Source organism: Pituophis catenifer, unplaced genomic scaffold, assembly GCF_029215685.1.
Source record: "Pituophis catenifer annectens isolate HBS135680 unplaced genomic scaffold, rPitCat1.0.hap2 SCAF_1, whole genome shotgun sequence".
Classification (NCBI taxonomy): Eukaryota; Metazoa; Chordata; class Lepidosauria; order Squamata; family Colubridae; genus Pituophis; species Pituophis catenifer.
Window position 1 is genome coordinate 261,092,972 of NW_027256881.1, and position 69,340 is coordinate 261,162,311.

Consider the following 69,340-nt stretch of genomic DNA (forward strand, 5'->3'; position numbering starts at 1 on the left):
TTCGCTATCGCATGCACAGAGCGTTTTTGAAGACATCTGGGCGGGTGGGTGGAGCCTCCCACTGCCACTAGAGGTTCGCCCGAACCGGGTTGAACCAGGAGCAACCCACCACTGGTCCCATCCCTTTTATAACAGAGCCTCATCTATCTACACAATCCCGTCTGAGGAAGGCAGGGCTGAGGGAGTGGCTAGTTGTTAGATCAGGCGCAGGAACAGAAGACGTGACCAGCTCGATACATTTAATAACTTTATTCGTTACAAAGTAGCAAGACAAGACTGCTGGCGCGCTGCCGGAGCTCTCCTTATATTCGCTCCCGGCAGACGCACCACCCCTTGACAGGGATTCAAATCTCCCGCCCGATGGCTAGCAGCCAATCCGGGCGGCGGTCCTTATAAGGACATAACACTCCTCCCCCCTTAGTCCGAACTGTCAATCTCGTTCACAAAAGTCACGTAATCGCGCAGGTACGTAGGACGCCCCGGCACCCTAGCTGACCTGCGCAGTCTCACTTCTTCTCCATCCCCGGCCTGGATGGACGGGGCTCTTTCATCTCCCGGTTCCCTCTCCGGAACCGGGCTCGGTTCGGCTGTCGAGTGAGCGGGGTCACCCCCAGCGCCTCCGGCCGGACCGCAGAACTTGGATGGCTGGTTCTGGTGGTCTTCCTCCTGGCCTGTGGATCTATCGCCTCGTCTCGGTTGCTCGGTTCCGACCCGGGAAGAGCGTCTGAGTCTGGGTAAGTCTGTCGCTTGCTCCTCCCTGGTCTCCCGGGCGCTGCAGTTCGGTTGCGGTCCGGCCTGCTGCCGGTTGGGTGGTGGTTCCGCTCGGTGCCCTCGGGTCCGGTCCGCCGGCTGCGGGAGGTGCTGGCTTGCGTTGTGCTGTCCGACCTCGCAGGGGTGGCGTTGGTCTCCTCGGTTGGGCTGGCGTTGGTCTACCCCGTCTGGTTGGTGGTGGTCGGCCTGGTCGGGGTGTTGTTGCGGGACTACCTCTGCGGGGCGGCGGAGGTCTCCCCTGCCGGGGTGGTGTAGGTCTCCCTGGCCGGGTTGTTGTCGGCTTTCCCTTCCCCCTAGTCCCTGGTCTACCGTCAGGTGGTGCCTGGGGTCATCCGGGTCGGGTTGTTGTTCCCTGGCTGTCTTCTGCGATGGGTGGGGGTCCCTCTCGCCGGGGAGTCATGTGCTACCCTCGCCCATGGGTGGTGGGTTGCCCTTCTTGGCTGGGACCCGGTCTACTCGCCTGGAACTGCGGTCTCCCTGGCCGGGCTGGCGTAGGCTGCCGTCACTGGTGGGGTGCGCTGCTCCTCCTCTGGGCAGGTACCGGGCTACTTGCGGGCTGGGTTGGTGGTCCCTGGCCCTGCTGTGCCCAGTGCCAACCTGGCTGGGTTGGTGTTGCCATCCCCCGTGCGGTTGGCCCCGGTCTACCTCGCTGGACTGCCGACGTGACAGTACCTGGTAGTGTGCTGGGCCGACCTCGTCGGGATGGCGCTGCTCTGCCTCGCAGGGGTGTGGTAGGCCTACCTCGTCGGGGTGTTGTAGGCCTACCTCGCCGGGGTGTTGTAGGCCTACCTCGTCTGGGAGTGGTAGGCCTACCTCGCCGGGGTGTTGGAGGCCTACCTCGTCTGGGTGTTGTAGGCCTCCCTCGTCAGGCTGGTTTTCATGTGCTCCCCCCCCACCTTTTCCGGAGTTGGTCGATGTGACATCTACAGACCTGTCCATCTTCCAACTCGACGGTGTAGGATTTGGGGCCGGTTGTGTTGGCAATCTTCCCCTTCAGCCACTTAGGAGAGCCGTTGCAATTCAGCACGAAAACTGAATCTCCCTTGCTGAAGGCACAAAGCGGGCGGCTGGCGGTTGCGGTCACTTCCGGGCTGTATTGGGGGTGCAGCCGGTCCAAGGGTGACCTCAACCTTCTGCCCATCAGCAGTTCGGCCGGGCTCTTGTGGGTGGTGGCATGTGGCGTGATGTGCTGGGTGAGGAGGAAGTTATCAATGCGTTCTTGCCAGTCTCCGGGGCCCATCTTGGTGAGGGCTTCTTTGGTCAGTCTGACCATGCGTTCCGCTTGTCCGTTTCCGGCCGGCCTGTAGGGGGCGGATAGGGCGTGGCAGATGCCCAGTCCTGCCAGGAAGGACTCCATGGCCAGGGATGTGAGCTGGGGGGCCATTGTCCGAGACCAGCACGTCCGGTAGTCCATGTGTGGCGAACAGACGGCGCAGGGCTCGGATCGTCGTTTCTGTTGTGGTAGATGCCATGGGTATCACCTCGAGCCACTTGGAGAAAGCATCTACCACGATGAGGAGGTGTCGCCCCTGCATCGGACCCGCGAAGTCGATGTGGATTCTCGACCAGGGGTTGCTGGGGGTCTCCCACTTTGCGACTTCGGATTGCGGCGGCGCTGGACGAACTTCTTGGCACGGGTCACATCTGGAGACCCATTGTTCAATGTCTCTGTCCATGGAGGGCCACCAGACGTAACTCCGTGCCAGGGCCTTCATGCGGACGATGCCCGGATGCCCTTTGTGCAGAGTCTCTAGCGTCCGCCGTTGCAGGGTGCTTGGGATCAGCACCCTGTCTCCCCATAGCAGACAGCCCTTTATGGTGGACAGCTCCTTCTGTTTCCTGGCGAACGGGCTGAACTTCTCCTCTGGCTTTTCCGATGGCCACCCTCTGAGGATCCAGGACTTCACTTGACGGAGTGTGGGGTCCTTTTGGGTGTGAACGGCCACATCTGCGGATGACACCGGACAGCTGGCGTCGTCATCAATATGGAATAGGTGGAGCGTGGGGGCTGGGTCTTCGACTGGATTTTTCGACGGGCATCTGCTGAGCGCGTCGGCGTTTCCTATGGCTGTGCCTGGCTGGTGCATGAGCCGGTAGGAGTAGCCGGCTAGGAAGATGGCCCATCTCGTCATCCGTGGAGACATGAAGGTCGGGGTGGGTTGGTCGCCTGCGAGGAGTCCCAGGAGTGGCTTGTGGTCGGTGACTATTGTGAAGCGTCTTCCGTAGAGGTATTCGTGGAAGCGCTTCACTCCAGCCACGATGGCCAGGGCTTCTTTGTCCAGCTGACTGTAGTTCCGTTCTGCGCCGGACATGGTCTTTGAGAAGTAGGCGATGGGGGCTTCTGTGCCATTGGGCAGTTCGTGGCTGAGGACTGCCCCCACCCCATATGGCGACGCATCACAGGTCAGCTTGATGGGCAGTGTCTCACTGTATTGAATGAGGACGCTTTTGGACGTCAATAGTCCCTTGATGGCCCGGAACGCTGCTTCCTCTTCCTGGCCCCACTTCCAGGCAGCCGATTTCCCCAGCAGGCGGTGGAGTGGCTCAGCAACTGTGGCTTTCTGTTTTAAGAAAATGGCGTAGAAGTTGAGCAACCCAAGGAAAGCCTGAAGCTCTGTTTTATTTTTTGGGCTTGGAGCGTCATGGATTGCTTCCACTTTTGATTTGGTGGGGTGGATGCCTGTGCTATCAATGAGGTAGCCCAGGAACTCGACTTCCTGTACTCCTATGATGCACTTGTCCCGCCTGACCCTCAAGCCCTTGGCCTTGAATCGCTGCAGGACAAGCCTGAGCCTTTCAAGGAGTTGAGCTCTTGAGTCACCGGAGATGAGCACATCGTCGAAGTAAGGCACCACCCCTGGAACGCCTTGGAGAAGGCGTTCCATCATAGATTGGAAGATGCCGGGGGCTGCGCTGACTCCAAATTGGAGGCGGTTACATTTGAATGCCCCCCTGTGCGTGACAATTGTTTGAGCCTCCGCCGTTTTTTCATCCACTGGCAGTTGCTGGTAAGCCTGGGCCAGGTCCAGTTTCACGAAAATTGAGCCAGATCCCAGGGAATGCAGCAGGTGTTGCACCACTGGGACTGGATATGCGCTCTGTGCCAACGCCTTGTTGATGGTACAACGGTAGTTGGCGCAGATGCGCACAGACCCATCATGCTTCAGTGGGGTCACAATGGGGGTCTCCCATGAGGCATGATCGATCGGTTCCAGGACGCCCTGGGCGATCAGCTTATCCAGCTGCTCGTCTACTTTAGGCCGCAGGGCAAACGGAACTCGGCGGGGCTTAAGCCTAATTGGGGTGATTCCCTTGTCCAGATTGAAGGAAATTGGCCTCCCCACAAATTTCCCCAGCTTACCATCGAAGACTTCCTTGAACTCTTCGATGATGGTGTCGAGTTCGTCCCTGTGGATTTCGTGGATGCCCTCGATGGAAAGCCCCAGCGGCTTAAACCACTCCACACCTAACAGGTTCGGTCGGCTATGCTCCACGATGGTGATGGGCAGCTCTCCGTTGAAGTCGTTGTATTTTACGTGGATGGTGGCTCTGCCCAGGATTCCAATGGGGTTTCCGTTGAAGTCCACAAGCCTTGACTTTGGGGTTTTCAGCTGGGCCTTTTTGTAGGATGGCTTCAGCTGCTGTAGGTAGTGCCAGTCCATGATGGAGTAGGCGGATCCGGAGTCTACCTCCATCTTGCACGGTGACCCCTCTGCTAGCAGCGTCACGTGGAACTTGGTGGTCCCCTCGTCGCTTGTGTGAGCGATGGTGGTCTGGTGCACCGTTCTGTTGCGGGGATATTCCTCCTCCCCGCGCTGGGACTGGTTCGAGGACCGTTTGGATGTCCTCTGGTTGTCTTTGCGATTCTCGCGGAATCGAGGTCTGGGCGGTTCCGGGGCTGGATCCGTTGCTCTGCAGGCCTCGGCGATGTGCCCCCTCTTCAGGCATCAATGGCAGGTCGCGTCCCTCCATCTGCAGGTTGCCCTGGGGTGGTCGCCTTTGCAGCTGCCGCATCGTTCTCCCCGGTCACCATGCTGTGGGTTTTCCCGCCTGGGGGGGCGGGAAACCTTGTGAACGGCCCTTTCCTCATCTGACTCGGATTGTGTGGTTGCCTCGTCTGATGAGGTCAGGCCCGACTTGTGGATCTTATGGATCCCTCTTGCCTTTATCATCGCGGCGGCTGCTTTCTCTGATGTTTCGGCTGCTGTCGCCTCGTCGAGGACGTCTTTGAGCAGGATCCTCTTTTGGCTGAGGAATTTCTTCTGCAGCCCCACATCTCGCATTCCAAAAACAACGTGGTCTCGGATGGCATTATCCACGTTGTCGAACTCGCAGTTGGCAGCGATTTGGCGAAGCGCTGCCACGAATTCCTTGATGGATTCACCTTCTCGCTGGTTTCTTTGCTGGAAGGTGAACCTGTTTGCGATGGGGGTGCCTGTAGGTGCGTAGTGCTCCTGTAGGACTTCCTGCAGGTCGTTCCAGGACATCTCCTCAATGTCCCTGGGTGCCACAAGGTCAATCGCCATCTCTAGGACGTCCAATCCGCAATGAGCCAGGAAGAGGGCTCTTTTCCGCTCATCGTCGAGGTTCTGGTAGCCATTACCTCGCAGGAACTGTCGGAATCAGACCATGTATGACCTCCACTTCTCCCGGGATGGGTCGAATGGGTTCAGCGCGGTCATCGGGGCTTGCGAGGTAGCCATTCTGGAAGTCGCTGTGGTGTAGTGACTTCAGCTCGGTGGGCGATCGTGCCGTGAGTCTTTCTCAGGTTCTCTTCTCTTAGTCCTTCGTCGCCAGTGTTAGATCAGGCGCAGGAACAGAAGACGTGACCAGCTCAATACATTTAATAACTTTATTCGTTACAAAGTAGCAAGACAAGACTGCTGGCGCGCTGCCGGAGCTCTCCTTATATTCGCTCCCGGCAGACGCACCGCCCCTTGACAGGGATTCAAATCTCCCGCCCGATGGCTAGCAGCCAATCCGGGCGGATGTCCTTATAAGGACATAACACTAGTTTAAGATCATTTAACAGCTTTATGGATAAATTAGGAATTGAATCTGGATCTCCCCAGTATGCTCCAACACACTAGTCATACATTGCGTCGAAGTTTCCAAGCCTGCTACTAAAAACAGAAACTGTAGTGAAATGTGTAATGAAGCTTTTAAAATTTTGTTTTAAAAGCCTGCATTCATTCATTTGGAAGTGAAGTAATCGGTTCAGTAACAATGCCAATACAATATAGTCATCGTGATCTTAAATACTCTGGCAGCAAAGAAGGAAGCAAAAAGAAAAAGGGAAAGGGAAAAAAAAGCCACACACAAAGACTAACATAGCAGCACCAACAGCCACTGATACAAATCCTTGGCAACTCTATTATAACCCAACAATAACAATCGTTCTTGCCAAGTACAGGACCCATTCAATGTGAGGCAACAGCCTAACTGCTAGGATGAAGCCAGAGAACTCGTCCCACGCAAACTGCACAATGCCTCCTCCCCATCAAGGCCACCCAAACCTCCACGGGCAGGAGGCAAGACCTCTCAATCCCCAAACCATCTCAGCAGTGGTAGTAAGTTCTATGGGGCTTCTATCAAAATGCTCATCGTTCTGTAGGATCACATTTGTCTGCACAGAAGGGAGTGGGGGGGGCTTTTGATTGTGTAAGAGAGAGAGAATAAAATGTAAATTGCACTCAACTACAAAAGAATAGAGAACAGAAAGCTCAGAAGGAACCCAAGACATATATAATTATTTCTTCCACCATTCTGAAGATAAAATCCAAAAGTATTGTATCAAAAGTACCTTGTGCAAAACAGTAGGCCTGTAAAATGTCAGAAAATGTAATCCTAGAAAGTGAGTACTCGGTATAAGGGACTGGAAAGAACTGCAGCATGTAGGCCAGTAAACTTAGTCATGTCCCAAATGTTTCTCATTTTGTTTAGTTCAAGAGTCTGCAACCTTAAATACTCTTAAGAGCCATTTTGACCCATTTACCACAGAAAACAAATCACCGGGAACCACAAAACCTGGGTGGGCATGGCCAACTCGATGTCACTCACTTCCACCAGTCACATGACACCCCCCCAGCCACGCCTACCCAGCCGGTCATTAGGGCAGAGAACCAGTTGTTAAAAAACACTAGGAACCACAAAATCCTTTTGACATATCTCTCTCCCCCCTCCCTCCCTCTCTCCTTCCCTCTCTCCCCCATCTCCCCCTCTCTCTTTATCTATGTCTCTCTCTCCCCCCCCCCACCCCGTATCTCTCTGTCTCTGCTCTGGCCGCTTCTCCATCTCCTGCCATCGCCCTTACCTTCTCAGACCAGGTCAGGAGTGACTGGGAGGGGAGGGTGAGGGGCAGGGCAGGGCCAGCCAATGGTGGGATCCCCTGACAGGGAGCAAAGGGTCCAAAAAGCCGCATGTGGCTCCGGAGCCACAGGTTCCTGACCCCTGGTTTAGTTCTAATTGGTAGATATTTGAGATTAGATGACAACACTTGGTTGATCTTGACAAAGCTAAACTGGGTTGGAATTGGTCAGTACTTGGATAAGTGATTACAATAAACTTTCTGGGCTATATCCTGATTTGGGAGGTCTAAAAACATCTCTGAAGAAGGCAGTGATAAAATATTTCTGTATTGTTAACACAAAAATTACATTGATGTGTCTATGAAGTGATCAGGTGTCAAACTTAAATGGAAGGAGATTTTGCTTTTGACTAATCACAAAGTGAGCCAGCACTCTCATATTCATTTATAAGAAGCTTTTTGAAAACTGTCCCTAAACTACATTAGAAAATAAAAATTGTACCTAGCTTCAGTGCAAAACTTAATTTGGAAGTAAGCCAATTTATCCAGAAAGCGGACAAAGCTAAGCAGAAATAATAAAGATATTTCTTCTGGATGCATAGGAGGAAGTTAAAAAAATATAGCAATCAAATAAAGGAACTTTTGCAAATGATTATGTTCTCACAACAGCCACTGTATGAATAGATAAGCCTCAGTAGCAGCTATTTTGAAATAATACCTGTAATATGTTTTCAAAATCCCCAATGTGTCCATCAGCATCAGATGGCCAAAAACCTGTATTTTAAACAATAAAATAATAGGTACTAATCAGTGGTGGGTTGCCCCGGTTTGGACTGGTTCTATAGAACTGGTAGTAAAACCAGAGGGAGGCTCCGCCCACTGACCCCGACGTCATCAGAACAGTTCTGTGCATGTACAGAAGATTGCGCACATGCTCGAGCGAAGAGAGCACGCGCGTGCGGCCCCATTGCGAACTGGTAGTAAAGGTAAGTAGAACCCACCCCTGGGACTAATGTAGTATGATGGCTTTTATGTGCAAGAGTTATGTAGTAGAAATGTCCCTCTTGGTTTACACACAATGGTCTCATCTCTTTCTTTGGGTAGTTGCTTGGCAGTTACTGCTGCTACCACTTAGTGTATCTTCCAAGAAGACATCATCTTGACCCGTGGTATGAAAGGGCTTAAGGGACATGGTGGCTCAGTAGCTAAGACCAGTGTCTTAGCCACTAAGCCACCATGTCCCTTAAGCCCTTTCATACCCCGGGTTTGTTGATCGAAAGGTCGGCGGAGCCTGGTTTAGCTCAACAGACAGAAGCACTGTAATTTAACACCAGCTGTCTGCAATTAAAGTAAGATCGAATCTCGCCAGGCTCAAGGTTGACTCAGCCTTCCATCCTTTCTAAGGTAGGTAAATTGAGGACCCAGTTTGTGGGGGCAATAAGCTGGCTTTGTATAAATATACAAAAAAGTATGAAGGCTATTGCTTAACGCACTGTAAGCTGCCCTGAGTCTCCAGAGAAGGGTGGCATATAAATCAAATTAAAAAAAAAAAATCCCTAGTGCAGTGTAACGGAGTGAGCTCCCATTATTTGCCCCAGCTTCTGCCAACCTAGCAGTTCGAAAGCACGTAAAAAATGCAAGTAGGAAAATAGGGACCACCTTTGGTGGGAAGGTAACAGCATTCCATGCACCTTTGGCATTTAGTCATGCCGGCCACATGACCATGGAGAGATCTTTGGACAGCGCTGGCTCTTCGGCTTTGAAACGGAGACGAGCGCCGTCCCCTAGAGTCAAGAATGACTAGCACATATGTGTGAGGGAACCTTTATCTTTACCTAATCCAGGGTGGGGGGGATGGGGGGGTTGGCTAGACTTGCTTATCTATTCCTTAGAAACAAATGGATTCCAAAACTAAAATTCCAATGAATTTTCCATCATCTTCTAGATCTCAACCTTTAATCAGAGTCTCAGGGAACCAAGTCAGGTCTTTCCTTTTCCTATTTCTGATATGCAGCTTGTGCCTGGGGAAAATCTGACTTATGCATCTAAGACAAGGCAACTCTCCTTCACAAAGATGTAGAATCCATATTTGTGATGAGTGAATACAGAATGTACCAGGGGTGGGTTCTACTTATCTTTACTACTGGTTCACAATGGGAGCGTGCACGCACTTCATTTATGACGTCCATGTGGGTGGGCAGAGCCTCCCACTGCTTTTACTACTGGTTCTAAAGAACTGGACAGAACCGGGAGCAATCCACCCTATTTGTACCCTATTTGTAAAGAGGCTGAGAAAGAACTGGGAGAAATGCTAGACATAAACACTGCACAGATAGATGAGTTTGTTAGCCATTTGTCTCATAAATGGCAAGTCAGTCCAACTTGCAAATAGCCTGGGGAGAAGAGGATCAAAATGTTCAAAGGAACTCTGTCCTGAAGAAAAAGGCCTCGAAGATCTTAATGCAGTTTCCAAGCTTCTTTACTTTATCCCTAACCTTTGCATTAAAACACCTTACTGAAGTCTGCGTAATTCTTGCTTCCATGACAATGCCCTGCTGTGAGGTCTTGATGCTGTGTCTGGCATGAGGATTTGACAATCTGTAGTACTGATCATGAAAGATGGCTTCACTCAATTTCCAGTTTCCAAAATCCAAAAATGTTTCCATAGCTCTCTGAATAAAAGATGTAATTTTTCATGCACATTGCTTATATTTCTTTCTTCAAACTGGTATCTGTTATATTTTGCATTTAACTCTAGAATCCCATTCCCTGGTGGGAAAATGAAAAGGAAAGGAAGGAAGCTGTTATCTAATACATTTTAAACTTATCCCATTTTGTGTTTAGAATGTTACACATGACAGTGATCTGAGCGATTAATTAATTCCAATTAGCTTCAGTTAATTATTACAAGATTTTAAGTAGAAGGTGGATGGCCACCTATCAGGAATCTTGTAGTATTGATAGGAAGTTAGTCTAGATTTTTTTCCAAGTTTCCTTCTTCTTTTAAAACTCTATAATTCTATATACATCCCACTAATAAGATTTGACAGAGAGAAGGGATACCCCAGAAAACCCAATTACCCAATTAATTAATAAAGTTTATGCAAGGTACTTAAATTATAAGCTAGTGAATTGACTGGATTCAGAACAGATTATCCATAATGAACAGGTCAACTTTACACTAAGAAGATCTTTAGACCATGTCTTTATTTTACCCATCCTGCCACAGACAAGATCTGTATGCAGCCTTTGTTGACCTTAAATCTGTGAAATTCATGGAAGAGAAATTTAAAAGAGCCCCTTATAATGACTAATTATATCCTGTGGATGGGACAGAGGAGAATCCCTAAACCATGTTTTATTACTACAAAGATATTAAGAACAGATCTATTATTCCACTTTTAGACAACTTCCCAGGACATATGAAGCATTTTTTATGTCCAATTATGTGACCAATCAGTACAATCTTACTTCTCTGACAGAACAAAAAAAAATTTTTTTTTCTGCTTTTAGAATCAGAAGCCAAATTCTGCTCCAGCAAGAGAATCATTTTTTCCTTGGGTTTAAAAAAGATACTAATTGCTTCCTGACAGTTTACTTTTATTTTGATCAGCTTTTAAACAATAAACAAAAACATTATTTTGCTTTGTTTTTCTTTAGGTCTTTAGGACTTTTTTATTTAGATCTATGACCATAAATAGAATAACATGAAATGAAAATTCCTTTACAGTGATTGTAAGAGTGTTGTACACTTGTTCTCCCAAGTACAAAGTTAACCTAACTTCCAGGAATATCATTGTCTCAAAATCAGATTCTAACAAAGAGTTTATTCAAAGATTTCTAGCACTTTAGAAGCACAACGGTTATATAAGTCTGTAGTAAAAATGCAGAGAGAGAAGAGACGGTGGATTTATTTTAGATAATCCAACCTGATTGATACAATATGGCTGAAGATAATAGCTAGATAGGTACATAGAAAAAAGTACACTTTGCAGTTCAAAAGTTAAATTAAGATTTTATCATCTGTCTGTTTGCAAATTAAGGCACTGTTTTCAACAATTATTTCCAACCTGGGCCATGTAATTGAATATACATGGGAGTGTTTGGTGATTAACTTCATGGGGAAAAAAACTGGTCATTAAAGTTAACAGAATAATAAAGGCTCTTCTGAATCTCCTGGATTCAAGTTTAGTCAAATATGGGTAGTTTCATATCTATTCAGGCATGATAATGTATAGTTATATACTGTATCTGCAATTCTGGAGTAGAGAACTGCCTGCCAATCAGCACTTGCCCTTTTCACTAATAGCTGAGCAGAAGAAACTATCAACACAAAAACGCTATCAACCAATCACTGCTCAATTGCAATGAATACCTGCTTACCTATACTATCCTTGTGGGTGGGTTGCCCCCAGTTCGCACCTGTTCTATAGAACCAATAGTAAAACTGGCAGGAGGCTCCGCCCACTGACCCTGGCATCATAAAAATGCTTCTGCACAGAAGAGCGCGCTCACAAGTGAGTGAAGCAAGCATGCACGCGCGGCCTTGCTGCGAACCGGTAGTAAAGGTAAGTAGAATCCACCCATGTATCCTTTCTCTCCCCTTCACAAAAATGGAAGAAGATAATTTGTTAACTCCCCTTCACGCATTTTATGCTGATCATGGTGGCAACTTTCACACTGTCCCATGCTCCTAGTGTGTTAGCAGTTCTGTATTTAGGCTCTTTTTTTGCAAATGTGCTAGCATGGTGCTAAATATTATCCCAAAATGGGGTGGGGAGTCCCCTCCAATAAGAAAACAAAGTGCCCCTTTTAACACGAAGTGACAATATACTAACATTTTATGTTAGCTTTGAAATAGCATTTCCCCATTCATAGAGGCCACTAGTATTGTGCTGTCTAAAATCCATGACCACAGTACCTTTTTTTTCCTAGTATTCCCTCATTATCAAGATGGCCCCCCACCCCACCCACCCACCCACCCTGGATCCATGCCCAATAATGTCTTTATTTGAATTTTTCATGTTCCATTTTTTTCCGGGCTTCTTCCAATGTTTTTATCATGGAGAAATTTAAGTCAGTGATAAGCGTCTTAATGATACAACTCTACTTCATGATGTCTCATATTCAATATTATTTTTCATTTTTTCTTAAAATCAAGAAAATAAAGAGAGACCAATAGAACTGAATTCATTCATGGCAAAATTGCCAGTTACAGTAGAACCTCTGGTCACGAACACTTCTGACCACGACCAAATCGAGTTCTGACCAAAAAATTCACAAAATTTTTGAATCTGGTCACAAACAAATATTCAGGTGGCGATCAAACACGGTCGCAGTCGATTTCCCCTTCCGCGCCATTTTTTTTTGTAAGCGCCAAAAAACAGCGACCTCATGTGGCCATTGCATTAATTTTGCATTAATTTTTGTTAGGTTCTCGACATGACCAAATCAGGTTGCAATCAAAGTTATTGAACGAATTATGGTTGTGACCAGAGGTTCTATTTCAAAATTTGAATACATTTTTCAGGGAAACGAGCATTTTATATGAGCCATGGTGGTGCAGTGGTTAAAGTGCAGTACTGCAGGCTACTTCTGCTGACTGCAATTTGGCAGTTCAAATCTCACCAGGCTCAAGAGTTGACTCAGCCTTCCATCCTTCTGAGGTGGGTAAAATGAGGACCCAAATTGTTGGGGGCAATATGATGACTCTAAACTGCTTAGAGAGGGCTGTAAAGTACTGTAAAGCGGTATATAAGTTTAAGCACTATTGCTATTGCTATTTCTATCGCAATTTGGTAGCAGGACAAATATTAACTTTAGACTGTATTCTTATGTATCCGGAAATAAATTCCAGCAACTGAAACACTTATTTACATGTGTAAGTTAAAGTATGGTTTTTATAATTCAAATCAAACTTTTTCTTCACAGTGACATTTTCACAAAGCAGTTCCAAATTCCACTTGGAAACTAATTTAGTTCAAACCATCCCTTGTTTTTCCTATTATTAGTACAAAAGTACTTAAAATAATTGCTTGCTTAGATTCATAATCTGTAACTATGAATTCTTCTCATTTCAGAGGGAACCATGAAAAATTGAAACAATGATTAATCAATGTGAATCAAGAAGAACTGGCGTAAACATACAAATCCAGACAAGCAGAAACATGTTTATTTCTAATCCCCAAATTATACAAAGACCAGAAGGGCTAACCTGTCCTAACTCTTCAATCATCAGTGGCGATATTTAGTTCTCCAATTTACAATCTGAGCTGACTATTCCCTCACGACTCCCTTGTCTTGTTCCAGAGATACTCTGGAGCCATTCTTTGTTTTTGTCCAAATTAATAGAGCATAGGAAATTAAGAGGCATACCACCCACATACTATGGCACAATCAGATTCATGTGCCTGAGGACCTTAGCCCTTTACAACCAGGCTCCAGAGTATGAGAGGGAGGGTGTGGCCAGTCTGTGGATACATCGGCAAGGCTAATGATTTCATATTGTCTTGATCGACTGCCTCTCCCCGTTCTTTAATAGAAGAAAGGGGAAATGATACAATAACTTGGAAACATTTTCTCCAAACTAACAACCTAATTGGTATATTTGCACAACACACCAGACCACAAGCTAAGCCATGCACTAAAGGTAAAGGTTCCCCTTGTGCATATGTGCTAGTCGTTCCTGACTCTAGGGGGCAGTGCTCATCTCTGTTTCAAAGCCGAAGAGCCAGCGCTGTCCGAAGATATCTTTGTGATCATGTGGTCGGCATGACCAAAGGCACACGGAACACTGTTACCTTCCCACCAAAGGTGGTCCCTATTTTTCTACTTGCATTTTTTACGTGCTTTCGAACTGCTAGGTTGGCAGAAGCTGGGACAAGTAATGGGAGCTCACCCCGTTATGCCGCACTAAGGATTCGAACTGCTCAACTGCCGAAGTTTCAATCGACAAGCTCAGTGTCTTAGCCACTGAGCCACTGCGCCCCATAGCCATGCACTAGTCTAATCTAAACCAGCCATTTTTACTAATTTAACAGTCAGTTTGCTGTGAAAATCCATCAGATTGGATGAGTGGATCAAAAAAAAAAGGTTAACTAATCCAGAGGCAATTATACCATGCAAACAGAGCTGTTGAGTGATGGAACAGTAGACAACCCTAACAAATCCTATATTCTCCACCTCTAATTACCATAGTACTCAGTGTGCCAATTAATCTTTTACTGATTAGCTCCAAGCATACTCACACTTGTCTATACTGGATTTTATCATGGGTCTGGCCAGCAGCGAGTGTCTGTTATGATTAATTTCATTTATATTGCCACACAAATCAGTTTCACATTTGTTTGGAATCAGAGTTGAGAAGAGATGGGTTTTTCTTTCTCTCAAGAGCCAAGGTCCTCGGTTCTTACCACCCAAGTGGTAGTTCACCTGTTAAACAAGAAAATTGATATATAGCACAGCTATGTTATGTAGCATATTATTTGTTGGTTTAAAAAATTAATGTGCCCGTCCACCTAATTAGTAGAGTTCTGGGCAACAATTAAAACATAAAAACAAAATAGACAAAATTAATTTTTAAAAACCCAAGCTGTGGTCTTGTCATCTTATTAACATGGCAAACACATAAATACCATGGCACCATTAATTTTCCAGTCCCAATGCCTGGGGGAAGAGACAGGTTTTCACAGCTCAACTAGAGTTGAGGCTCTCCAAAATCTTGGGGCCAAGACTGTTCCATAGGACAAGTGTAGTAAAGCAGCGTTCCCCAATTTTTTCGGCTTTACACACACGCCTGCCGCTTGCACAAATGGAACTATGTGAGCGTACACGCTCACATGCCGCTTCCACAGCCCAGTTCTGAATGGGCATAGACCAGGGGTTGAGGCAGAGGTAGGACTCACTTACGTTCCCTACCAGTTCGCAAATGTGAGCGTGCACATGGGCGTGCTCTCTTCATTTGCCCATGCCACCTCTGCACATGTGCACAGCCTTCTCCGCATGCACAGTAGTCACGCATTACGTCCAGGTGGGTGGGCGGAGCCTCCCGCAGTTGCCGCTACCAGTTAGAGCAATCTGGAGAGAACTGGCTGAATCCCACCACTGTGTTGGGGACCTCTGTTTTAAAGAGAAGACACAGTTCCTAGGACCCACCAAGTGATACCACTTTATCAAGGGAACCTGGAGTATGCCCGCTCTACCAGATCTCTCCACTGTACATCTAGGAAGAACAGTAAGATATATTTTTCCCTTAGTTTTAAATAAGAAAAGCATAATATGAAGGGCATGCATAGTAAGTCTTCCCTAAAGCTATTTTTTTAGATCCTTTCCCGGAATAATACAATTACTTAAAATATATAAACACTCTTTCTATCACTGAAGTAGCAGCCAACCTAAAGAGCAATAGTAGTCCAACAGCTGAAAACAGTATAGACTGAAGTAGCTGCAGAGAGTTCTATGATGGCAGTTCTGCATGGATGGCCCATTAAACTATTTTAGAGATAATAACCTTAGCAGCTTGGGGCTGGATAATCTAATAAAGCTGCCTTCATCCGTGTGAGCCTCCTCAGTCCTTCCTTGTTTCCATTGAGAGAGTTTGCTAACTGTGCTACTGTTTAGTGATGTCATTTAGCAGTGATGTGGAAAAGAACAGCTTTAATACTGACAACCATAATATAGATTAATCTAGGCAGATTCCCAGGATGTAATCTCAATTAAAATTTATCTATTTGTCCATGCTTTTGCCTGATTTCCTTGACAATTTAATTACTGTATACGCTAATAATTGTTGATGTATTATGTTAACTTTTTTAAATAGATTTTTGTTTTATTCATTGTATTATTTATGCCCTTGTGATCTTTTTAAATTACAGACGTCATAAAACAGCATGATATTTGTGCTAAAATAGAAATTATTGTCAAAAAAAGTCAAAAGGTAAATAAAGATGATGAATAACTCTGCAATGATATTGGGGGACCCAGATGGTTTAATTATCTTGTTTTAAATTGCACTAGGTTGAAGTTAGATCATTATAGTGTTTGAACATGACTTATAGGGAAATGCAAAGGTCTTTTTTTGGTGGGGGCATGGAACAACTTATCAAGGGACAATCAATATATTAGTATGGATTGCTAAATCAGATTCAGTAGTTCTTCCTAACAATGCCCACGGCTAACAAACCAAAACAACTCCATCCACTGTATAATTATTGTATCACAGTAATGAGGAATCCTAGCCTGTTTTGTTACTCTGGTTTTCCTGATTTATACACCATAAGAGACAAACCATGGGCAGAATGATAGTGGTTTGTTCATTCTATTGCCTTGAATGCTTGGTCTTCTTAATGCCTATGCATATTATCTATCAACATACTTCCTGCCTACTGCTAAGTAAAAATTCTGACCTACTATTCTGAGATAGGGTCTGGAGACCTCCAGCAAAAGAAGGACATATCCTCCTTTTTATCCTCATGTTCTTCATCTAGCAGCCTTAGCCTTGTAGTCAAATATAATCAATGTTTGACTGTATGGCTTTTCTCTATGGCACCATGCTTCCCTACTAAGCGCTAACCACAAGTTAACAAGCAGCCACTCAGTGGTTTTAATTAATTGACTAGTATCCTCCCACAGGCTTGTGCTGCTGCCTGAAACTGATAAGACATTAATCAGTTACATGCTAAAGATTTTTGCCTCCCAAACAGGCTCTAACACATTTCTGTAACTGAAGAACACCATCATATTTGCTCTCGGTCTTTTCTTCTCAAGGCTAAACAGGTCCAGTTTCTCTTATCTCTTTTCATAGAATATAATTTCTAATCATTCAATCATCTTCATTGCCCTCCTCTGATCCTATTCCAGCTCCTCCGAAATACTCAAGGTGAGGTCTGCTCAGCATGGAGTAAACAGAACTACTAAAAATTTCCCATGATTTGGAAATGGAAACTGCATTTATATAACCTCAAATTACTTTTATCTTTTTATATACTGAGCCGTATTCAATTCCTAATCAATTACTACTCCAAGACCTTTGCACAAGTACTGTTGCTGAGTTCTCATCCTATCCATTTGATTTTTGTTTTTTTTTAAGTGAAAATATGTGGACTTCAATTCCCAGAATTCTCCAACCACTTTATCATCAAATCCATGCATTATAAAGTTGTCAAGAGTTGAGAAACACTGTTCTAGAATATTAGCTAATTTGAACAATTCTGTGTACTTGTAGATTTGTTAAGCATTCTCCGACTATATACCCTGTTTTCCCCAGAATAAGATATCCCCTGATAATAAGCCCAACTGGGCTTTTGAGTGCATGGCAATAAGGCCAAGCGCTTATTTCGATCAGGACCAAAAGAGTCAGGCCTTGATACCTGCTGTTGTTTGATGCGGAGGACTTCAGATTTGAAAACCATCTAATTCAAGCACTGATTTGTATGAAGCCAAACAATGCCGACTGGCGGCCCCCAGGGGGAGAGCCTTCTCTGTGGGGGCACCTACTATCTGGAACGAGCTCCCCCCAGAGATACGGAGGATCCCGGATCTGCGCACCTTCCGCTGCGCCTTAAAGACCTTACTATTTCACCAGGCCGGCCTGGCCTAAATTTCCCCCTCTTTTATAAAAGATTTTTAAAATTTTAAATATCTTTTAGTATTTATATATTCAATTTTAAATTGGTTTTAAAAGTTTGGGGTTTTAAATTTGTCGGAGCCAACATTATTTAATTTGATTTTATTCTATTTTTAAATTTTGTATTGTATGTGTTTTTATTGTTTGGCTGTGCACCGCCCTGAGTCCTTCGGGAGTAGGGCGGTATAGAAATCTAATAAAATGAAAATGAAAAAATGAAGCCTGGTAGTCATGATTTGGTAATGAAAAGCAAGATCCTCAGAATAACACGGAGACTAAGAATATAATTGCAGACCTTATTGTCCCCCAAAACTAGCATAAAAAGATTGGAATGAATTGTTTGCATGGGCTATTATAATTTTCTAGTAATTCTTTATTAAAGGAAAAAATTATCCTGAACATCTTGGCTGTAATGCAATGAACATGTTTCTATATGGCAATATAGAATACAGTTCTTTTTCATGCCAAGGGCTATATAAGCAATACCCTATTTAAATTAAAAGTTATAATTTATGGCAACTTTTTTTTCTGGAGTCCGCACACTAGTTTTTAGGGAGCTGTTTAAGATGTAAGGCCAGAGCTACAAGCTAAACACCAAGAAATTAACAAACAGCTTTAACTGCAGATCCTCTAAAAATAACCTTTCTCATTGTGCTATAGTGCAAATGAATGGACAGAATAAGCAGTGTTAACCATGTTAAATCTTAATTATGACTCATGTAAATATATCTGTTTAGAGTCATGCAATGAAGCTGTAGGAAGTTAGCACCCACCCCACTCCTAGAAGAATGAAATAGTCTAGGAAATATTAAAGAGGCAGAATATTATATTTTCCTGGATGAAAAAAGGAGAAACGTGTTTTTAAAGACAAAGCAGCTTCCTCCAGCTCCCTCCCCCTCCCCCTTCAGCTCCAGGGTGATGGGATTAAAATATGGCCCTCAGAACATGATAGGATTAGCCCTCTACCCATCTCACCACATGGCACCTGGGAAGATTACATCAACCAGCAAGGCTCAACCAAGCCTGGGACACAGACAGCCTACAAGGTTAGCTAAGACCCCCGCCCCCTGGGAGTCTGACAGTCAATGGGATACATTTCTTGTACAGAAACAGGAAACTCTAAGGCAGGGCTCAAGAGAGTGTATAAATATATCACTCTCTCCACTTCATGTGCTTTTTTTGCCCAGGATCCCAAACCATATGATCCTGTCCACCATTAAAACCATCTTTCCAAACAGTCACCATGTTTCCAGTGTCTTTCTCCCCACTTGGAACTGAACCCAGATGGACATTTCTTCCAATAAAGCAAGGCAAATTTCCTCAATATGGCACCTTCTAGATCAGGCCTGTCAAACTGGTGGCGCATGGGCTAGATGCATCACACGCAGGCCACGCCCACCCGGGATCCGCATTCGCAAAATACCTCACAATACATCACGGTACATCATGTAACGTGATTGAGTTTGACATCCATGTTCTAGGTGTATTAGATTACAAGATCCATAAATCCACTGGGGATATAATGGGAATCAGTCTACTGGGGGATTTGGAATTCTGGGAGACTGCTGTAATGGGACATTTTTATATTTAGAGTAGACTTATACAACTAAGTTTCTTATACCAAAGAAAATCCACAGACTATAGTCTATGTTTGACTTAATGGGCCAGAGACTGAACCAGCCTCATGTGGACAATATCTTCTACCAGGCATATGTTAACAGATCCCGCAATGTCCAATCCTCTATGGGCAAAGGTGACATTTGGCTGTGGCTCTTTGTTAGTTCTCACATATGTTGCAACTCTCAGATTACAGCCCAGACAAATGGTGGCATGAAGTCTGCATTCCAGAATGCTTTTGTATTCATATTTCGTTCTGCAAGCTGCATCACAGTTCCAGTAAAGAATGTTCAACAGAGATGATTTTTTAAAAAAGAATAAAACAAAGCTTGTTTCTGCCCCAATTGCTCCTGACATTATTTTGCAAGCTTCTGAAGATCAAATAAGAAACAAATTGGCTTGGAAATCAGGTGGAGGTAGAAGCCAGTTCAGAGAAAGATGTTCATAAACAAATGTTGATTAGTGGAAGCATGATAGCAGAGCTCCAGTATTTGAGGGGTTGCCATGAAGAGGAGGGAGTCAACTTATTTTCCAAAGCACCAGAAGGGCAAGACAAGAAACAATGGATGGAAACTAATCAAGGAGAGAAGCAACCTGGAATTGAGGAAATACTTCCTAACAGTGAGGAAAATTAATCAGTGGAGCAGCTTGCCTTCAGAAGTTGTGGGTGCTTCATCACTGGCAGTTTTAAGAAGATACTGGACAGTCATTTGCCTGAAACGGTATAAGGTTGGACTAGAAGACCTCCAAGGTCCCTTCCAGCTCTATTCTGATCTGTTCTGATCAGCCCTACTGAAGTATGGGACAGAGTTTGCCCATTATGCTAAAATTACAGCCTCATCCCAAATGTTTGGAACTAAGATTGTTGTATATAAATGAAGTGATTACTCTGATAATTAGCTGTGTTCAGTTGCGTGTCACATCTTCTGTTATTTCTAAAGTAACAATGATTTGCAAACTTTATTTTAATTCTAGTAAGAGTCTATAGTGTCTTAGTGTTAAAAAGAGGAATCCCTCATGCTACATAAGAGTAGGGTAACTTGCTCAGAAAACCACCAGAAGGTTTTTAAGAAAAGAAAAAGGGGGAAAAAATTGGGTCAGGTCAGAATATTCATGAAAAACCAATGACCCTATAATAGACTTCTTGTGGATGAAATTATGAAATTATTATGGTTTATTCATTCATAGTTTGCAATAGTCTGCTAACAATGTGTAATTCACCTGAGGAAAATCCTGCATGTATTTTAGAAAGTTCTCACTTTTATTCCCACCAAGATGATTGCAAACAAGCAGCTATCAATTAATCTATTCTGGCAGCTAAACAGTCACCTCAAAGAGATTTTTTTCCTCCACTTCTGCATTGGAGGAGAGCATTTTCTGAGTCATTTTTCCTCTGCTTCTCCTTTGGAGAGGCTAACTCTCCACCACTGAAAGTGGTTTGCAATTCACTTTGGGTGAGAACAATTGGGTTGGTATTGATTTGGTAATCCAACAGAGAACAGTAGGACTCAACATCATCCATTTGTAATCCCCCTATATTGTGCCTAATCCCTCCAAACACCCCCCCCAAAAAAAACCTTCCACCTTTATTTTATGTAATTATCACTAAGTATGGAAGAGTAAAATCATCTCACATTGCAAACATGACCTTACATTATAAGCAGTGGTAGGATTCAAGTAATTTAACAACTGATTTTCTGCCCTAATGATTTTTTTCAACAACCAGTTTGCCAAACTGCTCAGAAAGTTAACAACCAGTTCTCCCGAAGTGGTGCGAACTGGCTGAATCCCACTACTGATTATAAGTGTTTCATATATGACTTCAGATGATGAAACCAATACTTGAGAGGGACAAAGACTTATTTCAGATTCAAAGTTTGTCATGCAATGTTCTCTCAAAGTTTAACTTGCTTCATTGGGCTCTTGTGAGGGTAGATGGAAACTTAATTCTACAATTCTACATTTAAAAGAAATAAGAAAATAAGAAAAAACCCAGGACTTTTTTTATACTTGTACCAGATTTTTGCAAACATTTTAATTTTGTGGGATTTCAATTCTGTATAATAAAAGAGAAGCTCTATGCTATTCGGAAACTTTCTGTGTCTATTTTTCTGTCTATTAAAAAAAATGAAAACCATACAATTAATTCAGCATTCTTTCACCAGAAGTGAATTTTGATAGAATTTGATAGAATTCTGACAGTGAAATAGGCCTGCTGTTGTGAGGTAGTACGTCAGATAGGGGTATATATCATGTTTCCCCAAAATAAAGACCCTGTCTTATATTTTTTTGAACCCTGAAATAAGTGCTTGGGCTTATTGCCATGCGCTCAAAAGCCCAATTGGGCTTATTATCAGGGGATGTCTTATTTTGGGGGAAACGGGTATATAAATTCATAAATGCCATCCTGACTTCCTTGAAATGTGGAAGAGAAGGAGGGAGGGAGGAAGGGAGGGAGGGAGGGAAGGAAGGAAGGCAGACAAATAGATAGATAGATAGATAGATAGATAGATAGATAGATAGATAGATAGATAGATAGATAGATAGATAGACAGACAGACAGACAGACAGACAGACAGACAGACAGACAGATCCTCACAGAATGAATTTAGATGTACTGGATATTACATGTAATTACAGTTGCCTTCTTGTTGGTAGGCCTGACCCTCTAAAGATTTACAATTTGCTGAAGTACTTAGGAAATCTTGTTTCAGATCTAGCCTCACATTTGAAGGCTATGCGACTGTTTAGCAATTAGACTCATTTACTGAATGCGCTGAGTGAACAAGCTATAAAGTCCCAGGGGAGGGGGAAGGAGGAACAGCTGCAGGTATATGTCTGCCCTTTTGTCCCTCTTCTTTCAAAGCCATTTTTATTGGGGGCCCTTTCTTCTTTAGGCAAATTCTTTGATCAGGAGCCAAAGCTTTTGAGTCAGAGAAGAATGCCTGCCTACCTCCATATGAGTTGGATCACGCCCTTGAGAAAGCAGTGGTGTTTAGCGAGGAGTGAATGGTAACAAATCCAAAACACAGAGCCTCCTGTTACGGAACTCTGGAGAAGCATCTCAGAGGAATTAAGTTCTTCTTCTTTCTGATTTAAAACAGGGTTTGGGACATATTCATTTGGGAGACCTAGCCTCAGGCTGATACTATGCATGCTTTTAAGGCTAGGGTGTACACAGTACAATTGTGGCAGAAAACACACGCAATCTTTGGCAAAGACCCCATTCTTTTCTTCACAGCATGGCCAGGATTGCCTCAAACATAAGAAGCCTGTTTTGTACATCTTCTAATGACCAGCAGGTGTTCTACTGCTTTTTGCATGTCTAGAAAGTATAATGTGCTACGTGAACCACATCCAGCAAAGCAAGCTTTCCCAACTGGAGCCCTCCAGGTACATTTGAGACTACTTTCCCAGAATTTCAGCCACCATTGTACTAAAGCAGTCTTGCAGAATCTAGCATCTTTTAAATTTGTTAGGACAATCACTCAGACAACTATCAGTAGTAAAAGATAGCACCTGGATGTTCTTTGTTTAGAGACTGAGATGTTTGGAAGATACCAGGCTGGAAAGGTTGCAGAAAAGGATATTCAAGCTATTTAAGCTCGGCGAACTTAAAAAGTGACAAGAAGATTAAGCAGTAATCTCTTTGACAAGAATCCTAATAAAACTTCCTAAAATGTGTCTAGTGCTATCTCTCGTGTACGCTGTTTTCCAGATTCAGCAGGTTCAGAAAATTTTACTATTATAATCAAAATTTGATTATAATCAAATGCACATGTTCTGTGCTATATATATATATATATATATATATATATATATATATATATATATATATATATATATATATATATAGAGAGAGAGAGAGAGAGAGAGAGAGAGAGAGAGAGAGAGAGAGAGAGAGAGAGAGAGAGAGAGAGAGAGCAATATATATATATTGCTCAAAAAAATAAAGGAACACAAGCAGAAGACATCTGAGATCTGAATGAATGAAATAGCCTTATTAAATACTTTGTTCTTTACATACAGTAGTTTATACAAAGTATATAATAAGCCTATTTCATTCATTCAGATCTCGGATGTCTTCTGCTTGTGTTCCCTTTATTTTTTTGAGCAGTGTATATATATATATATATGTGTGTGTGTGTGTGTGTGTGTGTGTGTGTGTGTGTTTGATTATAATAGTAAAAACTAATACAATCTAGCCCTTAAAGAAAGAAAAGATAATAGAAAGAAGTAAAAAAATTGTGAAGAAAGAAAGGAAAAAGGAAAAAAAGAGAGAGAAAAAGAGAATGAGAGAAAAAGAAAAAATATAACAAAGAAAAAGAGAGATATAAATAAATTATTTTCAGCCTTGATCACAACAAATTTAGTAACTTTTCACCCCTTTATAAGGTTAAACAGAGATCTCTTCCTCCCATATCCTATTTTTTATTTATAAGCAAATCCATAAAATTTTATCTTTTCAATTTTGGTGTCAGCACAAAATCCATAAAGTATATCAGAAATAACATATTTTAACCCCAATCAAATAAACCAACTTTATATTCCTTCCTTTTTACTTCTAAGAGCCTTAATTTTTAGTTTATTCAAAACCAGGATTTTATTTTTCTTCATTTTTTCTTTGTCCCATCACACATTTATTCAAGGCTCTAAAAAGCCTTTTGTGTAAATGTAGTAGGAAAAAAACATTCATGTCACTCTCTTGGTTTGTCATTTGCATTTCCCTTTTAAATTTTAAAACTTCAGCTAGTTTCTTTTGTAGATCCAGTGAAACATCCTTTTCTGAATCATTCTCATGGCCGGTCATTTGTAAATCCACTTTCAATACCATCTCTATCTTGTTATCAGGTTTGTCAAACTGGCGGCCCACAAGCCAAAAGCATCACGTGCAGGCCACGCCCACCCTAGCTCCGCAAAGGCAAAAAAATGTTGTGATACATCACAATACATTACATGACGCAATAGAGTTTGACAACCATGTGTTAGATAAAATTTGATCTGACATTTTTAAATAACATCTTTTGGACATAGTCTGTCCAGAGAAACAAACATCATTACTGATATGAAATTGATATTGTGGCTACGATTTTCTAATTGCATTCTTCAAAAGTTTCCTCCTTTTATTGTCATAACATTTTGCACCATCTTACAGGCCTATATATCTTTCTTCTACCTAAAATCTTTAGTCCCCTCTAGTGTCCAGTTTTTGAAATCATAAAATTATTTATTTATGTTGTATCTTGTAAAAATCAAAACAGGATCTATTTTCCATGAAAAACTATTTGTTATTTTATAATTAATTCACAAACCTGAATGTAAAAATCTCAATATTCCAATTTTATTTGTATCCTTAGTCCATTTATAATTTTCTAAGATCAAAATCTTATTTAGCCTTTTGCTGTTTATTTCAGATTCTTTAAATTCTTAAATTTCTTATTACATTTTTTTTTTTTGTTCAGGACTGAAGGCAAACTTACCTAGAGTTTTCCAACTTGTCATTCCCAAGGTGTCTTATAGCTTAGAAAAGTAGTTAGTGATGAATTAAAAGGGATTTAAAAGTGAGATTTGCAATCTGAGTGCCCTCTAGAAGTCACAGACACAGTTGCAAGCAAGATGGCTAATTCTGTCATCTTCTGGTGCTCCAACCTGTGGAAAGTAGCCATCTGGAGTACATGTGGTCAATTCCTTATCCTATCAGGAGTGGTTCCAAGGAACCAGTCTACTCACCAGTACCTTGTCTTTGCCATGGTCATAGGATCTGCTTTTGCAGAACTGTATTCACTTTACCATATCTCTCCTGAAGCCAAGCTATTGTGGATCTACACTCCTGTACCAGGCCTAAATCTTTCCTCAGAAACTTGATCCAAAAAGCAACAAATTCTTTCTATTTTCAAGAGAAACCACTGTGCAGAATATTGACTGGCCAGCTCTTAGAACAGAGGCCAGTCAGACAATCATATTTAAAGAAAAAATGACTTTCAGTAATTAAGAAAAATATGACACTTATTTGGCAAAACAATGTCTCCACAAACAATTTAACAGTAGTGGATAGGTGAATTCATGCCTAGAACTGTTTTACAACTTGCATTATTAGATCAGGAACTATTGAATGACTTAAATTACCATTCATTATTGGAGGACTATTTTTTAAAGATTTTAGACAAAATAAAGAATTGGTACACAAATTTAAATTGCTTAAGTGGTACCAATCTCTTAAAGATGGAAAAAGAATGTCATCTTATTTATAGTCTTTTACATCCCACTGAGATAAGTGTTCATATAATTTTGTTTTCATACAATTCAAACAGCCTGTTTGATGGAAACATAAAGGATTACCCATTACATACTGTTTATGCATTTGTGGTAATTTACAGGTGGGAGATCTGATCTATTACTTATTACATTGAAATTATATCAATTTTATTACGCCTTCGTTAATCCAACTGAATCAGTTCAGCACAGAAGAAAAAAAATTTCCTGCTGACTGATGTAGCAAAATGATTTAATAATATAAATTATATTGTTGGACTTCCAGGAAAGCAAGGATGACTGATGACTGCGTGGAGTGAGGAGCTGGTAAATGGACTAGCTTCTCAGAATGCCTGTGATGAAATGGGCACGTGGAGGAGCAGTGGGGAAAAGTTTTAGCAACACAAAGCTTTTCCAAAAAGAGGTCTGGATTAAGAGACTGCAGTCCTGAGCTGGATGGAAGAGGGCAGAAGAGGTCAGAATAACAGAGTTGGAAGGGAGCTTGGAGGTCTTCTAGTCCAACCCCCTGCACAAGTAGGAGAACTTATATTATTCCAGACAAATGGCTGTCCAGTCTCTTTTTAAAAGCCTCCAGTGATAGAGCACCCACAACTTCTGAAGGCAAGCTATTCCATTGGTTAATTGTTCTCACTGTTAGGAAATTTCTTCTTGGTTCTAGGTTGTTTCTCTCCTTGATTAGTTTTCCATCCATTGTTTCTTGTCTTGCCTTCTGGGGCTTTGGAAAATAGACTGACCCCCTTTTCTTTGTGGCAGCTCCTCAAATACTGGAGCACTGCTATCATGTCATCCCTAGTCCTTCTTTTCACTAGACTAGACAAACCCAATTCCTGCAACCGTTCCTCATATTTTAGCCTCCAGTCCCCTAATCATCTTTGTTGCTCTTTTCTGCAGTCTTTCCAGAGTCTCTACATCTTTTTTACAATATGGTGACCAAAACTGGACACAGTATTCTAAGTATGGTCTTACTAAAGCTTTATAAAGTGGTACTAATACTTCATGTGATCTTGATTCTATCCCTCTATTAATGTAACCTAGGATTGTGTTGCCTTTTTTGGCTGCTGCCGCACACTGTTGGCTCATATGTAAGTGATTTTCCACTAAGACTCCAAGATCCCTCTCATAGTTACTGCTATTGAGCTAGGTTTCACCTAATCTGTATCCGTACATTTGATTTTTCTTGCCTAAGTGAAAATCTTACTTTTCTCTACATTGAATTTCATTTTGTTAGATAGGGCCCGATGTTCATGTTTGTCAAGATGCATCTGGATCTTGAGCTAACAAATACCAACAAATAGCTCAAACTGGCTAGGTCCAGAGTAGCCACACCCTAGAAACTCTCAGAATACATCTAGTAGTTTGGCAAGATTCTGTCCTTTAGATGTCAATAGTAAAGGACTGAACTCAATTGGATTTTGCTGTATTGTCTCTGGCTTGGGGCCTGATAATTTCTCTCTGGGTTTGGAGAGGACTTGAAATCACCCACATATGCTCCAGACAATAGCTCCCTGTGAGGGAGGCAGAATTCTCCAGCAGATTTAAAGCTCTGGGAATCGAGGGATTGCCATCTTTGCCTAGGCTCAGACTGATTATATGTATTTTATTTAACATGTTTTGGAGATTTTAAAAAATGAGAAAAAAATGGCTTAAGCCCTAAGTTGTTTTTCCTTTAATACAAAATTATATTTTTACTAATCACCTTCCATCTGCAGCACTCAAAATCACATGAACCCTTTCTAAGAGTCTTCCAATCCCTCACCAGACTTTAATAAATCCAAAGAGCAGCAACTAAGGGAAAAAACCAGTTTCATTAATTTCTGTTGAGCGCATAGAAGGAAAATAGTATTCATACCATTTGTATTTCATTAATTAGATGGCTGGAGAAAATAAATAATTGGAAAGAGTTAAAATAATATTGACTTTACTGAACATTGTATTGGGCACTTAAAGTGACTTAAATTTCTGGAAGATTTCTCTCCTTGAAAAATATTTTAGCAATAGTATTCCATTTATAAGAACCTTGGCAAAAAAAGGGGAGGGGTTTTTTGGCACTCAGATTTTTGCCAGAGAATAAAGGAAGTCAGATTTATTTTCCATTGATAAAATAATGGTTGATAGCTGCAATAAAAGAAACAGCTTGATATAACAGTTTTGGAAGAGTTGCTAATACAGCATAGATTAAATTTTGACATACCACGCAGGTGCAGTTTTTCTCTATTACTTTTCCCTATTACTTTACTATTCTATACCTGATCTTAGACTGACAAAGAGGACTCTACAATGTTTTGTACAATCAAGATTACAGTCCAAAGCAATCAAGACTACATTACATAGTAGTATGTCATATCCTGTGAGCCTTTCTGTTGTGTCCTATCTGCAAACCCACTTATCTACTCCATGGAGTTGGAGAATAGCACCATGGTTCAAGGAGGTGCAACATGAGTACAAGTACATATAGAGAGATATATCAGTGGTTATCATTTTGAAGGATCAGAAGTACATTGAAACAACTTGAAAATAATATCAAACAAGGAAAGGTAGGATATAAAAATAATGATCTAGGTTTAAGTTATATTACTTCAGTGTAGTAGAAGGAATTGGCTTAGATTTTCCATTGGCAGACTTTCAGTTCTATAAATAAAAGAGTTAACAAACTGCACATTTGAAAGTCAAAGTTAACTGGCATTAACTCTCAAATTTTCTTTGAACCTTTTTCAAAAAATAAGCAAATTCTTCAGCATGAGGATTACCGTACTATCACATTTATCGTATCAATCATATTTTTAATGTGCACAGAAGGGAGAAAAGCATCATAATGACATAAATCCCAACAGCTGATGCACAAAAAGCTCCTTCCATATGTCCACTGTGCACACCCACACTTGCCAGAAGAGAAGATGAAAACTCTTTAAATGAGCTTCTGCCAGTCAATCTCAGCATGAAGTTAATCAAGAAAAGCATTCTTTGACATATAGCAAAATGCTGGGTTCCTTTTCCATGCAAATCAATTGGCGCATGTAATGAATCATAAGGCATTTCTGTAATATATATCAATGCACAAATCTGCCACATGACGTGAGACCAGGTGCCTTCATAAACATATACATGACAAATCCTGGAATAATATTTAGGAAGAATCTTCACAAAGCATGGCCTTTAAGAGTTTCTAAGGAAGGCAAATCCTGAACTTAGTTTTTATCAACAAGTAAAATAGTGAAAATTTTGTTCATGATCTTGAATGTACTAGGTTAATAAGAATTGATTTCTCAAATTGAGGATAATATTTCACATAGATTAAATGCTTCAAAAAAATTGGATTGCATCCTTGATATATGCTGAACTACTGATAAGTTTATTTGAAGATATCAGCATACCAAAGATGAACAAGAAAAGGTTGCCTCATAATGCCAAAATCTTCATCTTTCATTTAGGCTTGCACTCTGGAATAAGTTAAAAAAAATGGCATACAAATTTAGATATTTTATTAAGCAAATAAAATGATATTAAAACATATGTCTCAAAATAAATGTACATACAAAATTAAAACACAGAATTGTATTGAAATCACTGAAACAGTAGCATGGCAAGAATGTAACAAAAAATTCTAAAACTGGAAACAGACAATATCGCTTCTCTTAAAACAAAGGGGACATATATGCTGATAATCTGATCTAGAACATGCAGTTGATAAGAGTAATTGTGTTTCAAAATACTTTGGAAACCAATGCAGTTCTTATATGAATAATGTAAAGTGATTATTTAAAGTAGCATCAAAATGAAATGATGATTCTTCAATTATGACATAAATTGATACATCTTTACACTATCTGTAGATGCCCCCAATGAATTACAAACAATACCCAGCACTAGATCCATAGAGATAAACCATATTTACACATTCAAAAGAAACAATTAAAAAACTAAGAAGGAACCAAAAGACTAGAACCTCTTCAGCAGCCTTCACACAGATAAGCAGGAATTAACACCAGACAAACAATCAAGCAGATAATATCCTAATCAAGGAACTTCCAAGGAGAAAATTACACCCACACCAACACTGTAGGGCAAGCTGCTATATATAAGTAGGAATAAATCTCCACATTTACTAACATAATGATGGTACCTAATGAGGCATCTGCAAGCAAATAACCCAATTTAGAGAGCAGCAAGGATTCCATAGTTCAGCACTGAGTTACATATATTCTCTTCTGTGTTTATATGGATCAATTCTATATACATTTCATGTTAATAGAAGACACGGTGGTCTTAGGGAATTGCCTTACTCCAATCAATCCATGGCCATAAGAAACTGATTATGTAGATGATATTTAGATATGCCAAGAAAATGAAAACATTTGAGTTCTTGTAGTGAAGTACCAACAGAGAATCAACACTGAATGTAGACCAAACTGGCAGAGGAACACATCAACTTGCAAATGATTGATGCAGGAAAAGTTGAAATGCTGAAGTGCCTGTGAGAATAAACTCCTTAGTCATGAATTGGCCCTATTGTAGATTGTAAAGTAATCTGTGGGAAAGTACTTTGGCGGTTTGTGAATGGCATCCAAAGACTTAATTTTCAGGTCCATATTGCCAGCTAATTGTTATGTTTAAGTGTCAGTTGCAGGTTCCTGAAAATGACATGTACCATTAGCAAGGCAAGCTGAGAGTTCACACAACACTAAAAATGGCGAACATCTGGATTTTATTACAGAAACATTTATGATGATTTCAGACCCAACAGTTTCTGATTTGCCTTTTGTTAATGGCCACAGATCCCTTAATGTTTGAATGTCTCATTGAAATACATATAGCAGCATCTTCTATTACACAATGGAGGGAGTGACAACTTTAAAATGAGTCCCAGAAGGGAGAAATCACTTGGAAAACAGGGCACAGAAGTAGGCATTTTGGCCATGTATTTTATTAAATGAAACCAACTGCAAGAGTTAAAATACTTTGGATAAAATTAAAACATGTAGTCCATTTCCTAAGGGTAAACCCTATGCCGCTCTATGTCCCTAAAAAGCAGTTGCATGCAATGAGTTTGTCCTGCTTGCACTCCAGGCTTTGATTTCTTTCACAACATATAATGGATTCACCCCACACTTAGATTAAATTGATGACAGATTAAGCACACACGAAAGAGTGCATCACACATGCAGCAAGCAGACAGGGACAGGAAGGGATTGATCTAGCATTAGCACAAAGCATTCTTTCCTGATGAAGAACAGATGTGCTGCCCATGCTAATGAACTAAATGATTAATAAGTATACATCATGTTAGACTTTGTTGTCTCTTCTGTACCAGTAGCCGATTCTATTTCTTTTTTTACTAACATCTCTTATAACCCTAGAGAATAGTTTCAGACTGTACATTTGAAGACCTTCCCAGGGTTATTGATTAGCCCCTGGAGGTAGACCCATTATTTTATTGTCTCATTTTAGTTCAAAGCTTGTTTCTGTATTTGGTTTTAAGGACTAGGACACTATTTTCACTTCGTTGTTTTTTGTCCCATCTCCGAATTGATTTTTTCCATGCAGTATTTCATACAAGTGCATTCTTGCCCCACATTTTAGCTGCTTAGAGTCTTTTCTTTCTTTTTGCCTTGCCTTTGTTATTCTTGACTAGTGAACCATCCCAGTTCACGTTTTGCTTGTCTGAAAAGTATGTTTAGATTTTACAAGATTCTGAAATGAGGTCAAGAGGATATAAATTCAGGTTCAGACCTTTAGTGGAAACCCTTCTCTTCCTCTGTTCTAAAGATACCTACCACAAGAATCAGTCCAACACAAATTCTTTGCACCTCTTCGATTAACTATAGCAGAAGAATGCAAGAATATATAAACATAATTTTTCAGTGTCATAACTTTGAATGGTCACTAAATGAATGGTGCAGGGAAGTCAAGGATTACCTCTACTACATATCAGTACGTAAAATGTATCTTTCTAGGAGGAAAATAAATAAATCTCACTATAAAAAATGCACATTGTACATATTTTTTAAAATGTGTATATCATCCTAGCAATAAAATGGTAGGCAAAAAATCTCTGAAATTTTTCCCAGCTAAGAAATGAAATAATGATATTTTTTTCCTGACAGACATAGAACCTCTTGGTGGATGTAGGCTGTTATCTACCACAGAAATAATTTGATCATGTAGGACTTTGATACAATACCAAATATTGTTTATATTTCTTCATTTTAATATTAAAGTTTTAATTAAATTTAAATTTAATTAATTAAAAATTAAAGTGAAATGCCTATTTAAATGGTAGGATGTCTCCATGGTAAAAATATAAAGCACAAAAACATTTCAATATATCCCATCCCTAAAGTTAACTTGCAAAAACATAGATAAAAATAGCTGATCAGCCACTATCAAATTAGGTCCCAAAAGCCCACTCCTTTAATGAACTCCTTCATGTTTTTCAGAATAAGGGGGCCAAATATTGTTTCCCAATATAAATTTGCCAGTTCATCATTCTTAAAATACTTATGGAGGCATGTTGCTTCCTCTGTATTGTGTATAGATAATACATGAACTTTCCTGTTGCCACTCCCATTACCTTGCTTCACTAATCATATTGACTAGCACTAATATAAATTTCAGTAAATAATACCTAGAAGATCCCATGCTATAGCTTGACATTTGTGTTTAATCCTCCTTTAAATGCTTGGATTTGCTGATGGCCTGCAGTCCTATACACCTAAGAATGGACTTCATTGGATTAAGTGTGGCTTTCTTCCAAATAGACATATCTAAAGTATTGTTAAACTGCCTTCTTTTTTCAGAGACAGAAAATTACAACAGGATATAAGAAGAAATCAAGGAAAGTCAGTCTAGAACAGGAAATCTGGCTTTCCAAATATTACTGCACTAAAATTTCCAACAATTCTAAGCAGCATAGCTAATGGCTAGATATCCCAGTAATTGAAAAACAGCCTGTAATAAGAATAAATGAGTTTGATTGCAGACTTGAACTGCAAAATTTATCTAGCACAGTAATGATCTTGTCTTAGTTTTGTCTTCTGCAGGCTAATTATACACAGTTCCTTTAACTGCTCCTCACAGGACTTTCCTTCTGGATCCTTCACCATTTTGGCATCCCCCTTGCAAAATAGCTACAATTGTCAATGTGCTTTTTAAAGAGTAGCATCTAGAAGTGAACCCAAATAAAATTACTTCCTGATCTATGCTCCTGTTAACGTATCTCAGAATAGCATGTCTTTTTAGCAGCTCCTTCACTCTGTTGGATCATATTTGTGATCAACTACAGACCCCCAATATTTTCACATATACACAACCAAGCCAGCTTCTCACATCTTATGCCTGTGTCTTTCATTTTCTGATGATTTGATTTCATTCCTTCAATCCTTTCCATGCAAATCATTCATAAAAATGTTGAGACAGAACTCTGTGGCATTCCACTTGATTCTACATTCTAATCTGTTGTGCAGGTATTTGGGTACAGTCACTGAACCAATTATAATTCAATCTAACCATTGTAACACACAGCTTTTATTTTGCAATTATATTAAGGATATTATGAGAAACGCTTCTAAATGATTTGCTGAGATCAAGGTACACTATGTCTGAGGCATTTCCAAAATCTATTAAGACAGCAGTTCTGTCAGGAAAAAAAAGAGAGGCTAGCCTGGCATTATTTATGGCAAACACATGCTGGCTGTTGTTAATTGTTGCATTTCTACCAAAGTGTTCATAAACATGCAGTTTAATTATCTGCCCAAGAATCTTGCCCAAAATTGATGTCAAAGTGACAGACAGATCCTTAATTTCCTTTACTTTTTCTTTAAGGTTTGGGACAATTGTTCTTCTCCATTCTTCTGGGACCTATCAATCAGTAGTTGGATTCAATTTTTTTTTACTATCGGTTCTGTGGGTGTGGCTTAGTGGGCGTGGTGTGGCTTGGCAGGGGAAGGATACTGTAAAATCTCCATTCCCACCCCACTCCAGGGGAAGGTTACTGCAAAATCCCCATTTCCTTCCGATCAGCTGGGACTCGGGAGGCAGAGAATAGATGGGTGCAGGGCCAGTCAGAGGTAGTATTTACCGGTTATTTGAACTACTCAAAATTTTCGCTACCTGTTCTCCAGAACTGGTCAGAACCTTCTGAAACCCACCTCTGCTACCAATCCTCCAGAAGCTCTCAAAAATTACACTTAGTGGCTCTTTAATCACTTTTCCTAATTCCTTCAGTAATTTAGAATGGAATTCATCTGGCCCTAGAGATGTGGATTTAAATTAGCTATGTGTTTTTTGTAATTTCCTTGTCAATTCTGAGTTGCATTTTTCTCTATCCATGAGTGGCACAAAGGTGATCAACTAGGGCTTTGTTCCCCTTTGAGAGAATTATGATTAAATATAAGTCACTCTGCCATATAACTATCAACCACTATCAATTCCCTTCCTTTTACCTCACAACAGTTCTGCAGCCTTTTTTGTTTCTGATAAATCTGAAAAAGCCCTTTATTCTTTTGATAGAAGTCTCAGTTCATTCTGAATTTATGCCTTTCTGACCAAAATCCTATAGTTTCTGGCAACTGACTTGCATATTTCTTTGGTTATATATACTCCTATTTTCTATCTATGTCCCTTTTTCTTCTCAAATACATCAGAAAAAAATATGTATCACAGTGGTCTAAATAGAGATCAATTTCCCCTTCTTTCTAGCAGGAATAATTTGCACTTTTAGCACTTCAGTTTTCAGTTTTCCACTCCTTCCCAGGTGTTTTTCTCCTTAAGAATTTCAAGCCAATGGATGTAATCTACTTTGTGTCTGAGTACATCAAAATCTGCTCTTCTGAAAGCCAATATGCAAGTCCAAATCTTCTGTATTTTTCCTGGCTTTGATGCCATAAGCTAAAGGATAATACATTTCATTTTGAGTAACATTAATTTGAAAAACTTCAAAGATCCACTAGGAAGACATTCATTGGCATTACTGCGCAAAGTATCTGTTGCACTCACACTTTCTTTGGTTTTTCATCCAATATCACCATCCACTTCTACATGATAATCAGACTGAGGCAGTCTCAGTAAAACAAGCTCTTTGGTTCAACTGGTAATATAACTCTTCATAAATTGTGGAGGTTACTTCAGATATTGCATGTTTATCATTAGTTTAACCAAACCCTTCCCCAGAGCTAAACATATAGAAACTGACACATATGTATACCAAACATAACAAAAAATATAACATGAGGCATTGAATTGTCATGTGTTTATTACAAAGGCAAAAATAACTTCTCTTCTTCCAGGAACAGATATATAAGCAGACAACTTTGCAATATCTCATTCAACAGATCCAGGTGGCCCCGTTAGCTGATGCGGATGAAATACAGCAGCAGCTCCTAAAGAGATGGGAAACAAATGTTGCATTGGTATGTGAGCAACTGAATACAAGCAGAGAATGAAGTAGTAAGCATTCAATACTACTTGAGTAATGTAAAAGTAACACCTCCTACCCTGCAAGGCAAATAATAATGCTAGCATAAGCAGGAAAGATTATTTCCAAGATGAGATCAGATATCACTAATATCTGTGCTAACAGATTACTTAATTTACAGGTAATCCTTGCTTAGCAACCATGACTGGGACTGGCAACTTAGTGTTAAGCAAAAAAAAGCATGTGATTTCAATGAGCTCATGACCTTAGTTCTCCTTTGCTTAAGCAAAATGCTATGGTTACTAAGCAAAAAAATGTAATTGTGACTTATGATTTTACTTCCACCTTCTTTATTAAGTCTGCTTATTGTAAGCTGGTTGCAAAGCATGTGAATGGAGTTCATGTGACCACAGTATGCTGCTGTGGTCATAATGCCCTGTTGTAACTTCACACTTGTATAGTCAATGCACAAGGCAGTCAGTAAACAAGGATTACCTGTATCTTTAAACAGGTTTAAAATGACCCATCCTCTAACAGGACTAGGTGTTGCAAGTCACTGAGAATGGCAATCAGGTGAATCAATGATATTCATCCCATCCATGCAGTGCTCCCTTCCAGTGCCGTACTCAATCAGGCTTGAAGGTTCTCACGCAACTTTGCACATTTCCTGCGAAGTGTAAACAGTATTGTTTTGTCAGAGCTCATAAGCAAGTCAAACAAAGGTCTATTGAAACTAGAGCGGAAGCATTTAAATTTCAATTACTACCAGATTTAAAAGCTGCCAAACTTCATCAAAGAAATTCCAGTAGGAAGTTTGATTTGGAATTTACTACAGATTACCATATGTCATTATGTACAACTTGAGGATGTATTGGCAGCATCTGGTTGGGCACATCCTGAAAATCCATTAATTATAGAATCAGAGCTAAAACCTGCCATTTTAAGGCTATCAACTTAACTCCTTGCTCAGCACATCCCAGACGACTGTCCAGCTTCACTTTGAACAAGTTCAATGAATGGGAGCCAGCTCAGTTGATAATTAGTTCCACTGCTGAAATGTTCTTACTGCTAAGGATGTTGGTCCTGATAGCCTACAGATTTATCCAGTAGAAATTATCCATCTTATTTAACCAGTTCACAATCGATGCAAAAGCTACGAGTGGCGCAGAGTCATGGAAAGATACATGCTCAGCATTGCAAGACAAGATAGAAAGACCTGCATGTGAATTAGAGAACAAATGAAAGTATACAATATCATCAAGAGAGTAAAGAATTGAAATGGAAATGGGCTAGTCAGATAGCAAGAACTGAGGGCAGGCGGACCAAGGCAGTCACAGAATGGATCCCACTTGATAAAAAGCAACCACGAAAGAGACCTAAAACAAGGTGGATCGACGACATCAGCAAGTATTGTGGGTCCAATTGGCAAATGAAAGCTTAAGACTGTATACCAGAGTGCCTACCATCCCTGTCCTAATGTTCCCTTTTATTTTTATTTAATTTATTTTTATTTGTATCCATTTCATGTATTCATAATTATGTTTATACTTATATCTGTTATCTAATACATGCTTGACTAAATAAATAAATAAATAAATAAGTATTGGTTGGAAACATGCTGAAGAGGCCTTCATCCTGCAGTAGATAGGCAATGGCTAGAATGATGATTTAACCAGTTTATCAAACAGTTATTCTTCGCTTTCGGCTTAATGGACGGCATACAAGTTTGATAACAGGTAGTTCTTGACTTGCAGTTCATTTAGTGACAAAGTTACAGTGGCACTGAAAAAAGTGACTTGTGATGGTTTTTCACACTTATCACCATTGCAGCATCCCCACATAATCAAAATTCAGACGTTTGACAACTTACTCATATTTATGACGGTTGCAGTGTCCAAGGGTCACAGGATTACCTTTTGCAACGTTCTGACAAGCAAAGTCGACAGGGAAGTCAGATTCACTTAACTACGTTACTAACTTAACAACTGCAGTGATTCACTTAACAACGGTAACAAGGTTGTAAAATGGGACACAACTCACTTAACACAGAAATTTGGGGCCCCATTGTGGTCATTAAATGGAGAACTACCTGTAAACTTAGGCATGGCTTTGGCTCTTCCTATGCTTTACACAGCAACCGGCCCACAATGGCTGGGCCACGCTTAGCCCTTTATCAACCTCCCATCCTTCCTTCCTTTTTCATACGGACTCACTGAAGAAACAGTCTGAAGCCCAAAGAAGTTCATCTGGCAGGTTTCCTTTTCTTCAGGCTGTAGGAAATCTCACGTTGATGCCAGTACAGTTAAAATGATCCACGTGTGCTCAGTCATCCAAGTCACGGTTGTACCAAAGGTGTTTTTTCAAGAGGCAACTGGACTTTCTCTTTTTTCTTTGAAAACATTTCGATTGTCGTCCAAGAAGCTTCTTCAGCTCTGACTAGATGGTGGGGGTTGGACTGGATACGACATCATCTACCTCCAGTCTACAACACCTTTCCTTTCAACAGTTCCAAGAAGGCTCCACATCCATTTGCACTACTCAAGTGACTACTCTGAGGACACAGATAAACCTCCAGGTGGCCTCAACAACTACCTGACTCTGCACTACCTGACTCTGTGGTTTCTTCCCCAAACCCCCAAAACTTTAACCTTAGACTGTCTACTGTAGACCTCATCCCATTCCTAAGAGCTCTTTAAGAGGTGTGCTTAAGCCTAACCCTAAGTGCCTACCATCCCTGTCCTAATGTTTCCTTTTATTTGTATCCATTTCATGTATTCAAAATTATGCTTACACTTGTATCTGTTATCAGATACATGCTTGATGGAATGAATGAATGAAAAAATGAATGAAAGAAACAAACAAACACTCTCTAAAAGGATGCAAATGACCAACTGTCTGCAAGGAATATAAATCCTTCCATTCTCCACTATCCAGTCAGAGCTAAAAAAGCTTCTTGCATGAGAAGAGAAACGTCTTCAAAGAAAAACCAGACAATCCAGTTGCCTCTTGAAGAAAAAAAAAGCCACCTTTGAAAACACACCACCTTTGAGACTAAAAATGAGCCACCTTCTCCGGGCAAAGAGAGCGCAAATAGTTGGCGCCAAAAGCTACCCTCGCTTTTAATTGAAAAGAGGGACTGTCGCGCGGAACACAGCGAAAAGCTGCCTCCAGTTTGTTGCCTGCGGAACGAACGACGAGGGGCTGAAAGAGAAGAACGCGGCAAAGGGGACCGAACGTTCCATTTACCTTGCCGGCCTCGCGTCATTTTAAAACAGAGCAACGCCTCCCACCGACGTCACTTCCGCTGGAGCAGCTGAGGGCAGGAGAGGAGGTGGAGGGGAAGATGGCGGCCCTGGGGGAACCTGTACGGCTGGAGCGAGGTGAGAAGAGGCGAGCCAACGATGAGCCGCTCATGAAAAGGGGGAGTCGAGACGGGACGGGTGGGGGGGAATTTGAAGAACCGACTAAAGGCGGTGTGTGTAAAATAAAAGAGAGAGAGGGAGGGACTCTGAGCTCTCCACCGTGCTTGGCAGGCGCTTGAGATCCTGAGCTGGGCTGTATGGAGGAGGAGGAGGAGGAGGGGGGGGTGGCTTTCCAGATGTTGAGAGGAATTACAGCCCGTATCAGCTCTCACCCGCGTAGATGGGGAGTTGTAATCCAACAATATCCGAAGGCTCGTTGAGGTTGCCGCTCTCGATGAAAGCTTGTGTTGTAAAAGAGCCTCCAAATACCCACCAACGATGAACATAAGGGAGCTGCCTCCTTGGTATAACGCGATTAATTTACGTTATTTGCATTATACAGTGACTCCTTTTGGGTGTGTTTGTAGAATCTAGTTACTAAGTCTGCATTGCTATTAATCTCATCGTTCATATCACCCATCTCCTCCCACTTATGAGTGTATGACTGTAACCTTGCTGCTGGTATCCTTACGATTTATATTGACTGTTTCCTAATATGATTTGATTGCTTATTTATTCCCTATGACTATCATTAAGTGTTGTACCTTATGATTCTTGACGAATGTATCTTTTCTTTTATGTACACCGAGAGCGTATGCACCAAGACAAATTCCTTGGGTGTCCAATCACACTTGGCCAATAAAGAACTATATTATATTATATCTAGGTTCTACACGTTGCATGATGGGTTCACACAACATTGCAGGAGGGACACACACACACACACACATACACACACACACAAGTCAATATTAAAAACGTCAAATTCGACATGCTGTGGATAAGCACCTGGCCAATTATGTTTCCATTCAGAACTTGATTATAGTTTGGTTTGGTCTGGTCCATACATCGAAGGGAAGCCTTCAAGAAGTTACCAGGGTTGTAGGCTTAAAAAGGCTGAAAAGTCAAAAATATTCTAATCTCAAATTTAAAGCCATATGATGTTGAAGTTCTTTTGGTAGGTGATTTGCCAGCTAGATGAATATATTCATTATGTTTTAGGAACCGTTATGTTCTAGTAAGGGTAAAGCAGTTAGAAAATGAGGTTTGGAGGTAATTTTTGATCCATTCATAAAAAGCACATTTAACTCTTCGACCAAGAAAAAATTTTTTTTTAACATGCAAGCTACTCATTCTGTGGGTAGCCAAATTCATATGTGTACATTTAGATGGTCAGATAGGATCTTCATTTGACCATTTGGAAGGTCAAATGAAGATCCTATTTCCTTCTATATTTTAAATATACCTTGGATTGAATAAGATGCAGATGTATTTTTAATCCCAAATTTATGTGGTTATAACTACTATATGTAAAATTTAAAGATAATGCATTTGTTGTAAATAATGTATTGTAAAGTGGTAATTTCTAAACATCTGGTCTGTGTTGTTAGAAAATAAAATTATTAAAGACTTTTTAAAAATTATTTCTTTGAAGGAGGAAAAGAGTTAGAAACCAAGGAATAATACTATTTATCTAAAAATGAAGTATCTCCGGTCATTTCTGAAGTAACAATATGTATGTACCCAAGAGGCAGTTGAACTAGAACATTTAATTTTATTTCAGTTAATTGAATTGAATTGAATTGAATTGAATTCTTTATTGGCCAAGTGTGATTGGACACACAAGGAATTTGTCTTGGTGCATACGCTCTCAGTGTACATAAAAGAAAAGATACATTCGTCAAGAATCATAAGGTACAACACTTAATGATAGTCATAGGGAAACAGTCAATATAAATCTTAAGCATACCAGCAACAAGGTTACAGTCGTAAGTGGGAGGAGATGGGTGATAGGAATGATGAGAAGATTAAAAGTAATGCAGATTTAGTAACTAGTTTGACAGTGTTGAGGGAATTATTTGTTTAGCAGAGTGATTCGGGGAAAAATGTTCTTGTGTCTAGTTCTGGTGTGCAGTGCTCTATAGCGTCGTTTTGAGGGTAGGAGTTGAAACAATTTATATCCAGGATGGGAGGGGTCTGTAAATATTTTCACATTTATTTATCAAGTGTACATGGCTCACCAGTGAAATTCTGGATGGCAAACCATATAGAATGTCAAATTTATTAAAAACTAAGAAAACAATTTATATCAAGGCCCCTGTAAAAAAGTTGGTTCCCATATATACACTGAAAAAAAGAGTACCAATGATTTAACATTCTGGCCCCAATGCCTGAGGCATTATAAGACTTTGCAGTGCATCTTTCCATCCAGTAAAAGCAAACAGTAAGTGAACTGCCAAGTAAGGATTAAACAACAATATTAGATTATTTTCCTTTCAGGTTTGTTTAGAAAAGCCTTGAATTAGGAAGCTTGTCCAAATTCATAATTTAGATAGCATATCCTAATAACAACTTTCTTCATTGTTGTACACTTCTGACTTTTCTTTAAGAAACTAAAAATAGTCTTCCACCTTTTATCCTCATGCAAAACTTTTACAAAATCAGATGTACAAGAGTAATTGGATCAAAGCCATATTCTAAACCAAGGGTTCCCAACCTTTTCTATACCCTGCATCACTAGAATGCTTCTTATATATTCTCGCACCCCTTACAAAAGTAAATAATTATATGCACACACACACACACACACACACACACACACACACACACACGTTTTTCGCTCTCCCCAGGCTCCAGAGGCTTTCTAGGAGCTTGGGCAGGGTGAAAACGGCTTTCCCCACCCTCCCGGAGCCTGGGGAGGGCAAAGAACGGGCCTTCCCCACCACTGCCCCCAGAAGCCGTTCGGAGGCTGGAAACAGACTGTTTCCTGACTTCCGGTGGGCCCAGAAGGCCCAAAAATCAGCTGGCCAGTGCACGCATGCACACCCACCGTGCCAAAAGCGGGGGGAGCACGGGGGGTCGAGCACACATGCGCGGGGGGATGCAGATTGAATTAAGGGTGTGGGCCCACGCACGTGCGATACTCCCGCGCTCGTCCCACATTTGGCACACGACAGCAAAAAGGTTAGCCACCACTGGTCTAAACCCAAGTTTTCGCACCTCCTAGAATATCATCTCATACCCTGGTTGGGAACCCCTGTTCTAAACTTATTGCTTAATGTGCCTTTTAAATTCAAGATGTTTCAAAATATCACAAATAAATAATGAAGCTTCTTAAACAGAAACTTACTGTTTTCTGTCTTGCCTCTTCTGCAAGATGTATGATTACAACATCTATTTTCCTAGAGCAGAGTTGTCAAACTCCCGGCCATGGGCTGGATGCGTCACACGCTGGCCACGGTCACGCCCGGTTTAGCAAAGTGGGGAAAAGTCTGGATACATCATGTGACACTGCCATGATGACGTGAGTTTGACACCCCTGTCCTAGAGGATTAGAACTCCCAACAAATTGCAGGCTGAAAATGGTTTTGTAAAAACCAGAACTGACATCCATGGTGAAATGAAGAACTGGCAGATAGACTGGTTATTTGATCATTCCTCTCTGGACAAGGAGAGAATTTGAGATTGCCCACAAGGGTTCCTTGCAAAGAGACTGCAAGATAGTGCTCTCCTGGCGGGTTTAGAGCTCTGGAAGGCAAGGGAATAACCACGTTGTTCAAATCATAGGATCTTTGAAAGAACATTGGGTTTGCATATTTTCTAATCCACAATTGCTCATTAACTGCTTTTTACCTATTGTGAACCTTTGGATCAATAGGTTTTACAATGTATATGAATATATGTGTATATGTATGTATCTTCATAGATGCTGTTGTTTTAAATTCTATAAGAAATAAGATAAAGACTTTTAAAAATTGGACATTAGAGGCAACTAGAAGGAATTAAAAATTACAATTAAAGAAGAACACCTAAATTCAACTTTCAAATACAGAATGAAGCAAAATATTTTAACGTTTGACATACTAATGCACATTTTTGAACAATGGACCCAAAAGATAATTTTAAGGGTGTCTGCTTCTATAGATGGACTGTGTTTAAAAGAGGTTATGGAAGAGGAATAGATTTTACTGACAAGGTTGAGACTGATTTGGAAGTGAAATTAAAAATGACAAGCTACAAAAATTACATGGAAACAGATGTTACACTTAATATACAAAAGAAGTTGGCTAATATCTTAATATTGAAAAGGATATAAAATAACATACCAAGAGAGTGACCTGGATAACTTTCCTCTATTGCATTGTTAAAAGTTTGAAGAATTTTGTGAAAAGGCACGAAGAAAAAAGGAAACATGTAAACTTCCCAATATAATATAATCACAATCTGTCACTAAAGATTGAATATCTAAATAAAAAAAAAGCATGTATCCTTAACTTTCAATTTGTGCAACATTTAAAGAAATCTATAAATAACCACTTCTTAATGTTATATGTAATCATTCTCAGAAGTTTTTAAGTGTGCCAGTTTTTAAGTCATAACTGTAATAGAAAAACATTTGCCAATGGTTAAGCTTGCTTACTCTGATTATATCTTATGAAATGTTTATCAGTAGCTGTCAGTACATTTAGAGTACTAGAACTGTCACGGCTTTTGAGATTATAGAAGTCTTATAGTGGCTTATTGTAATTATATTTATTCTGGACAGTATTTTATCATTTGCTTTTCAGTCACTCAAGACAAATTAAACAATATTCACAAGAATATGATGCTTGGACTCGGCTGTTGGGCCTGCCCTTTGTCACGTGAAGCCTCTATGTTTTGATTTCTAATCTTCAAAGACTGCTGTGGAAAATATTGGTTTTGCTCAGCTGTTTTGATGGTTAACAAAGTTAATGATTTCCATACCCAGTAATTAAGCTTCTGGCAGTTGCTTGCAAAACATTTTATGCCAGGAAACATAGAGCCCTATTATATTAAAATCCTTTTGCCACTTCAGTTTTTGCTAAAGACCTATTCTGAGATCTTGAAACATGAGACATGATAAATCCTGGCATACACTATAGTACTGTAATTCTTTAAGGTATTAACTGAAATATGTAAGTAACATGTATTTAGGACCACTATCATTCTGGTTTTTTTCAAGAACTGCAAAAGCAGGAGAATCATTTGGCTTAAAAATAAAACTGAAAAAGAGCCAGGTTATGTTTAATAAATTCACCAAATATATCTGGAGAAGAACTAGATGTAGTAGACCACTATATATACCTTGAGCAATGGATCTCAGTGGAAGTTGATACAATAAAGGAAATTGAACAGCATGTTAAATGTGGTTGGCAGGTATTCGGAAAGCTAAGCTTAATTTTCAAAAACAGCCTCCCCCTATGCCTGAAGAGAAAAGTTTTTGATTAGTCTGTGCTACCTGTGCTAACATATGATGGTGAAACATGGACACTCACCTTACAATTTATACAAAGGCTACGAGTGGCGCAGAGCCATGGAAGGACACATGGTCAGCATTACAAGACAAGATAGAAAGATCCACACATGGATTAAAAAACAAACAAAAGTATACAATAACAAGAGAGTGAAAGAATTGAAATAGAAATGGGCTGGTCATGTGAAGCAAGAAGAACTTGATGTCAGGTGGACCAAGGCAGTCATAAAATGGATGCCACTTGATAAAAGATGTCCACAAAAGAGACCTAAAACAAGATGGATTGACAACATCAGCAAGTATGGTGGGCCCAATTGGCAAAAGAAAGCTCCAGATCTTATTGATTGGAAATATGCGAAAGAGGCCGTCATCCTGCAGTGGATAGACAATGGCTAAAATGATGATGATGATCATTCTGGTTTGGATCATGAACTGAAATTGTGAATTATCTTTTACTGAAGAAGGCGAAATATTTTTGAGCAAGTACTTTTACAAGATGTTTACTATAATTAGAATGAGAAAATGGTGGAAAGGTTACTTACCCAATGTTGCTGAACTCCATTTCCTTAGCCTATAAAAATTTTAGTGACCACTGTGGCCACTAATTTGAGTGATTACTCTGTTTTAAATAAAGTAATTGATTACAAAGGGCCTTTTGGAATTGCAACCAAAAGCAAGATATTACTTACCCATTCCTACTCTAAAACAAAGCCTGTCATAATGAATAGAATCAAGGATTTACTGCAACAATTAGGTAGTGTTTGTCAGATAAAATGTATTTTACCATTTTTAATTATGTCACAGCAAATATAGGCTTCTGATTTTAAGATCACTCTATCCTATGAATTACCTTAATCCATGTAGAAAATTCATTTTTCTTCTCATGCTTCAGTAAGATGTTTATTAATTGTATCTCTGTTTTGTTTTTTATCACACTTTTTAAAACATGGGATATTTATATAGAACAAATTCCCTTTCCTTAGGAAAATGTTTTGCACATTATTTGGGATTTTTCTCCAAGGCATGCACAATTTCTATGGCATATATGCCACTAAGCCAGTTTATTTAAATTTGTGACTATTGAGCCACAGCTAGGATAAAATTTATATGTGAAGTGGTGTCTTTTCCTTCATCAGCTTATAAAAAATTGAAGAAATAAAAGTTTGAATGGCTGAAAGATCACTTGTGAAGAATTTCCAATAGCTTACCTCATCCTTCTTTTGCTGTTTTGAGAATGGATTGGATTTAAGAAATGCAAAAAAGTCACAACTGTTAAAAAGTATAGATCAAACAAGCAGAAATATTTTACACAAAGAAAGGATATCTTCAATTAAAGGAATATTATGAACGTTTAAATTTTGAATGCATCTTAGGCTACCTTGAATGCTCAAATCAAGTAGAAAATTAATATGAATGTTTGGATACTATTATTGCATTATGGATTCGAATCCCAAAGAAGTATGCATTGAATAATTATGATTATTTATATTTATTATAAACATTCAACTCTTAATGGATACTGAGTGATGTACAAAAATAAAACCCCCATAAAAACATGTAAACCTGTTAACTTGGTGCAGCTTTTTCAAAACTTAGTTATGAAAATAACGGACAGGATAATATAATAGGGAGATCCCTTCTGAGATACTATAGAAATTATCAAAATTGATAAGAGATATTCACATCATGAAGGATAAAAATCATTCAGAAAGCTATGCCTTGTTTAAAACTCCTGAATTTTAAAATGGGAAATACAGAAACTTCTTTGTAAAGGGAATATCTGAATATAATTGAAATGGTATGTTATTGAATAGCATGTTGTTGGCAGCCATGTCAAGACGTTAAAAATGTTACTTGTGTAAAATTCCAAATAGCTTATGTTGTTTTATTACATCTTCCTCCAGATATTTGCCGAGCTATTGAGTTGCTGGAAAAGTTGCAAAGGAGTGGTGAGGTACCCCCTCAAAAATTGCAGGCCTTACAAAGAGTCCTTCAAAGTGAATTTTGTAATGCAGTAAGGGAGGTAAGTTTATTTTTGAAATGCATGTACAGGTAGTCCTTGACCTGTGACCATAATGGAGCCTGCCCATTATGGTTCCAAGTGGTGACAGTCATTAAGGGAGACAGCCTCCTTAACATCCCCTACCCCCTACTTTGAACTTGCAGGTCATTAAGTGGTCATGTGGTACTTCATGGGTGGGGGATGCCTGCCATCCAGCTGGGTCCATAAAGGATTGCAAAGCCAAAAAACTAGCCAGCGGGGGAAAGCCTCTGTGCTTGGCCCCTGCCACAAACAGCTGCCCATTGGGAGACTGCAAACCTCTACTGGCTCTTACTAGCCTTTGGGAAGCCAGCAGCTCCAGGAACAATCTAAAACCTTTCCTTTGCTTATCCCATTCCCTCCCCCAGAAACTTACATCTCTTCAATTAAAAAAAAAAACCAAAGTTGGGAGGACAGACTTCTTGATCCCCCCCCCCAAAAAAATAGGTGCTGAAATTAAAATCTCCACCTCTTCCCTCCAATCACTATCCCTTTTAAAAACGTCATTTGCTAAATTTATTTGATTTAAGGAAGTGAGACAGCAAAAAGCTTGGAAGGCTTTGGAAAGCTTTTTGTCTCCCTATTAGGACCCAGTTTCTGTCATGGCCATTTGCTGCATGTTTGTGCTTTAGACCCTTTTTCTTTGAGACTGAACTTTTTCTTCAGCTCCTCCAGAGCTGAAAGATGGTGCAGAAAGATTTTCTTTGCTCGGTTGCTTCCTTTCCTCTGCTCTTCAGCCTGGAATGAAGGTAAGGAACTTTTGTCACCCTGTTTCCAGGCATGCAGTAAATTTAGCAATTAAGGCTTTTAAATGGGATAAAAATTGGAAGGCCTGCAGCTGTCACCCTTGAATTGCAGGCAGCTGGCTTCCCAAAGGCTAACAAGAGCCAGAAGAAGTTTGCAGTCTCTCCAACATCCAGCTGACCAGGGGGGAAAGCTCTGAAAGAAGCCATATCCATGAGGAATTATTGGAGTGTTGAAAATGATGGCTGCTTCCAGGAGGCATGGGGAGCAAGCCCAAGTCTGCAGGGTCCCTTCAGGTTGAGATGGACGGAGAAGAGAGGGCTGTAGTCTCCCCATGGTCAGTCATAACAGTGAATGATTGCAGGGGTACTTCAGCCATTGTAACTTTAAAACAAAATCATATGTAGTTTTGGGGTGAATCTGTTGTAATTTTGATTGATGGTTAAGTGACCTGTTGTATCTCAAGGATTACCTGATGACAAAATATAAGTTCCTCACTTAAAATGCAATAAGCAGATGTATATCTGTTAGAAGCAAAGAGCTAGAAAACTTAATATCAGGATTCAGTTTAATTTTTATAATAATATAATTTCACAGTCTGCATATATTCTTTATGATCTCTACCTAGTTAAAACGTATGTTAATATTTTTATTTTCTAAAGGTATATGAACATGTGTACGAGACTGTGGACATCAGTAGTAGCCCAGAAGTGAGAGCTAATGCTACAGCAAAGGTAAGAGATTGTGCTAACAAATGAAAAAAGTACTTAAGAGTGGACTCTTTCTAGCAAGTCCTAATTAAGTTATTAAACTATGAATATATCCCAGTGAATAATAGTTTCAGTATATGGGCACGGCTACTATTCAACTGCCCTTTTTAAATTCTCCCCAAATAATGAACTGAAGTAGTTAATATTTACTAATCCATTTACATAAGGTTGCTACATGTTTGATACTTTCTAGTTCACATGCCTGCTGGATTGGTACTTGTTGTGCATATTACACAAAAACATATAGTAAGATAGTTGTGAATGCAGGTAGTCCTCATTGAATGATCACAATTGAGATTTGCATTGCAAAGCAAAGCAGTTGCTAAGTGGGAAATCACATGACTGAAACTGTTTTTCTGGTTCAAAACTGCCAAGACTAGTCAATTTCATACCTTTGGTTTGTTTTCCTCCTAACTTTTGAATAGTCTCCTTGATGCTGGGATAATATACAAGAAGGGAATTAATGTTTTATTGACATTCATTGGAGAGGAAGAGATTACAAGAAAGTATATACTCTATTTTCCACAAAGTAAGACATCCCCTGATAATAAGCCCAATTGGGCTTTTGAGTGCATGGCAATAAGGCCAAGTGCTTATTTCAGGATTCAAAAAAATATAAGACAGGGTCTTATTTTCGGGGAAACATGGTAGGTATACAGTGTGGAGTACACATTGAAAGCAATATGTTGGAGCTGGTAGTTGCAAGTATATGCTACACAAGCAGCCTTGTGTATTCCCCATTGTGTGTTTGTTTACTCTTGTAATTGATTCATCTTCAATCTCTCCTCTGTGAGGGGAGAGAAAAAGAAACAGGAATAAAATAGGGAATATATTGAGCTGTTACACTACAATATGCTTGCAGCTGCTGGCACTAGCACATTACTTTCAATGTATGTTCCCCATTGTATACCTGTTTAGTTTCTTTTTAATCCCTTCCTCTTCCATTTCTTTTTCTAGGGAAAAAAACAAAATAGATCAATTGCAGGATATTATGTGCTGACTATAAAGAGTAATCACATGACTGAGGGATGCTGGGAAGATTATAAATGTAGCCATTACTCATAAAATTATTTTTTCAGCACTTTGCAACTTCAAAGTGGTCAGTGACTAGTCAGTAAGCGAAGACTACCTGTAGCAGGAATCTGATCTTTCTATCTTGAAGGGCAGAGTAGAATGAAAGATACAGTCTGGCTTTGGAACATTTGTTGTTAATCCACTTGTGCCTATTTCTTATTAAATATCTTGTACTTTGTTCCAAAATAAGTTAAAATACATCACATTGTATTTGTTATAAAAATGTGCCTGTGTAATAAACTATAGCACTTCAAAAAGTGCAAATAGACCAAGTGTTGTCATTCCATGTATTTATTATTTATTTATTAAATTTATATGCCACTCATCTTGCCTAGTAGTGACTTTTGGTGGCTTACAGCCAAAAAAACCAAGAAAAAACATTAAAACAATGTTTAAAATATTGAAGTAATATTTAACATTAAAATTGACTTAAAAATTAAGATGGCAAGGAAGGGAGCAAGATACACACGGGGAGGAGGTGGGATTATGAAACACCTTCGCTGAATGCTTTTTAGCAAAATATGGTAAATGACAGTTTGTGTGAATATGTTTAACTGATTTGTACTTTCCTCAGAATGCAATCCTGAGACTTACTTGTACACATTCATGGCTTTTGACCAATTTCAGTCACAGTACAGTACAGTTTCAAGAGCCTTGGTAGTACAGTGGTCTAAGGCACCCTGTTATTAAGCTGGTTATTAAGACCAGCTGCCTGCAATTACTGCAGGTTCGAATCTTGCCAAGGCTCAAGGTTGACTCTGCCTTCCATTCTTTCTAAGGTAAGTAAATTGAGGACCCAGTTGTGGGGGCAATAAGCTGACTTTGTATAAATATACAAAAGAATGAAGGCTATTGCTTAGCGCATTGTAAGCCGCCCTGAGTCTCCGGAGAAGGGCGGCATATAAATCAAATTAAAAAAAAGAAGAAGATATTTTGAAATTGATGTTAGAATGAATACATCCAATGAACTGAAGAATAAACTGGAGATTTCTGGATTTTATAGGCTACTGTTGCTGCTTTTGCCGCCAGTGAAGGTCATTCACATCCCAGAGTCGTTGAACTTCCCAAAACAGACGAAGGGCTTGGATTCAACATCATGGGCGGCAAGGAGCAAAATTCTCCAATCTATATATCCCGAATTATCCCAGGTGGTATTGCTGATAGACACGGGGGATTGAAGCGTGGAGACCAACTTCTTTCTGTAAACGGAGTGGTAGGGATGGAATTCAATTTCCACTTGTAGTAGCTAAGTGTGACCGCTTGAGGGCATTACGAGGATATGAAGTATTTGACGGTGGTTGTGGTTTGCAATTGAAATGCTCAGGGGGAAATATAACTGTATTAGAGAAATTTTATAAATTTGTTAGTTCAACACTGACATTTTATGAAGTAACATTTAAACTTAAAAATAAGACAGTGAGTACATACTTTAAAAAAATAACAATGGTTTTGTCAGAATATCATTAAGAAATATATCATTATAGTTAAAACGAAGGAGCTGAAATGTTTGGCTTCCTTATCCTAGTTATATTGGGTTTTATCATTAGGGTCCAGTATTTTCTTTTAATCTAATTTACCTCCCAGAACTTCCTTTTTAGATAAAATTAAGTTAGGCATGCTTTGAAAGTTCAGTCTTTGATTAGAGTTGATTGTCATCTAGATCTATGTACATGCTAAACAAGCGTGCTGATTGCAAGTTATCCATATGCTTTTATATTTCCCAATTCATTTATTGATGCCTTATATCAAAATGTATGTCAAAATATTGATATATATATGTAGTAATATTTAAATGTTATGCTTATATGCAAGACTTTAATTTTTAATTACATAAACAAAAAAGAAATGTAAATCAGTGAAAAAAACTGATTTTACTATCCCTGACTAAAAAGATTTGGCTGTTCTCTGCACAATTAAATCAGACTGCTGAGCTACCTTATTGTTATCTATATTTCAATTGATGAATTGAAATTGAATCTGTTTTAGCTAATCAAACCAGACCTTCATATTGATACTCAATTGGTTAGCATGTTTTTCCAGATGTTTACAATCCCTGCTGCCTTTTCTGTTCTGGTTCCATTTGTAATTTGTCTTTAACAGACAAGCTGCTTGTATATTGGTGAAGCAGTGAAGTTATGAAATACTGTGGGGAAGTAGATTAACCATCTTTAGGATTGCAAAGAATTTTCTTGCATTTAATTAGTTTCTACTATACACAGTGCATCGAAAGTTAGACACCACTGGTCAAATTGTAAGTTTTAAATGAACAAAAGTTGACAAAATGTCTGCATAGTACAAGCATGACATGATTGCAGAAGTGGATATATATGTAACAATTTATATGCAATGGTATACAGATTCAAAATATGAAATATGTGAATATGGCAGGTGCAGAACTCTGAATCCCTTTCAGTCAATACTTTGTAACTTCTCCTTTTGCAAAATTAGTAACTTTCAAATTTTTAAAGTAGCCAGCTACAAGAATCTTTCTATATTTGCTTTAGGATTTTCTTTATCACCTTTCCTTGCAGGACTCAGAATATCAACTTCATATTTGATTTGGAGATAATTTTCTACATTGTCTTGCTAAAATTAAATGTTTAAATTTCTTTACTGACTGTGAGGTGATGCTACTAGAATATATGTACTTAAATATCTTTAAATGTATTTATTGAAATATATTTATATAGAAGCTCATCTCATATACATGACCGTAGGCTGCTAACAAAATAAAAAAATAATACATCTATTATTAAAAACATAAATAACATAACATAAATAGCAACCAATAATAATGCAATGCCTCACAGTCAATGTAACCAAAAGCTGTCAGGATCTTAAACTTGATGGAAAAGTCAAGTTTTTAATGCCTAGTGAAAGGTCATCAGGATTGGGTTGTTATGTAATTAAATCTATTTTTTTTATCTGCACAATATTTTCTAGCCAATAGAAGAAAATATTATCTATGTTTCAGGTTGCCACGCCCCCCCCCGCCCCTTCCAAAAGCAGAATAGAACTGTTTGATGATTGGCAAGAATGATCTGTATTTTCAAATAGCCAAACAGATGTTTAGAAGCATGTATGGTCTTGAAAGCAGACAGGAGACTCCTACTCTAAAAGGTTAAAACTATATTTGCTCACTTGTGGAATTGTCTTCACCTGGCTATTACAGGCAAAGGCTGAATAAATCAATTCTTAGGTATTATTAACAATTTTTAACTGAAACAACTGGAAGGATTTTCAAACTTCTACACCTGCTATATTATTGTTTTCTTAAACTTTTGTATGCAACTGTAGGAAGCTTATTTATGAAAGATTGATTCTCACTATATTATCTATGTTTCTAAATCAAAAACTCAGCTTTTTTCCTTATAAAAATTTTGCTTCATGTATGATTTAGTTTGAATTTTTATAAAATTTACTTTTCTGATTCCACTTGTAAATTAACACTACGTTTTGAGTTGTTTCTTTTTCTGTGATACATCGGTAGTTAAGAGTGAGTATATTCATATTCATTGTTTCATAATTACAATTTATAATTTCCATTTTCAATTACAATATGGGTACTTGAGTAAAATTTGAAAATGACACATTGGGGAAAAACGATAGGCATGTCCCTGTCTTTTAAAGGAAACAGGAATGGTGTGTTCTAAGGAAATGAATGCAATCACATGGACTGTGATGATGATGAAAACATTGTATGGGCTACTTAATAACATTGGGACTCATGGTTTGAGAAACATGATTTTTAATTTGGAATGGTTTGAAGACAACAATGTATGATAAAGGAAACATAAATCTTACATTATAAATAACGGTCCTTGAATCTTAGAATACTTGTTGAATACATACTAATATGTATATATATGTAATTATTTTTTTCAGAGTGTTGAAGGGGAGCACCATGAAAAAGCTGTAGAACTTCTAAAAGCAGCTCAAGGAAAAGTTAAGTTGGTTGTACGCTATACACCCAAAGTCCTGGAAGAGATGGAATCACGATTTGAAAAAATGAGATCAGCAAAACGCAGGCAACAGAATTAATACTGAATTACATCCAGTATTATAGGAATGGACTGCTTACAGTAGATTCTTTTCTGGTTCTTCTTCTCCACATCTATAGGGTGTCACAGAATTCTTATTTGGAAAAGGGGCAAGGATTTTTCTTCTTCTTCAGCTGGATATTATCTAACAGACTCATTTAGATGCAACTGTGCATATAATTCAAGGAAAATGTGTTCTATTCATGGAAACATTTTAGTTAAACTATGTTCATTTTATTAATATATTGGTCTTTTACAAATCTCTTGAATATTCTAATGTTTTCAGAAGAAAAGTTTACATAAACATTTATAACTATGTGATTTTACAAATACTTCTTTACAATTCAACCTGTACTTATAAAAACAAATTTGTAAATTAATTAAGTATACTTTAATAAGCTAGTTTCAGCATTTGTATCATTGTTTTTCTAGTAATTTTTTATTTGGCTTTATTTAAAAGATAAAATCTTTATTTTGAGTAAAAGATATAATACAGGTTTTGGCACGAAAGTGTGTCATCTTCATGCAAATAGTCATAATTGTATGGTTAAGTACAATTTGTATTTTTGATGAACACGTTTTTAGGCATGTTCTTGGTCATAATTTTATATTGTTATTGACAATTTCAACACCTAATCTTGTTTTATGAATATTTTGCAACAGGTGATCTCTTATTTAAAACTTTAGTGCTTAACATCCTAAAATCTAGAGTAAACATTCCAATAATTTATACCTTTGTATTGATCTCTAAACATTTAGCAAATTTGCAGAGTTTTGTATTTCTATTTAGGAGGGTAATATTTACATGCAGTGCAGAAGAATTAAGTTTATATTCCTAAGTTTTGTCTTGTAATTCAGTTATCTAAATATAGTTTACCAGTGCTGTTCTTGGAGGGCAAACAATTTGTGCTTCTGATCATTATGATACTATTTATTATCATCACTGTTGGATGTAGTTTACCTCTGAATGCTAGAGAACATGATTTTTGGCTAGGGAGCACGATCAGGAAAAGGTTACTGTACTAATGTCCTGTTTGTAGACTTTCCACAATTATCAAGATGGTCATTGTGGGAAGAAATGCTTAATTTTCTCAATTCTATCAGGGTAGTTTTTCACTGAAAACAATGTTAAGGATCCACTTCAGGAATAATTCTGAACAACTTTCTAATGTTTTCTACAACATGCAGAGTTCAGTCATTATGTTCTTTGCTGCTTCCAGAGTGCAGCTAAAAAAACCTAAGAAATGTTATGATTTTTTTAAAGAAAAGTATTAACATTGGAAAGATACTCCTCTCTAGGAACAGTGTAAATCTGTTTGTGTAATTCTAGACTAAATAATACTGATTAACAGATTTTTTTCTAGGTGATTTTTCTGCTTTCGCATCCTTTAGTAGATATCTTTTTCTGTGATCTGTTTTAAAACAAGCCTAGTACCACTAGTGGGCAGGAAAGCTATTAATGACTACTGAAGTAATGTGAAAAAGAAGAAAATGGTGGCTGGAACTAGTTTGAGCTGTCCTGTCTCTTCCTGTCATAACTAGGAATACTTTGTTTCAAAACAGCAAGGGCTAAAACTCTTAAAGTTGCCTCCGTCTTAAAGCATGCATTGCCTAGCATGACCAAGTATCTTTAGCAGCTAGAGTTATGTGGTTGGACCCCTAGGTTGCATTGTGAGTCTTTAAAATGAGTGGAAACCTCATCAGTATTTGGTCATTGTTAGGCTGCAGTTCTTACCAGTTCCAATCACTGGCAGTGCTGTGTCTGGTGAGGGGGGAGGCATTAATCCAGTGGTTTAGATATTGCATCTCTACTTTAAAATGTCAGTTGTACAAGAGCCTTAACATTCTTACAAAATTGACAGAGTGACTTTGGCCATTTACTCTGCTCCCTGGAGAATGGAGGCCATTGGATACAATATACGGAACATTGTCTTTTGGTGTTTTTAAATAACTCATTAAGCCACCATATTACTACGTTATGGGAGGGCCCCCCAGAAAGTATTGTTCTGTTTTCCCCATAACCTCTAAACCTTTAAAGTTTCAATTATGAGATAGACATTGTTCTTTTCCTCATCATTTTGTCATCTCTCTTCAGTTTTACTCCTTGACTGAGATAAAATTGTTAATCTTCCCACCTCTTTAAGGAACTAAAGGAAGATATCAAGTTTGCACCTTAAGAATCCTTATGTAATATTTGCCTGAGTGTCTGCTGGTTGTTATAGTTCAAGGGAGTAATTGTCTGATGACATCTGTCTTCTGAATGACTAGAACATGCAGTAAAATATAAAAGTTCATAGGAATAATCTTTTTTTTCTATGTCAGCATAATCTTGTTGAATAAAGTGATCCTATAAAAAATAGTAGAGGCTGGTACAAGTAATTGTAAATGTTTTCTTGGCATTTAGCAATTGCATGTTTGCCTGGAATAATAGAGTATAGGTTACTGAAATCCAGCAACTGTATGAAATACGATTTTTCAATTTGGTAAGACAGTAGTGAATTGCAGCCGGCAGCAGTAAACAGTCTGTAGAACCACGAGGCTTAATTGTATATTTTTATGAAGCAATTAATATTGACTAAGACCAAGTGAAATAGTTGGGCCAGTCAGGAAATATTTTATACAGCTAGATTTGTGTTGGAGTTTACTATATTCAAGAGATGGATAGAATGAGATAAAGGCTATTATAAAATGTATTTGTGTATTGAACATAGCAGCATGCTTTATTACTCTAAATAAATAGTTTGGAGTAGCCAGGACTGCTATAAAGTTTTATAATATATTACACAAACTTACTTGGAAGTAAACGTTCAAACGAACATAAGATTGTAATCTGAAAATTAGTTCTTAACTCAGTGTTTTTCTTTTTCTTTTTGGGTTTTGTGGGCTTATCCTAAAAAAACTATGTGAGATTAAATCATGATTGTACAAAGGAATAGACAATGACAAAAATCTCATGACTTATTAATAGCAAGGAGCAAGTAAAAAGGAATACAGCAGGGCAGGACAAATTAATCATATTCTTTAAAGTTAAACTAAAACTGAAAGATTCACCCAAACCTCTTAATTGCTGTAATCCATAATGTTTCATAAATGGGATCCTGTGGCAAGATTGAACTGTCGTTTTTAAATTCAGATGAAATTTGTTCAATCAAGAATCAAGAAATTAATGTCACTGAACACATGCATTGACTACACTATATTGACATGTGTGCACACATGCAATAATTGAATCAGCAAAAACTAAATACTCTGTATAGTCATTATGTATTTATTGCTGTTCCACAGCCCTATTTTTTAGGAACTTGAAAATAAACATTTGAAATTTCATTTTTGTTGTATGTACTTATTTTATTATCAGAAGTAAAAAGTATTCTTCCAGTCATACATCTGCTCTGGTTATAAAATACCATAAATATTATAGATATTACAGTTATAAAATGTATAGTTGTAACTCTGTTCTATCATTATGAAACACTGGGATTACATTTACATTAGCTTGGGTTTAAAATCTTCATATAGTTATAAATATATCAGTCTCCTGAGCTTGGCTATAGATACAGCTTAGAAGAAAGCCACAGGTGTCAAACTACATCTGCTTTCTTCTGACTAAATACAGCATTCCTGTACTGATAATGGTAGGATTAGTATAGCCATTTTAATTTCATGCTTATTGCACTTCAGAGTGACAAATGTTTCTCACCCAATCTTTTATGTTTTATTTCTGATGTACTGAAAGCATGGCACAAGGTTTGAGTGTCTTGAGTTTTTTTAACAGCATCAGTTTGAGGGAACTTTTTCTTCCTTTACAAAGGATGATCAACGGAATTGTGAAAAGACATTGAAATTACATAAATTAACATTGACTTGCCAATGCTGTTTCCTCAGGTGTGTGCTGGCAGGATTCATTGAGTTCATGTACGCCAAGCTGTGGTTTGTTTGCTTGTTTGGCAACTGGCTAGATTTGGCAATCTAAAAGCAAGCAATGTTTTGGCTTGGTACAACTTTTGTATTAACGATTTTCTGCCTCAACTGTGCATAGACGAGGATAGAAAGACCCTTGATGAAAGGGGACCTGCATCTTTAAATAAGGTTTTCCCCTTTTCATGTAATTTGTGAAGGAGTCATAGAGCTTGCCACCTATGAGACAAAGTATCTGGTTGATTTCTTTTATAAGTGTTTTAAGAACTCTACAAACTGCTTCAATCATAGAGTATGATTCACTGAGTTAAATGATGTTTGCCTTTACTCAGGGAGTCCCTGTCCAGATTTTTCAACTAAGCCTTCCTCCTAGTGATATAACTGAATATAGCTGTCTGGCCTGGATGCCATCTTTTGCATTGGGCCTTCAGGCCTGCCACATTTACTACTGTGGGAAATTGGGAGGGGGCATTGTATGGAGCATGGGTGATATATAGTCATAATAACATTCCTTTCTCAGACAGTCAAGGACATCTTGCCCTGCACCTGGAAGGCTGGAACTGGGAGGCATCTCCAGTTGGGACGGTGTTTTGATTAGACCATGTGATGGACATGTGGGTGCTGGGCAGGGACTTGGACTTTCCTTTGGGTGGGGAAAACCTGGAAGCTTTCAGATTCGGGTTTTCCCAGATGTGCCAATATGACATCTCTAATAAAATGGAACTTTGAGGAACTTCAAGCCTCAGAGTCTTCTTTCGTTGGGGGTGTTACTTGGAATCCTGACATTAGCTTCCTTTACATTCCATTACCCCAGACTGTAGCATGGACTTTTTTTAAAAAAATAAGGAGATCTGAAGTTGCTCACCTGCTAATTGCTCTCAAAGAAAGCTGAGGTAGCAGACTTGTTTGAAATAAAGTTATGCTTCATATGTGTACAGATAGTTCTCCACTTATAACTTTTCATTTAGTGACTGTTCAGGGTTACAACAGCACTGAAAAAAGTGACTTATGACCATTTTTCACACAACTATTGCAGCATCGCCATGATCAAAATTTGTATGCTTAGCAACTGGTTCACATTTATGACGGCTGCAGTGTCCCAGAGCTATGTGATCACCTTTTGCCACCTGACAAAGTCAATGGGGAAGCCAGATTCATTTAACAACATATTACCAATTTAACACCTGCAATGATTCACTTAACAACTGTCACAAGAAAAGTCATAAAATGGAGCAAAACTCACCAACTGTATCGCTTAGCAACAGAAATTTTGGGCTCAATTGTCATAAATTGAGGACAACCTGTATACCCTCAAACCTTTATTTCAAACAAACCTGCCACCTCAGCTTTCTTTAGCAATTATAAGTGAGCAACTTTAGCTCCTATTACCAGGTGAGCAATTCTAGCTCCTGTTATTTTAAAACAAACATGTATATATTTATATGGGGAAAAAAACAAAGGGGTACAGTGATTTTCTGAGAAAAGGGAACAATTATGAACATAAAAGTTGGGTTGGTTTCTACAACAAAGAACTATTTAAGAAACAAGCAGGTGCTTTTACTTATCTAATCATAGTACACTTTCACCTTGGATCTGGAGACTGCAAGTCTGAGGACTGGTAATAAATCACTTCTTTCTTTTCCTGCCCCAAGTCATGAATAAAACATACAGTCAATGGTTAATACAGCTAAAAGTGGTTGAATAGCTCCTGAAAAAGTCACTAAAACAAATCTGGCTCTTTGTGCCCCTATTCTTAATGTGATACTTGAAAGTAACCAGAATCCTGCTTACCACCTATTCTCTGCAAGATTCTCCTAAGTCTTCTGCACTAAATTTGACTGAATTAGCTGCAAAATATCCTGGGTTCCTGAATACCTATTTCTATGGCTCATTGAAGCAAGCTACAAGGAGGGGCCACTTTCATTTCTCCTACTGCCAGAAGCAGAAAGGTTTGCTGTCCAGCTGTTTGGTGTGATCCTATGGCTGCAGTATCTGGCTACTGGACATCTATAGATACTTCAGAAGTAAAAGGTGATCAGAGCAATGTCAGCTGGAAAATAGCTTAAAAACAAATGGAGCTGCTCAGCTTTGGTCTATATTCGATTACAAATGTCATTATGACTAGCTAGGAGTATGGTAACTCCAATCTATTCAGTGAGAATCACTTTGAAGGTCCCAGGATGTCCTCAGCAGTTTTTTTTCTTCAATGGTTTATACCAGGGGTGTCAAACTCAAGGCCCACGGGCCAAATCTGGCCGTGGGGTGCTTAGATCTGGCCCGTGGTGTCACCCTGGAAACAGCTAAGAACCGGCCCGTCTGCCAGTGAAAACAGCGTTCAGGAGAGCTGTGCACGACCCTCCCAGGCTCCATTTTAGGTCGTAATGGCCGCCTGCAGCCCTCTGCCAGCTAAAATGAAGCTGGGGGGGGGAGTTTTCACTGACAGAGGGCTGCAAGAGGCCGTCACAGCCAAAAACGGAGATCAGAAACCCATTTTTGCTGGCAGTGCTCAGCCCACCACAGGCGCCCCTGACATGAGTGACATCAAGCTGGCCGTGCCCATACCAGCCCCCCAAGGTCAAACAAAACCCTGACGCGGCCTCAATGAAATTGAGTTTGACATCCCTGGTTTATACAATGTAGGCTTGGGATTTTGGATTTGAAAGACTACATTAGAGAAAACCTAAAAAAACAATACTGCAGTGCCTTCCAGATGCTTCAAAACCTCCCAGATTTGAAAGTATTTGGTTGCTGTAATATTTAAAAAATACATTCCATTTAATAAATGCAAACAGGTCAGTAATCCTAATATAATGTAGGAAAGTCTTCCATGGTGACTTGAGCCACCGTAATTTAAATGTGCTCATTTCTTAAAATCAAGGGGTTTATTACTTATTTATTTATTAGTTCAATTTATATACCGCCCTCCTCCGAAGACTCAGGGCGGCTTACAATGCACTTATAGCAATAGCCTTCATTCTTTTGTATATACCTGCTTATTAGGGCTTTTGGCCCCCCATAAGCAGTGTTTCTACAAAGTCAGCTTATTGCCCCCACAATACGGGTCCTCAATTTACCTACCTCGGAAGGATGGAAGGCTGAGTCAACCTTGAGCCTGGTGAGATTTGAACTCGTACTAATTGCAGGCAGCTGCAATAACAGCACTTAGTCCGCTGCACCACCAAGGCTCTCTTAGTCCGCTGCACCACCAAGGTTTGTCACTGCTTTCTTTTAGGAAGGTTGGTTTATTTGCCATCTAGCTGGGCAGATATAATGTAGTAATCTTTGCATTTTAATATCATCTATTGCCTAAATGAACATTAATAAAGTGGCTATGCATTTGTGATATACTAGTTTATTATTTTTTAATCTCTTAACACCCTTGAACTGCATTTTATGGTTGATAGACAGTATGGTTGATTGACAGCTGCATAAAATGGTTGATATACAGTATTTTAAAACTGAAAAACATAATATCCTGGAATGTATTTCAATGTAATAATGCCCTTTAGAATTCACAATGAAGACATTTAAGTGGTAGATAGGGTTTATGGAATCAACTATCATTGGCCAAGGAATCAGCGGCCAAGAAATACATCACAGATTGCTTGATAGAGTAGCAATGAAGGTGTTAAATAAGCAATCCAGAGACAGGGATGTGTCTATACTTACAAAAATCAGAATCATCAGGAAACGATTCTTCCTGGAATGCTATATAAGGCAAAAAGTGAAATCTGAAAAAGCAGCTTCGGAAAAATTGACACTTTTGAATTTAAGACTTTGGAGAAGACTCCTGGGGATACCATGGATATCCAAGAAAATAAACAAACAGATCCAACGGCAACCCAAAGTATTTATTCAAGGCATAAAGGTAAGGTTCAGATAATCATATCTGTGCACATTATGTAAAGATCTGATCTCTTGAAAAATGTGTAATGCTGGGAAAGATGAAAGGAAAGATAAGAGAAGGGTAACTATCAGCACAGTGGATGGACTCAATTACAACAGCAATGGGTATGCCATTGGAAAACCCGAAGAACTATATTGTTGACAAATCATCCAGAATAAAATCTACATATATGGTCACTAAGGTCACGAAGATATGGTTACTAAGACACCAACTTGATGGCACATAATTGTCAATAATGTCTTACTGCTCAAAAACCTTCTGCTATAAGAATATACCTATGCAATCAGAATTCACCATTTCTTTAAATAACTGTGTGCCTCTGAAAAGATGAGTTGTAGCTTATGTAAGTGTATATTAAAAAGAATATGTCAATTTCATATAGCGCTACTTAGGGTTCAAAACATTAACTCACCCTGCTGCTGTTTATTATAAATATTGTTACAGATGTATTGAGTGTGTCTGCCACTAGGTGCTGCTAAAGTGCTATTTTAAGCTAGTCCAATATTAATAGCTGTAATTATTTTAGTTAAGACAGACAACAGTGATTTACAAAAAGCTTCCATATTTATCTTTTGTTGATATGGTTCTCAGGGCAGAATGGTTCTGGTAACTCAGGCTACCATTAACCTGATTTTTTTTTAATGGGGAGCAAATGATGCCAATTGGGTAACCCATGATATACATGTAGTAAGACTTTTTGTAAGTAAATAAGCAAGTAAAATTATGTTTTCACAAGTGGTGATATGATCTACCCTAATAGTGGGATTATTAGAATTATATGTTATAAATAATGTATGATGTGTTTTCAACACTTGTAGTTTTATCATTCTCCAGAGAAAAACCTATAGATTAGGAAGTATTACGGGGGGAGGGGGCTAATTATCATTGGAGACCTAGCCTGGACTCTCAAAATACCACCAAACATCATGAATTGTTTGGCTGATATTGCTCATTGTTCCAGGATTTGCCTTCATCTCACCATCTAAATATGGCCATTCCACAGGATTTAAGGATTGGAGGGAGACGGCTGTTATGGAATGCTGGGGAGTGAATGTTTGGGCAAAGATTTTTGCTGGGCAAGAGAATTCCTGCGGAGCATTGGAAGATGAGACAGAAATGGTGATGGGCCTTGCAAAGATAGGGAGAGGATCTGTCAGGGACAAATTCCAGAAGGGTAACTATGTTTGGACAACACAAAGAATGAATAATTCAGCACAAAATGAAATAAAATCAGACCACCCACCAGAACAATGCTAATGCTTACATATTTTGGATACATAATGCAGAAGCAGTAATCTTTGGATAAGACTCTGGTGCTTGGAAAAATCAGAGGCAAAGAGAAAGAGACCAGCAAAAGACAAGAGCATTAAATATTATAACTAATATTATGACTATAAGTTTACAAGATCTCAGAAATAGTTACTGAGCAACAGTTCTGGTGAAAAATTGTTCAAGTCGGAGGGAATTGCAAATGAATTATCACAAAAGCTATGTGCTGTGGTAAGATCATTTAAAGGAAGGAACAAACTGCAATCAACAAAATGGAACTGAATGGCTAATTAAGCCACAGAATCTTTAAATTTGCATTAGTAGTAGGAGAATCCAGAATTTACCCATAAATTATAAATAATGTCATGAAAATTAAATCAAGCAAAATTCTTAAGTGCATTTTCCAACATTTCACTCATTAAAATAATTATATTGACTAAATATGTAATTCCAAACTATTAATATCAAATAATATATTCCAATGTTTCTCTTAATTTTTAAAAATCTGCATAGTTGTAACCATACATTTTCTAAAAACTTGGAGTTTGCATGTTTAGCATACACTTGTTTCATGGTCCTGTCATTTTTGTTCTAAATAAAAAAAGAACTTTTCTGCTGAAGGGGGCAAAGGTAGTTTACAGTTCGAAGGTAGCTCTTTGGCCTAATATGTATTAACTGATCACACAGACTTGAAAGGAAAAAAAGGAAGAAGTTAACTGTAAAATGTAAGTCATATCTGTATTTATGACTTTCTTGTCATATGCATATCTTTTCAGAAATCAGGGTAAGCATCCAATATTACTTACTACCTAATAAATATGTACTGACTTAAATTTCCTAAGTGATTGTGATCCTCTATTCAAAGGTCCATAGTTACTGGCAGTAGCTCTTCCAGATCTAAATATTTACCATCTCCGTATTGTATAAGGGACAATCTTTATGTTCCTATTTCTTCTGGTACTTTGTTGGGAATTCTGCTCACTTCTGAGAATTTTCAGCTGGTCAATCTCAGGTAAAATATAACATCAGAAATTATCCTTTAGGAATCAGTTATATTGTAACTGAAGGTATGTATCACTCTTTCTCTCTTATATTGGTTTGCATTTTTCCAAGTGCTTATATGATTATTACCATCTACAATGCCCCAAATGCAAGCATTCAGTGTTACTGCTACTGCTATTACTTATTAAATGCGCGCAATACCCAATTCCAATGATTCTGGGGTTACAATATTGCTCCCATATAGTGCTGCCTTCAGTGTATATTCACAGTCATGCCACTATTGTTAACAGATCTGTTTTATAATTTATTTATTTGTTATTTGTTAATTTGTTAATTTATTTGTTAAGATTTGTTAATCTTATTGCACCCATCCAGTAGATATAAAAACATTAAACACAATGATTTTACAAAATGAACCACATACTATCCCACCTACCTATCTTTGATCTTTCCTGTTCCTGTCCAATCCTTTCTGTCCTGAACTGAGTTAGCTTCTGCACAGTTTGTTCCCAATGTCATGTTCACCAAATAATGAAGAATAATATGGAGGCACATGAAAAACAATTGATGGGTTGAAGTAAGAAAGCCTTAATTCCTTCATTATAGGTTTCCTATATTGGGAATTCTACATTTCTCTAAGACCCCTGCTTGAGTTATGATCTATTAATAGATCTCTCCCTTTCCTTTAAGTTACAGGACTGCTGTTTCTATTGTTTATCGTAACCTAGCCTACACCTTCTTAGTGCCTCTTATTTGTGAGATTTTTCTTAACTGCCCTTTCATTTCCATCGTAAGAACTGCATGTTAACGATTTGCCACAAAAATATGTTATGAACATATGGTGAGCTCAGCACTTCAACAACATGCAAATCAGTTTGTTCCATTCTTTGCTGAGGAAAAAGAAAGGTCAGAAGCTACAGTTTGTGTAACTGACAGATTTCTGGCAACTGGATTTCCTGGCTCATGTATTTTCTACTTACCAATATCCTCACTTCAATATGGAGTTCTGGCAGGAAGCAGAATATGTTTGATTAATCTAATGATGTCCTAGGAAGACAATGTTTCCAGTCTTTGCAGTGGGATGTTCTCATGTAACTCCCCTCTTCCTGCCTGGTTTCTGCTCCAGACATTACCTTTCACTCTGGCATAAGTCTTTTGCCTGTTGACATGACTTCTGACCTAGTTTCTGGCTCAGCTCTTGGACTTCAGATGCATAGTGCTTTCCTAATACTGGACATGCTTTGACTCATAGATGTTACTACAGCCTGCCATTCCTCCTGTTCTGATTCTGATCTCTTGTTTACTTCTTGGCTTCACCCCATCTTTAGCTGCCAACTAGTTCTGGCACTTATCTTTAAATCTCTGTAACATAATGTGGTTTACGACTGGCTACCCTACAGGTCACTTTTAATCTCCAATAATGCTATTAGAAGAGCCAGTTTAATTTAGTGGTTAAGGCATCAAGCTAAAAACTGGGAGATCAAGAATTCTAGTCCCACTTGAGGTAGGAAGCCAGCTGGGTGATCTTGGGCCAGTTCCTCTTTCTCTCAACCCAAGGAAATAAACAATGGAAAACCACTTCTGAAAAATCTTGCCAAGAAAACTGCATTGATTTGTCCAGGAAGTTGCTAGGAATCAACATTGATCTCACATTTCCCTTCTTTATCCTAAATGAATAGCTTTCCATTTGTCTCTGTTAAATTTCATTTTGCTATTTTCAGTCTAGTTTGGCAATCTATCAAGATAACCCTGTTATTTCTGTATTCAACTGAATTTTGTGTTATTTGCATATTTGATAAGCATTCCCCCATCCCATCATCAATTTAAAGAAATAATAACTGAAGATTATAATACCAACAACTGAATTTTGTAGTTTTCCTCAATATTTCATTCCAGTTTGATAAGGAAGCAATGATGAACACTCTACGAGTATAATTTTTCAAGCCAGCTTATATATCAACTGAGTTGCCATGCCAGATAGTTAGTGCTAAAATGGCTTGTTAATTAGGATGTCATTTTTAAAATCTTTTTAAATGCTTTATTTGTTTTCCAAATTATGATGTTTTGCATATTGTATATAACATTTACACAAGCTACTAAGAAAGATACCTGATCAAACAATAAGATTAGTTGGGCAAGACTTGAACTTAAAAACTCCTACCGCTACTGCTCGTTTTCAAAATGTTTACTGATTTCTCTCATTATTGTCTGCTTTAAAATCTTCCTCAATGTGAGTCTAACTGGTCTGTTTTTTTCCATTTTGAAAATAGGACCAATGATTGGAATAAAAGACCTATTCCCTGATCATATTTCTATTCATTTCAAGCATCGGTTCTGTATTTTCGTTTTGCTCTTCACAATCACCTGGTGCAACAATGAATCAAAATAGTTTGCCTTTTCATTGCTTCTTATTATTTGCATTGCTGGTATAATGGTTCCTTTGCTTTTATTTTGAAGATATCCAACACAGAGACAGACATATTTTTTCTGCTTTCAGCTTACTTTACTGACTTCAGTTCATTTGGAGCTTTAGCTTTCCTGATGCCACCTTTGTTACCAGAGCTACCTGTTAGATGTTTTTCGCTGATTCTACCTCCTGTGTGTATCTTTTCTTTAGATTTTCAATAAGATTTGTGGGTGCCACAAATGATGGCTTTCCACCATGTTTTTTCAGTTGAAATTGTTTATACTTGTACCTTTCTCTTTTAAAGAAATTCCCTCCTAGCTTGAACACCTTTTCTCATTTGTTTCTTCCATTGGAATTCTACTTGTCATTGTTCTGACATAAAAGGCCCCTTTTTAAAAATCCAAGATATTATTATATGCTGCCCAGTTCTGCAGCCCGCGGCAGATTATAAAAACTGTAGAAAGAATGAGCTTTAGTTCCCTTTAAAATCAAGAATTTTTTCAATCAATTTACTTTTCAATTTACTTTTTTCAATCAAGGCTTCTTTGTTGCTTAATACCTTGTACTTTCCTCCACAAATAGAAAGAAAAATTGTCAAAAAGGCAAATCAGGAGCTTCCCGGAAAGATCATGTGTGGCAGAGTTTGTCTCTTAATAGATGTCAAAGTATTACTAATACCATCTAACTGTCCACACGAAGGGGCAGCTCATCTCCCTGCCGAAATGGTTCCTATTGATCTGCTCGCATAGAACATGCTTTTGAACTGCTAGATGGGCAGAAGCTGAAGTGAGTGATGGGAGCTCACCCCACCACGCAATACTAGGACTCAAACAACTGGACCAAAGACCATCCCCAGCATTATTAAGCCACTGAGCCACCATGCCTCTTTCCTGATAGGTGTCTAGGTATTACTAATACTTTATGCCTCAATTTTTGCAATCTATCTCCCCACCACTTTCTAAACAAATTATATCAACCAAGATGGCTCACTAATCCATCTCTCTGCATAGTTTATATATTATATACTAACATTGTCAAAGAATTGGGCTGGTAGTTTTCTTTCAGACATTAGACAACTTTGTTCCAAGTACTAAAATTAACATAATTTCTGTACTCTCATCATGAAATATTCAGATGCTGGGCAGCTGCACCTGGTAATATTAAAAAAAGAAGTGAATAAAAGATTCGTCATGCAGTGAGTCAAGAAGGCAGGGCAAATTTAGAGAGACAGAGCCTATTTCACTTTTGAACTATTAAAAATATATTAATACCAAATTGTGGATATCTATCTATGGCTACGTATGGCTTGGTTAGTGGGGGCCTCAAGAAAGGTCCTCTTCCCCTTGAGTGAAGATCTCAAGAAGGATCTTCACATTGTAATTGTTTCACAATTAATTATGGCCATGATGGCTTGCAGCATAACTCAAATGGCTGCACCTATTGTTATGCCTGACATAAAGTAATAGAGTGGATTGTAGCCAATCACCTCAACATTGGTTTTCTATGTCTTGTTTATGATTTCTTTAAGCTGCTGTCGCTTTTCCTCTGGTTTATTTTTCTAGAGATTTTTGCTTCATTCTGCAAACCATGGATTCATTTGAATTTATTAGTATTCTCCTTTTGTGGATAGATAGTATCCTTTTGACTATGTGAAGAATGGAACTTACAGCATGGAACTCACAAGCCAATGACAGACCATCTAATGCATATCTCCTCTGAAATAAATCCTACAAAGTTTAATGGGATATTCTTGAGTTACCTTCTCTAGCCAGAACAATCCAATCCACTGGAACTTAACATATCTAAATCACAGTACAATGATAACCCGTTTTCTTGTTCTGAATTTACTGGTAATAGTTGTATGTTTTTGACAGGAGAAGGGGACTTTGAGGAGAGTGATCAGGAGAGAAAGAGGGAGAGACAGAGAAAAATATCTGAAACAAGACAAGCAATATTAGATAATACAAGCACATTAGTATAATTAATCATTGCTACCTTTATCAATCAACCTTCAGAAGGATAGAGTTTTTTTTAAAAAATCTTTGCTTATAAGTTCTATGAATTACTTATAGAGTGACATTCCTGCTGCCACTAACTTCAAATGAATGAAGTTAAGTTTTGACTAAGTCCAGGAAGTGGTTTGTTTCTACAGAGTTTGTGGTATGAGAAGATTACTTTCACTTGCAAATTTTTGCAATTTTTTCCTTGATATTTTTCCTTTCCAAGGCATCCAAACTCAGCAAGGTTTCTGGGTTTCTTCCCCTTTCCCCCCAAAGTACACAATCCCTATGAGAAAGTTACATGCCACATTTAAAATGTAAGAAACAGCTTTGAGTGAAAGAAACTTATTTTCCAAATATGACAAAGTTCCTGACAATCAGAAAAGCAAAGGTGAAACCTGCTATGTCATTCCACCTCTATGACCACAATACCCATCAACTTATTCTCTTAAGTTGTTTCCTTATATGATGCAAACCTGCACAAAGGAGTCCTTCATGGTACATTGCACACAATAGCAGCCTTTTCAATGTCAGTCATTCAGTCCCACCATTTAAGGTGATTACTGCTTATTACTGAATTCATGTTAAAATATAATGTCATCAGATTTACACAAGCTTCTATTATGGAGAAGAATCATGTCTTAACCTGTTTCCCACAGACAAAAGCAAATACATTATTCTGTACCTATAATTATTAGACAATAGTACATCTAATCCAGCCAAGCAGTTTTATTTTCCATTGAATTCAATGGGGGACAATGATGCAGTTTTTATTGTGAATGTATCATGACTATTAGTTTTTGCAAAGCTTTAGTAAAATATTATGGGGATTTAGTCATTATAAAACTTTGACCTTGAACATATGTTCATCTACTATCCACTGACTTGATTAGAAATATATTTCAAAAAAGAATGCTTAGGAATGTGAAAATCACTTATGGGGGGGGAATGAGTGTATTTTAAGAAAAAACACAAATCGTTTTTCTTGAGCATGCTTTTTAAAATTAGTTTTCCTATATGGATACAGATGGCAGCTCAGTACAATCCAATATGTGTTTACTTTTATGAAACTCTGAATGAATAGCCATAGCCATTTAAGGACCCTTCCTTATGAATATTTGGCTCAAAAACAGTTTTAGATTTTTATGAATCCACAGGGTTGGTGATATTCAAGAACTCAGCTGCCTTAGCTATCATGTATTTGAAATAAAATGCTTTCTTTGAAACAGTACCACTGTAACTTAACTTGTGAGCAGCCTGCTCCTGTCTCATAGTTTTCTAGGCTTTAGCTTCCTAGCCAGTCTTTCCAGGAAAGAGATATTTTGATGGTTTTGCAACTCTCCTTCAGATAAATCACTGTTTTTTTTTAATGTAAAAGTAGGCATGAAGGATGGCAACATTCAGTAAGGATATTTGGAGTGGAGCGGTTAAGAAATGTTCTTGTAATTTATTTATTTATTTATTTATTTTTTGTGTGTGAGGGGTATTTATTATTTCACAACCTGTGGCAGCTGCAACAAGGTTGTGATTGAATGATGTTTTCCATTTTTAAAGGCTAACAGAGCCAAGATAGTTGATTATGTATAATTTTCAAACTTCTTTTGAGGCAACCAGTAGTAGATATGGTAGCAGTTTGGAAGTCTCTAAATTCTATTTTGGGAGTGAGGAGCATTGAGACTTTGACATATGTCACACATGCACCCTACAGTAGTCCAACCATTCACACTACCTAATGATAAGAGTAACAGTAATGGAGGCTAGTTTTGTTATTTAGACTGCAGATGAAAATGGCACTGACCAGATTCTTTAATACCCTTTACTGATAGCAGGTGTAATATTCTTACATAGAGTCTTCACCGATTAAAAGAGCATGCAGAAGCATAGACATCCATTCTCCAAGCTGTGTTCTTTAGCTCTTCGTGAATTGCACACTCAACACATCTGGAAGGGATCAGATGGTATAAGACTGTACTGATGGATAATAGCTCCTAAAATCCTTCCAAAGGTGTTTCGGGAAATTCCCTTCTGCCTCTACCTGTAACTGGATTTTCTCATCATAAAACAGCTCTGTCAAAGCCAAATACTGAGCACTGTCCAAGGAGGCTTTCAATGTTTTCCATTTCAGCAATATTACTTCAATCTTTTTTTTTTTAATAAAAAAAAATCAGTTGCACTGGTTTGCAGATCAGCAGACTTCGAAAACCAAGGTAGCAATTTAACTTGTTTTGCCTAGGGTCCATTTCAAGGGTTCTAGCTAGGCAGTTCTTCAACTGCCACCAGATTTAATGGCCATGTTTTTTTTTTACTTCTTCTTCCTCCAAATACTGCCTTTGCAGGACAGCTGCAACACTATCAACCTAGCCAAAAAAAGAAGTTCCGTTCAAAAGTAAATGAATTAAGGCCTTGAGGTCCCCTTGGTTGAAGTATTTGC

At 38.9% G+C, this 69,340-nt stretch overlaps 1 protein-coding gene across 1 annotated transcript; it reads left to right on the forward strand.

The window, feature by feature from the left end:
- The first annotated feature begins 38,332 nt into the window (after positions 1-38,332).
- Positions 38,333-52,686, forward strand: LIN7C (lin-7 homolog C, crumbs cell polarity complex component). The gene is made up of 5 exons (XM_070957536.1): positions 38,333-38,381; positions 45,642-45,760; positions 47,185-47,256; positions 49,370-49,579; positions 52,252-52,686. Exons 1-5 carry the CDS (start codon positions 38,345-38,347, stop codon positions 52,405-52,407), a joined length of 594 nt encoding a protein of 197 aa, XP_070813637.1. The 5' UTR covers positions 38,333-38,344; the 3' UTR covers positions 52,408-52,686.
- The last annotated feature ends 16,654 nt before the right edge of the window (positions 52,687-69,340 follow it).

Bases quoted from the DNA above. Each gene is read 5' to 3' on its own strand.
- LIN7C (XM_070957536.1), top strand. From the start codon at position 38,345: ATGGCGGCCCTGGGGGAACCTGTACGGCTGGAGCGAG. The intron at 38,382-45,641 runs GTGAGAAGAGGC...ATCTTCCTCCAG, and splicing joins ACCTGTACGGCTGGAGCGAG to ATATTTGCCGAGCTATTGAG. The intron at 45,761-47,184 runs GTAAGTTTATTT...TATTTTCTAAAG, and splicing joins TTTGTAATGCAGTAAGGGAG to GTATATGAACATGTGTACGA.